The sequence below is a fragment of the Punica granatum genome, chromosome 3 (genome assembly GCF_007655135.1).
Source record: "Punica granatum isolate Tunisia-2019 chromosome 3, ASM765513v2, whole genome shotgun sequence".
Lineage (NCBI taxonomy): Eukaryota > Viridiplantae > Streptophyta > Magnoliopsida > Myrtales > Lythraceae > Punica > Punica granatum.
This window is the reverse complement of record NC_045129.1, coordinates 37,283,255-37,337,060: the sequence shown is the minus strand read 5'-3', so window position 1 is coordinate 37,337,060 and position 53,806 is coordinate 37,283,255. Positions and strand designations below refer to the sequence as shown.

The window sequence follows — 53,806 nt, the reverse complement described above, 5'->3', positions numbered from 1 at the left end:
GTTTCAGTTTCTCTAGTAGATACAGCTGCTACATTACTTTGAGCTGAGAAGAGCTCGCCTTTTAACCATTAACCTTGGAGCTTTGAAGCAGCATCCTTGTCTAGGAACCAAACCAGCTTCCCACTTCCCGGCTGAACCATCTTTGCAGGCAGTGAAGGGCAGTTAGGACCCACATCATCATCAAGAATGGATCGCAACACTTCCGCTTTGGCCTCACCCGTTGCGACCACGGCAATGTTTGATGCTGAGTTTATGACAGGCAATGTGAAGGTGATCCTCTCCGGCGGGGGTTTGGGTGAATTGGTGATAAAAGTGACCCACTCATCCTTCTCATTGAGGATTGGGTGTTCCGGAAAGAGAGAGGCAACTTGACCATCAGGGCCCACCCCGAGGAGGATGAGGTCAAACTTAGGACAGTCGTTAACTTCAGATGCACTGATCACGCGTGTCTTCACGAGCTGTCGGATCACAAACTCATAGTCATTAGCTGCCTCCTCCGAGGACAAGTTGTCATTGATAGAGTGCATATGACTAGGAATAACTGGAACCTGCACATGTGACAACAAAATAAGATTACGAGAATGCCAGTGATAGAAATGTTTCTCTGTCTCTCACTTTTTATATATATATATATATATATATATATATATATATATATTTTTTTTTGAATTTCACAATGGCCTCCTTAACAAGCCGACTCCGTGCCCATGAATGTCTCACAAGCCAACCTGAAGATCTCAAATCTTGTATCTAAGAATGAGGCGACATTTTCATTTGGCACGCAAATATTTTGATACCAAAGACCTAAGCTTAAGCTTTCAAATTTACAGTCCCACATTCAAAAGCAAAGTCCCAAACTCACAAGACCATTCTTCATGCACATTTTCTACCGAAGAGACTAACAATATACCATACAAATTGCAAAGTATTAAAGGAAGGGAAGTAACCGCAAGAACTTCCATCAACAGTAACCTGAATTTGTTCTCGTCAAAGGTAGTTTATTCATATGAAAGCTACATACCTTCGAAAAAAGCCCATCTTTTGCTAACTTATAATTGCTATCGGGATGGGTCTTTGCCACCACCCGCTCATCTGCCCAGAAGATGTGCCATTTTGCCCAGTCCACAGTCTTGCTGTAAGGAGCTTCACAGAGCTTCCTGCAAAATACAGTCGAATTCTTCACAAACAAGCTCAAGTCTCTCTTTTGAGTGATAGATATTGCTTGTGATGAGAATTTTCACTTTGAGAGAAAGGTTCTTTGAGTTATTGGTTGGAACACTGGGGGGGGGGGGGGGGGGGGGGGGGGGGGGGGGTGTGGAACCGGGTCTCAAATGGATCAATCGTGGTTGCTCTAGGCATTCACAGAAAACCAAAATAATAGAAATTTGATAAGCAAGCATAGTGAGAGGAGGTAAGACATTTATATATACCCCATTAAGCTGATGAGGGAGCCACCAGATAAAGCCACGGAAAAGACTCCACGATCCTTCACCGTCACTTCTGATAGCTCGGCAATATAATCTGCCAAGTCTGTCTTGAGCTCATCCAAGTTTTCATGGATTCTCAGGTCTCCTCTCCTATTGGGAGATACCCCAGAGAGAGCCATCCCTCCCTGTACCAACTTGATTTGTGCCACGACTTCTGTAATAAAACCCCAAAACCAAGATTTATAAGGCTTGAGAGAGTGACATCCTGAAGTTAAATAGAGGTAAAAGATAGACAGTGCTTGCCCAGTTTGGTTGAGAGAACAAACAACAAAATGACACTAACCGAATTTCAGGTAATGAAAACTGAAATAGCGCAACAACTAAATGACATTTGCAAAGTTTTGGGTAACGGAAATAGAAACTATATGACAACCTGAAAACTTTTAGGCAGCAAAAATCGAAATAATGCAACAAGTCAAGAAGCCAGACCTATCGTGGGTATCGACTACTCTATCATGCAAAACAAAACAGAAGTATCTGCAACAGAGAAGCAATCGATCTTCTTCATCCACCCAACAGAACCAACAAGCAAACCGTTGATCATTCCACCAGTTAAGTAAATCCGACAGAAAACTAAGTGAACTGGAAATTCTTATGCGGCGATAGATCCTCTCGAACAAGTGATTGACTCTTGACACAAAAAAATCAACATCAATTGGTAAAAGTTACAAAGTGGCATCGTTTTTTTGGCCAATGTACGATGACATCCCGGATTGATCAAAATGAGGCATTTGCAGTGAATTCTGTCTATCACAGCATCACAACTGAAGAAATGTGGACTGTTAAGGGGAAAAAAGAAAGAAAAAATTCATCTTGACAGACTATACACTTCATCTGCGAAATCCATCACGAGGAAAAATCGATGTCCAGTGATCAAGAACTGATAAGATCCATATCACAAACAACCCGAATTAGCATTTCCACAGCAGCATTGCACTAAAATCACAAACAGATTACGATAATCGACCAAAGAAGCAGACCATGCAAGTCATACTAATCCAAGAAACAGCAACCGAAAACAACAGCTACTATCAGCAACACAAAAATCGAAGGAAGACCCAAAAAAAAAATGCGAAAGTTCATGATCAAGAAAAAGATAGGTACATACATACAGGTCGGCGGGGTCAAAACCTCTCGCAATCCCACTGATCGAAGTATAGAAGTTCAGAGAGAGTGATGATATCATATCACACACACACACACACACACACAGATATATATATATGAACAAAAAGGAAGAAACTTTGGGGAAAATTTCTTGTTTTTCCTTTTTTTTTCCACCTTTCTATGGCTCCACGTGTAGCCAATGATGGTGACGAGTCGCACACATCAACTCCCTCTCCTCTCCTCTCCTCTCCTCTCCTCTCTGTGGGTCTCTCTCTCTCTGTTTCTGCAGGAAACGGATAAAAACGGCTGTAGACTACAGAGAGAGGGAGAGAGAAAAGGGGGGCGGGGGGAGGGGAGGGCGAAATTCAGACCCGAAGGAGTGGATGATGAGATGGGTTAATCCGACAGAGCCCCAAAAGATCCTCGGCGATTGACAGACAGCTCTCTCCCTTTTCTGACAGCCGGGCGAGATTTGTGCATGCAAATGGATATATGCAAACTGTTCTTTTTCCTGCTCAATTCCTCAAACAGAGACCTTCTTCGTGCTCCTCTCTTGTACACAAGAAAGGAGTTGCCATTTTTTTCCTTCCCCCCTTTTTTTTTAATGGAAATTCTGTGACCGATCTTAAGATTAGAATATTTCGATCCGATACGATACTTATAATAACTCGAATGGAATAAGTTACATGGTTTGGTCGGTATTTCCGGACTCCCAACTCCAAATTTATTCGGAAACGAACGTATAATAACGTTATAGATGAAAGAAAAATACCTATATAGGGAATTTTGAACACACGACGTTTGCATTACGTTCTTCTGCAGGTCATGCTAGGAGGGGGATAATTTGTTGTCAAACAATATTTTTTCATTTATTTACTAAATCACGACTACGTGGCAAGTCGGTAACGGTCGGTTATGTATGACAAAGTGATTAATTATGACACTAGTATCACATGAATCATATGTTGTACGATAGGAATGAATCGGCTTCACCTGTCGAAATATGAAAGGACGATCAGAACGCTAATTGACCAACATTAAAGAGAAGAAAGACATTACTGTCTTCTTAACAATTATTCAAGAGAAAGTTATTAATTAAATAAATAGGCACTTGAAAGTGACTTTGTAATAAATAAAATAAGTAAAGTTGGGGGACGATTAAAACTGTCATAAATATTGTTGTCCAAGTTTGGATGGTTGAATCATGACAGATTGTGAGAATGATGCACTTGTCTTGTATAAGAGACTGAAATAATCTATTATGCAATTTGGGGGCATTGTTTATATATATATATATATATATATAATTATTTTTCAAATAGCCAGTAAAAATCTTACTTCATTTAAATTTAAAAGAAAAAAGAATTCACTTAAAGAAAAAAAAATCCACCTAAAAATTTTAAATAGTTGAAAGTGGAGAAGAGTAGAGTGAAGTAAGGACAAACTCCGTTATGAAATAAACCCTCAAACTCCTCAAACGATATTTACTATGACACTATCAATATTATATGTTAATTATTTTTAATTATCCCAAATTTCATAATTTTTACGATTACAAGAGAGGCTTATAAGCTTAATTTCAATTTCACTCTTTATTTCGTTTATCTTCCTCCATTAATTGAGTATTTCCACTTTTCATTATTGTCAGCACCCAATTTTGGTCCACCGGCTCCAGAGGGGCAAAATCGCCATTTTTACCACTCGTGAGGGAAATATTTCCGATTAATTATTCGAGTATTCACGACTTTTTAGGACATTTTTGGAAATAGCAATTTGCCTAATTTAACACTAATTTTATTTGGGACATTTTCGAATTTCGCGTACATCGACGTCAATTTTCAAAATTCGGGACAAAATTCGAGATTGAAAATAAATTCATCGCACAATATCGATCAGCGAATTTTTCTGAACACGATGGCAATCTCGAATTATTTTTTCGACGTCCGATCAAGAAGATGGAATTTTCAATTTATACGCGCGTAAAAAAAAAAAAAAAAGGTCAAACGGTCAAAGTCTGACAACTTTGACCGTTGATCAGGCCCCCCTCCCCCCATTTTCCTGTTCTTCTTCTTCATCGTTTCTTCTTCTTCCTGTGTTCTTCTTCTTTTCTTTTTCTTTTCTTTTCTTCTTCTTCTTCCTCCTGGCAGGGACGGATCGGTCTCGGGACCTCTGCTGCCGCTGCGCCCGAGCCTGCCTGCCGCACGCCAACCCCTATGCGCACGCGACTCCTCGAACACGCAAACGCACTCTCTCTCTCTCTCTCTCTCTCTCTCGGTTTTTCTTTTCGGAAAAACCCGCAGCTCGTCCGGGGGAATGGGGGGGGAGCTCACAGACAAAAAAGGTCCCGGAGCTCACAGACAAACAAGACCCGGAAACCTCCAGCTCGCCTACGACCGAGAAATCCACAGCTCGACGATTTTTCGAAAAATCTCTCAGCCCCTCAGCCCAGAAACCAGGCCAAACAAGGCCAAACCAATCCCGTTTTCCGGCGACCGCCACCCAACCCGATCCAAACTTGACCAAACTTCATTTCCCACATGCATTCGACCTCCTGAGTCCATTTCCGGTGTTAGTTTTGCGATTTGAGGCTTCTAAATGGCCTAATCAACACTGTCCAGAACGGAAAACTCCACCGTTTTCCGGCGACCGCCACCCAACCCGATCCAAACTTGACCAAACTTCATATCCCACATGCATTCGACCTCCTGAGTCCATTTCCGATGTTAGTTTTGTGATTTGAAGTTTCCAGCTTGCCAAAATAGCCCTGTCCAGAGGACATATTCACGGTTTTCCCGGGCTTCCTCGACATTTTCACCACCTCACGACTATGGCAAGTCGTGCCATCATTTCCTAAGGGTTCCTCATGACCCTCACTCTCCCCCGTGACGAGGTGGTCACGTGCCGAGAGCCGCTCAACCGCGCACCACCGCCATTTCTCTCTTTTCTCCTTTTACAGATTTTTCCAGTTTTTACCGGTTTTCTTTGCATCTCTCAGGCAAATAGACATGTCTAATCTTCATGAAACCACTGCAGGCATGATCCTCAGTCAGTTAGGGTTCCAATGCCGCCGACCTTGCCTCAAAATTCCATCGGAAGCCTCCGTGGCGACGTCCGACCCGACTTGTGCCAGTCGGGTCTGTTCCTCTGGTCGTCTTTTCTGATCCGAACTTTGAAGGGACGTACAGGTCAGTTGAATCTCGCTACGAGCCACCTATCACCGTGCTCCTCAGTCAGTTAGGAGTCCAATGCCACCGACCTTGCCTCAAAATTCCATCGGGAGCCTCCGTGGCGACGTCCGACCCGACTTGTGCCAGTCGGGCCTGTCCACCCTTCCAGTCGGGACTGTTGCTACCATTCGGGTCTGTTCAAGCCGAAACAGCCCAAACCCGACTCGGCAACGGTCCAGCCCGACTCTTGAAGGCCCCATCCCGCATCTCGGGACTAGCCCATTATTTCTCTGTTGCAGGTCCAGCCCAGTCGGCCCAGTCCGCCAACTTCGGCCCAGCCATCCTTTCGCAGCCCAATCTTCCATTCGGCCCAGTCCACACCATCGGAGTTCGGCCCAATCCAGCTCAGGCCAGCCCAATACTGTTCAGACCGGCCCGGTCAAACTCGCCCAGCATATCTTTGACTTTTTTTTTTATTTACAGAATCACCCCTCAACTTTCCGAACTAGGTAAATTCTCAATTTAGTGGCATGATTAGGGCTCATTCCCTGAATATTATTGCTTTCTTGATGGATATAATGTGCAGTGTATGTTCTTGAGTCGCGTGGGTGATCGTTTTGTCTCCGAACTCGATTTTACAAACTTTCTGTTTTGTCACATTTCAGTCCAGAAGAAGTATTTTTATTTTCTTAAGATCTGCCCCGAATTTCAAAATCATTTTCAATCAAGCCCCGGTCACTTTATCATTTTTCAATCAGTCCTTGAATTTTCCAGAATTGTTCTAGCATTCCAAGAAACTTTCCGAGTTGTTTCAGTTTAGTCCTCGGGCCTCTTTTTTTATCTTTCAGATCAGTCCTGATTTTCAATTTCATTTCAAATAAGTCCTAGGGCATTTTCAGTAAATTTTTACACAGTCCCAATTTTTAGAATTTTCAAATCAGTCCTCATCTTTTAGAATTTTCAGATCAGTCCCTGAACCTTTCTGAATTTGCAAATCAGTCCCTGAACTCTTCTGAATTTATAAACCAGTCCCTGTACTTTTCTGAATCTTCAAACCAATCCCTGAACTTTTCGAATTTTCAAATCCGTCCCTGTTTTTTTAAAATTATCCAAATCCGTCTGCGAACATTTTTCCAAAGATATCCAATCGCTTTTCCTACTTGGATTCCCTACCGATAACGCATACGCCTCATTTAAATAATTTTGTTTATGTAATTATATGTATGCAACATGATAATACGTGCTCTTTGCAACATGTACTTTTCTGTTATTTGCTGTATTCATCGCGGTTCAAGCCTGAACTCATAGGAAACGATATCACGGGGTCCAACGCCCATGCACATTGAGAGCGCGCAACCCGAGTGCGGCATCGGGTCTTGCCTCGACTCAACGTCCCAATCTTAGTGATGTCTAAATGGAAAGACAACTCGGATAGGATGAATGAGTCGTGGTCAGGACATGACCCGGGAGCTCGACCTGTCCCACGGCTGTCTCAAGAGTCAAACGATTCTTCAGTTATCCGTCGGTCCGGTCGGACCCGACCACCGGCTCCATGAGCCCGCGTTGCATTATTTTTTTATTTCGGTCCTTCAAGACTCACGGCATGCACGAGAGGAATATTTGGCTTGATGCAAATCAACCGGGTCCAAAACACAGTACAAGCGTCTGTATCTTCATTTATGCAAGCATACCTGTATTTTCATTCGGTCAATGTAAGAATCCCGGTTGATAAGTAGAAAAGGCCTGAGAGTGCTTACGAATTTACGGTGTCAAAACGGGCGAGTCAAGTGCAACCTTAAATCACACGGTAAATAAACAAAACGGCAAGCCTAGCAAGCTAGAGTACCGAAAGGGCGTGCGGGATGTAGGCCCGCACGTAATAGAACCCCCGAATTCGGAATTTTCGGTTCCGCATGATCATTGTCTTAGCATTTAGGTGTACCCCGTACCCCTAGACCCGGGAAACTTGCCGGCCCTCGACTTTTGGGTCGTAAAATGGCAAGTGGCGACTCCTTCTCACGTGCGTCCGTCGCGCGTCCCCGGGAAGGTGGACACTCCCAAGCCGCGTTGCAATGAGGCTTCGCGCATTGCGTGCCCCGACGAGACGAAATTCGAGTGCGCACAATTATATTCTAATGTTCCTGACTTATCACTTTGCCTGTGATTTAAAAGTAATGTTGGGTTTCTCCGTTAATAACTTAGTTAGAATGTCCCTTTTTTTCATGACAATCACTATCTATTGCAGCCTTCTTCAGAATATTTTGGTTTTCCCATTTATACTTGAGAATTAAGCAATTGATAGTTAATTTCCATCTTTTTTTCATACATATATATATATATAATGTATGTAAAGAAAGGACAAAGAGATGTCATTTCCCTGAAGATGTCATAATTTTCAATACCATCTCCAACCCCCACCACTATGGAAAGTAACTGATGAGCACGTCAAGCGAAGTTGGCAAGCTTTTGAAGCCATCCATGCATGGCCAATTTTAGAAGGTATGGACTTCTGCGTTATTCGTGTGAATCAGAATCAACGGTCGATGTTCGCGGTGCAGTTTGTGAGTCAAGAGAAAATGGGATGTCATACCGTATCATTTAGCTCCTTGATTAGTCTTATTGATCGCATTAAATAACGTGCATATATGATTAGTCTTACGTAAATTTCTCTTGCACTGTTTCGTATCGAAAAACACTTCTTTTTATTTAAAGGAAATAAATTAATTTCTTGAATCTATGATGAGGGATACAGAGAGAAAAGATCAAACCTGACAATAATGAAGATCAAGACTTTGCCGTTGCGACCACCACGTCTGGAATAATCAGCACTCGGTGGGGTCTCCCAATGTTCACCCCATTTATAGCCCATCTATCCCATTTTCTTTGCTGGTGACAGCATCCCCACCCCTTGTCAAAATTAAGATACATAACATACATATATATATGTATGTATGTATAGGTGTGTGTGTATGTATATATATATATATAGAGAGAGAGAGAGAGAGAGAGTTCTTATTTTTAGTCCTGGATCCTATAATTGACGAGAATCAATTGGTTCCTGGCATTTAACAGATACTGGAGCACGGGTCACACTCTCTAGTGTTCATTATAAGTTCACTGCAAATTATATGATAATGTTTCTAATCAATCATATGTTTCAATTAAATTATAATGTTATCCTTATTGTATCACATCATGTATTATTAATTAAAAATTATATACTTTGCAACTAAAAAGTGGTGGTCTTTCATTTTGACTAAATTTATTTATTTTTTAAAATAAGAAAATAAAAATAATTTGATTAGAAATGAAAAGCACTAGATAAAAATTGAGGATTATGTGGGATTGTTTAATAATAAGAGTAAGAAAAACTATAAGTGAATAGGTAGATTAAATGATGATTCAAAAATAATAAAAAGATGGTCTCAATAAAGAAGGAATGTTAACTGATATAAATTGATTCAAGTGGATCGGCGCTTTCCCTTAAAAAATGTTCAAATTCGAGTCTTGCCAATAGAGAAAATAGATGATCTCAGTGGATCAATCGGGCTTTGAATGGAATTACTCGGGGTCCGTTGAGTTCGAATACCATACTACACATCAAAAAAATGAAACCAAGTAAGTTTCTATTAATAAAGTTATTTATTTATTTCTTTTTTATAGATAGAGTTATTTATTTCTTTTTACTAAAAAAAGAAAAAGAAAAGAAAAGAAAAGAGAGATGAGTTTAAAAATATTTTATTATAGCAAATCATTTGGTGACACTTTGCTAAAGGGTGAGTTTCCTTTGGAACTCTCCTTTAACATATCTATATAGATATAAATATAAATATAGATATCTCCTATTTCTCTCTCTCTCAATAATTCATTTCACGTATTTCAGCTGATTTTGAAGAATCTCCCAATTCTGTTTATGAACAAGCAAGATTATAGTTTCTCCAATTAAGCTTTAAGTATATGTTTACTATAATTAAATACATACAAAAGAGATTTTTAAAGTGGTCGATCCAAAGGAGTGAAGGAGCTTAGACTGACGGTGACGGCAATGCGTTCGAATCTCTCTCGCATGTGCTAACCTGTAGTAGCTAAACGGATGTGTGTCCTCATATGGATGACTCGGAAAAACAAAATTCCCCTTATTACTTATATAAAATATAAAATAAAAGAGAAGGTGGTGAGATTCTTTCTTGATAAGAGAGGTGGACCTACTTCTACTTCCCCGACTTAACTAAAATCCTTTTCATGAAATTGCTCAATTATTATCCCATAAAATAACATGCGATTGGAATTCATTGTTATGTATTTATCATTAAATCACATAAGATATTGAGCCTTCTGAAAGTGAATTTTGGTAGGAATTTTTTTTAGATGTATATTTGTACTTCATATAATTACTTTTCATGCTATTATTAATTTTCAGTTGAATCACGATATCAACTTATTGATTCAAACTATAATTTCGCCCTAACCAATTTATTCCCCAAAGAAAAGCATAGTTGCATCGCTGACCAAAGAAAGAGACATAATTATCTTAAACCATGTTGATTGATGGTTTGAACTCCAAAAAGGGTTCGTAAAGAATAATTAACTCAGATGGGTGAAATTCGGTTTTTTTTGCCTTTATTGATGGGAAGACCACAAAGTAGCAGTCAGTGGAGAGGAGGAAGAATGATAATCAAACAACATTAAAAAAGTAAATTAATTAACTAGTTCTAATCTTAATCAATGGGCAATATATTATTAGATTTACCTTGGCCTTCTTTATTTCAACTTTTGTAAGAGAATGAATGAAGGCATAATTATAAGTGTAGGAATCTACTTTTTCTGTATATCTGGCCGACCATCATTTCATTCGTGATCTTTATCTTCTTCATATCGAGGCTAATCGATCACGTTCCCGGACCATATCTCATTTGCTCTTGAACGATGTTGAATCCATCATTAGAATAATTATAATATGAAAATATTCATAGGATCAAAACCTCCATTCTAATTATAATTAAATTTATACCAGCGTAACAAACACGATTATGACCCTAAAGGATAGTTGATAATTGAAGACGGCTTATTATCTATAACAGTCGCATGTCATGGCAAATTAAAATCACAAAATTATCGAGCTTTCTCTTATGTGCTCATGCATATCATACGATAATTATCTAAATTAGCCTTTGTATGCTGAGGATAAGCATTCTTGAGAACCAATTATGTTTCCTCAAACTATAGATGACCAAACTCTAATGATAGGCTGTTTGGTAAGCTGGAAATTGGAACTTTTAATTGGCTGAAATCTATGGTTAGTTCAACAAATCAAATATAATTTTATTAACTGACTTACTATTTGAATTATCTATCAAATTTACGTTCACTGGCTACGCTATCAACAGTTGAGCTAGGGCTAATCTCAGAAATTACGCGAGCGCAAACGTGCACGTGAAAGCTATTGTCGGATCAAGCTAATCATAACCTTAGAGTGCACGAATTGCTCGATAGAATTTTTCCTGAAGCTCGATTTTTAAAAAAAAATCTTGATAAATAGAAATAAAGTATTTATTCTGTTCCATTAGAAGATATATTCAGTATACTGACTTTTGAAAATTTCCTACGTGGATAGGAAATACTTGCACACATATCTTCCTTACCTAAAGTAGATTTGTTATGTCTACCTTGCAAAAACTTTTAGGGACATTTTTTCGATATAAAGAAAAATAAATATATTTTTGTCCAAGAAAGCGGATGCATTAGAATAATATATTTGGCAGATAAAACAAATAAACTCAAGATGACCAATAATTTGTTAGTTGAGCTGTAAATAGTATTGAGGAGAGTACAAGTTCGCTTTCGGAAAAATGCACTTACTAGGAGAAAGAGTAATCTTAAGCACACCATCCTCAAAAATTACGAGAACAACGTCCCCATGATATTGTTCTCCGAAAAAATAAATCACGACGAGTCAGCCATTACAAATACATATGTACGAGACACAGTTTGTACAAATATTCCTATAATAATTAAGACCGATGCGTGAATTTCTTTTTCCAGATATTTCTTATGTGAAACAATTAATAGTTTATGTACTTCGAGTACAATTTCCTCAAGAGTTTTAGTCGACTTCTTCATCCAATCAGTTGTTAATCCAGAAATTGATTCCTTTTCCAGTTATATATTTGAAAAAGTTTGGGTTGATATAATTAAATATTCTAGCTTTCATTCCTTTTTTTTCTTATAAGAAAATGACTAGATTAATTTGAAACTTTAATATGTGTATTTTATTTTTGATAAGATCGCGATATATCCTCGATCTATTTGCTAAAATTAATATTCACTCAGACATCGACTTGGTCATGCCATAAAATGCTTCCAACGCGGGGGGCTTAATACCCACTTCCATTTAAGAGCCAAATTCTCTGTTTTATGCAATAAATAAACAACTGAACCAGGAGAGGGTAGAATAGGTGAAGTGCGTAAATAATTGATTTTGACATCACCTAACCATCGAAAATAAACGCGCATAAATAACTAAAAATTCAATAAATTAAGGCAAATCATTATCATGGCTCCTATGAACTACGCAGGCCGATATTTTCATTCGGAAGTTGGAACTTCTTCTTCTTCTTTTTTTGGCTTGAAATTCTTTTGGAAAATATGTTATATATAAAACTATTTTTTTCGCCAGATATTATATGGAACTTATTAATCAACCATCATGAATCAATTTGACATTTGTTCTGAACGTATCAGCCAATAGGAGTTCATAAAAAAGGAACAGAAAGGATAAAAAGCAAAAAAAGACCATCGGAAGTCTTTGATCCTAAATTATTGAAAGAAATGTAACCTAACTGGAAGAAAGAAAACAAACAAGTTAAAGAAATCTTTATCATGATTGATTTAAGTGATTTGATATTTATTTTTCTAAAATAAGATTTCAAATTCGACTTATAAATTAATAAAATACATGTTGAGAGAAGTTTATCCCCTAATAAAACTGTCCGGCTCGAAATTCAATAAATTTTCTAATATCAGGAGAATACACACAAAAAATTTAAAGAAATCATTCTAATTATAATTAAATTTATACCAGCGTAACAAACACGATTATGACCCTAAAGGATTGTTGATAATTGAAGACGGCTTATTATCTATAACGGTCGCATGTCATGGCAAATTAAAATCACAAAATTATCGAGCTTTCTCTTATGTGCTCATGCATATCATACAATAACTATCTAAATTAGCCTTTGTATGCTTAGGATAAGCATTCTTGAGAACCAATTATGTTTCCTCAAACTATAGATGACCAAACTCCAATGATAGGCTGTTTAGTAAGCTGGAAATTGGAACTTTTAATTGGCTAAAATCTATGGTTAGTTCAACAAATCAGATATAATTTTATCAACTGACTTACTATTTGAATTCCTCTATCAAATTTACGTTCACTGGCTACGCTATCAACAGTTGAGCTAGGGCTAATCTCAGAAATTACGCGAGCACAAACATGCACGTGAAAGCTATTGTCTGATCGAGCTAATCATAACCTTAGAGTGCACGAATTGCTCGATGGATTTTTTCCTGAAGCTCGATTTAAAAAAAATCTTGATAAATAAAAATAAAGTATTTATTCTGTTCCATTAGAAGAAATATTCAGTATACTGACTTTTGAAAATTTCCTACGTGGATAGGAAATACTTGCACACATATCTTCCTTACCTAAAGAAGATTTGTTATGTCTACTTTGCAAAAACTTTTAGGTACATTTTTTCGATATAAAGAAAAATAAATATATTTTTGTCCAAGAAAGCGGATGCAGTAGAATAATATATTTGGCAGATAAAACAAATAAACTCAAGATGACCAATAATTTATTAGTTGAGTTGTAAATAGTATTAAGGAGAGTAAAAGTTTGCATTCAGAAAAACGTACTTACTAGGAGGAAGAGTAATCTTAAGCACACCATCCTCAAAAATTATGAGAACAACGTCCCCATGATATTGTTCTCCAAAAAAATAAATCACGATAGTTGTTATTATAGGATCGAGTCAGCCATTACAAATACATATGTACGAGACAGAGTTTGTCCAAATATTCCTATAATAATTAAGACCGATGCGTGAATTTCTTTTTCCAGATATTTCTTATGTGAAACAATTAATAGTTTATGTACTTCGAGTACAATTTCCTCAAGAGTTTTAGTCGACTTCTTCATCCAATCAGTTGTTAATCCAGAAATTGATTCCTTTTCCAGTTATATATTTGAAAAAGTTTGGGTTGATATAATTAAATATTCTAGCTTTCATTCCTTTTTTTTCTTAGGGTAAATTACAAAAAAAAACTCAAATTTTATAAAATGTCTCAATTTTGTCCTAAATTTTGTTTTGTAACAGAAAAAACCATAAGTTTTTTAAAATGTTTCAAAAATGACCTCCGTTATAACTTCCGTCAATTTTTGCCGTTGATGGTGGGTCCCTTTAACAGTCCACGTAGGTCACACGTAGGCAAAAATTGACGGAAGTTATAACGGAGGTCATTTTTGAGACATTTTAGAAAACTTATGATTTTTTTGTTACAAAACAAAATTTATGACAAAACTGAGACTTTTTACAAAATTTGAATTTTTTTTGTAATTTGCCCTTTTTCTTATAAGAAAATGACTAGATTAATTTGAAACTTTAATATGTGTATTTTATTTTTAATAAAATCGCGAGATATCCTCGATCTATTTGCTAAAACTAATATTCATTCAGATATCGACTTGGTCATGCCATAAAATGCTTCCAATGCGGGGGGCTTAATACCCACTTCCATTTAAGAGCCAAATTCTCTGTTTTATGCAATAAATAAACAACTGAACCAGGAGAGGGTAGAATACGTGAAGTGCGTAAATAATTGATTTTGACATCACCTAACCATCGAAAATAAACGCGCATAAATAACTAAAAATTCAATAAATTAAGGCAAATCATTATCATGGCTCCTATGAACTACGCAGGCCGATATTTTCATTCGGAAGTTGGAACTTCTTCTTCTTCTTTTTTTGGCCTGAAATTCTTTTGGAAAATATGTTATATATAAAACTATTTTTTTCGCCAGATATTATATGGAACTTATTAATCAACCATCATGAATCAGATTTGACATTTGTTCTGAACGTATCAGCCAATAGGAGTTCATAAAAAAGGAACAGAAAGGATAAAAAGCAAAAAAAGACCATCGGAAGTCTTTGATCCTAAATTATTGAAAGAAATGTAACCTAACTGGAAGAAAGAAAACAAACAAGTTAAAGAAATCTTTTATCATCATTGATTGATTTAAGTGATTTGATATTTATTTTTCTTAAATAAAATTTCGAATTCGACTTATAAATGAATAAAATACATATTGAGAGAAGTTTATCCCTTAATAAAACTGTCCGGCTCGAAATTCAATAAATTTTCTAATACCAGGAGAATACCCACAAAAAATTTAAAGAAATCTTTCTCCGTCACGCTTTTGTTGATAAGTCTCGCGTTGTTTTCTTCGATTTCTTCGTTTTCCTTTCCATTCATATACTGTTTCAAGAATTTTTCTCATGATGCATGTTTTTTCCATTTTTCTTTTTCGACGTCTACTTTCGTATTCAAAAATCCAACAAACTTTTATTAATCCAGTTCGGTGTGTACCCTGTGTTCTCTTTCTTTTTTTCTTATGTTCATGCTACGGAACAATGTCTATAGATTCAAAGACCCGAAGATGGTTACCGGTGTTCGAGGATATCTGCGAGTACATAAGGGGTGAGCGAATGAATTCGTAAATTCCTTGGAGGTCCTAGCTGAGGCATGGGGCTTTACTTTCGACTGTGTGATGAAATTACATTTTTAGCACTTAATTGAGTTAAGCTTGTTTGATAACAAAAAAAAAAAAGATTTAACTTAATGATTCGGTCAAATAAGTGCTTAATGATTAAGTGGATAGAAACTTTTTATTTTTTTTTTCAGCCGACTCGCTTAGTTAGGGGACTATTTATACAATATCTGCAGTGAAGCCCGCAATTTAGTCCACCCGATTTTGGGACAGAGAGAGAGAGAGAGAGAGGGGCACGTGCCGTGTTTTGTTTTGCCCCGGGGGTGAGGGGGGGTGCTGTTGGGGTTGGGTAGGGTAGGGGAAAGGAAGGGCGACGACAGGATGGTGGTGGCGACCTCTGAAGTCGCCAGTAATCTCGTCTAGGTGATGGTGGTCGGGATCGAGGGCCACCACCGCCTGAAATTCCTCTATATCTCTTCGAAAATTCTAACCGTAGAGAGAGAGGGAGATTAAGGGTGGTGGTGGCCAAAATACGCGATCTCATTAGGGCGGTGGTGACTGGGATGGGGAACCACCACTGCCCTTCTCTCCCTCTCTGCGATCTGTGAGCTTTTTATCTCGAGGGAGCAGTAAAATTGCCGGTAAGCTTCTGGCACCATGAGTTCATTATAGGGTTGGCTTCTCATATGGCCGGTGAAATAACATCATAATCAATGGACCTCGAAAGTCTTAAACAATCTAGATAATCAACGAGAGACACGTCGAGTTCAAAACTTCGACCTGATAGCTTAGTGGGCCTCAACTAGAGTTACTTGCACGTAACTATCTCTATCTTTTCAAAACGAGTGAAAAGGTGGGGCGAGGGCGAGCAACGTGGTCCCCGTCACGTGACATGAGAGATCTTGAAAGGAAACAAAAACGCTAGAGTAGAATAGGCGTTTGATGGTGTGGTCCATCCCATGCCACTTATCCATAACGCCTTAATGACCAAATGCTATAGCTACGTACCTTTGGGGCCTGCCAAACATTTAAACATGGACTTGGTCTCTTCCTCTCTCTGATCACTTCGTAGTTTTTGGCTATGAGCCTTCCCCTACTCGTCTGTTTCCTCTCTCTTTTTCCGGCCATTTGCTTGCTTCGGGCAGAAGCCATTGTTGTTATGACATAACCGAGTCGATAGTAGCTGTCAATTGCCATACAGAGTAGGTTCAAATATTGGGCCCCTTTTACGATTTACGAGTGTCAGCTATGGTTGCATTAATCTCATGATTCATCCGCCTAGAAACATTTTGACAAGTGCAAATAGCTACTCCATTCTTTATTTACCTTATTTAACGGATTCTTAATATTGTCCTACGATGTTCTTTAGGGAAAGAAAACAACATATTCAGTCCGGATATTCGGGATAGAACATTGAAATATAGAGGGCAACTGATCCGTCGGCTGCAGCTGCCAGAGATAGAATAAAGAACTAAATGACGGGGTAGGATGTGCTAAAACACAAACGACAATCCACTATGACAAGGTGCAACTTTGCACTTGGGGTTACAGAGGTCTGTAACGGATGTTTATCATCCAAAAAAGACTAAAAACTTTCAGAGAAGCTTCCCATTCCAACAAACACCCAACAGATTGATATATTGCACAGTTTGATTAAGCAAGTTTAGTTTGCTCGGGTGAAACTCGAAAATTACAGGTTCAGATAGAATGTAGCTCACATAGAAATAAGGTGAAATTTGACGGTCAGTCTTCTTAACTCATTTACCATCTCCACCAAAGAGGTAGCCCAGAGACGATCCACCACCAGGTGCAGAATGGACCTTGGTTGAAGGTCGGTCCTGCAACAATTAAGGATACAAATTAGCCAATTGCACAAATAGATTTACTAGCATATGGTATCTGATGGAATGAAATTGGCACATAGATTGACCCTTGATGTCTTGATGTGTGATTCTTATTCGAAGTATTTATGTTTCTACATCTAAACATGACCTTACAGCAACACTTACGGCACTTTTCATTTGAACAAAAACAAGAAACATTCTCTTTTGTTATTCAAAATTCAGAGCAATCAATTTCCTTTCAACAGATCTGCTAAATCCTGTGCTCTTACATGCAGTTGTGTATTAGAAAGTACAGAAGAGGCAAAAGACTTTGGAGAAGAGAATTCAGTAGGACTAAGGATAAGACTAGAACTTGCAAGATTTGACTTCAGGAGTTACTCAAGCAGAATCGTTATGAGCCATGTCTCCATTAAACTAATCCTAATGTTCAAATATATCTTCACTTATGAGCTGATCGATTGGATCCAAAAAGCCACATCCAACGAAAACATAGCATCTCACAATATTTACTTCAAAAGAAACAAAGGAATCGCGAATTGTATACCGTGATGAAGTTGCCAGTGTTCTGACCATCGGCCCTCATGTAGTTGTTGGAGGAGGTACTGTGGATACCAGCAGGAATATTCTTGGTAACTTCTACGGGAGGAGCAGCTGATTTTGAAGAAGGCTTAGCTTCTGGTTCAGTTGTAGCAGCCGGGGGATTGTTTGCAGCAGCTTTGGGAGCTTCCCCACTTCCAAACAGGTAGCCCAATGAACTCTGTCCCCCACCAGCGCTAACTCCGCGACCCATGCTGCCAACTTCTTCCAGGCAAAAACAGTAAATTAAAAAAATAAACACAAGCATCTAATATGACAAAGCAATAGAAGCCAAGGCGATTTAAGCATAAATACCAAATTTAAACAGGTGACACAGGAAAAATCAATGCCATAAGAACAATAACAGCTTAAAAAAACACAGTTCAAAGAAGAAACGGAGATATTCTATCCAAAAAGTTCCAAATACTTCATTTCATATCAAATCATACTCATGGAATGAAGGTCTGTATTTGACTCGTTGACTGAACGATGAGTATGTTATGTCGGCCTATCCGGACTGTCAGATCCATAAAAAACTCTCAGGACTTGAATTTTTTGGTGGGGTTGTATAAAAGGGCATTTTGATCCAATAAAGTGAAATATACGATAAAATAGATCAATGGCTGAGCTGAAGAATGCAATCCTGAATTTCATGGTAGGTGGACTAAATCTTCCAACCGCTAGAGCTAGACTAAAATGGGAATCAAAAGAGGCACATCCCTCAATTACCATCTTCCCCCACGTTCCCCATATCTTACTTCCGAAAACAAAATCCATACACTTTTGAAAGAATAACAAATGGACCACTGCCTCCAACTAAAACAGTATCTCAAGACGAAAGTTCTATATGAGGCTTCCAAAGTTGGATCCATGGTATTAGCAAGGATCCTATAAATGTCAAACCACAATCTGACACTACTTTTCAGTAGGTGCATCGGTGCCATGGTATAGTGTAGGCTTGAGATCTCTATTGACGAATGCAACCACTAATTCCAGTTAGAAAACTATACGTAGTTCCCTTTAAGAAACCAAATCTGTGCTTCCTGACATGAGAAGGGGCAATGGCAGTAGCCGCAGTACGGCTTAAGATACACAGTTGGGCCTTTGCATCATCACCGCTAAGCTTCGCAAGCCACTCATGGCAATATACTCTTAAAACAGCTTAAAGAGTGTCGCAACATGATCACGACTTTCGATTAAATAAACGCACTAGCACATTGAACTTGACCTAATTACTGCAAGAAAATTCTTCACGGTGCTAGTACCATTCAGGTTTCAACCAAGTGAAGTGGTAATGGATCACGGCTAAAGGGCAAAATCAGACTAATTAGCTGCAGAAAATCCCCAGAAGCCCCGGACAAGAGAGATCAGACATGTCAGTACAGTACACGGCGTTTTCAAATCAGAACAAAGGAACAGATGTCAATGCGACTAAGGGCAGATCCATCGAGAACCACGGAAACGCGAGTCACTAGGCTAATCGTTCCAGCAAGAAAAGCAGGGGAAACATCAAATCAAGCAAAGCTCTGAGGAAATGGACAGCCATCTAAGCACTGAGACCTTGAATCAGAAGCTGTGCAGGTACAGAAAGGCGAGGATCTAGGGATAGGGTTTCCGGTACGGTACCTGACCTGAGAAGTGGAGCGGCTCTTCCGATTAGATCTCGAGAGAGATTCTCGAGAAAAGAGAGAGAGAGAGAGAGAGAGAGAGAGAAGAGGAGGAGTGTGGATGAGAGAGAGAGAGAGAGAGAGAGAGAGAGGTGAGGTTGATGGTGAAATGCGACCGTTTGGGGATCCGGATTTATAGATCGAATTGTCCTCGCCCATATTTGCTACTTCCAGATGCTTCGCACGACGCTTAACTCGGCAATGACTCAAGGTATTGAGTGTGGTCATAGCATAATAGGGCGTGGAGAAAGAGTTGCTGAAGATTGTCGGACGGGGGCCCCACCGGATGGGGCTGGCCAGTGCTTTGCTTGGAATAGTGACTAGTGAGTGAAAGTCCCCTCTCATATATCATCATACCGCGGTGCCCATTAGGAGCGCTTATGCTGGGTTTGCCGGCATCTCACGCGATGAGGTAAGATTACGATTTATCATATCCAGCGTCAACATCGTTGATTAGATCTTAATCGAGTTAAAGGGAAAAATGATGCGAGAATGGGATATCGGTTAGGAAGTGTTCGGGCACGCTCGGATTAGGACACATGCCTTCTTCTCTAGCCAACTTTGGTCTGTGTCAACAAACAGCAATCGCAGGTGGGTCGCGAGCCGACGGCTGATCTCGCTTTGCGCTTACAACCACCTCGGGCGCAGCCTCTCCAGGAGCAGTAGCAGCAAGCAATGAGCCTTTTGGAGTAGCCATCAGACGAGCCGGATTCGATAGCGAGGTGGCCTCGTCTGGCTTCTTCGGGGTTAAACGTGATGATGGATTTGGTTCTCAAATCTAATGGCCCATGACCCTGATCTTGGGCCGTTCCTATGAAGATAAAATTTTGGGCCAGTGGCCCACAACAATTCTCCAATCGACTTTGTCGCATGACCTCCTAGCGTCATCTGGCAAATAATGTGTTCGGTGCAAAAGTTTGCAATAAGATACATGCGGCATGCTTTAATATATCCCTACCGCCAATTATTTTCACGTTCCGACTTCGAGTCACCTCCTATGTAATTGCAATTCTCCTAAAATAAGAATTCTGCACATAGCGAACAAAACATAAAGGGAGGTTCTTACGAATCTATAGAGATTTTATATATATCGTCCCCTGCTAATCACGACTGTTTTAGTGGAGAGTTGCGCCTTATGAGAACCGTCATATTGAGCCGAAACGCTCGAAACTTATAAAGAACGTGCTTGCCCGTTGCTCTAAACCCTTTTTTTTTAACCAAAGCTATATATATAATAGTATTCACCTCACCGCTATGTAAGTGATTATTTCGCGCATGGACGCGAGGTAAAAGGAAGAAATATGACTGATGGGCTTAAATGGAAAATCGTTTGCTCCTTTGAATTTGAACAAAATCTATATTCCCAAAAAAAAGAAAAAAGAAAAAAGAAAGAAATATGGACAATGATTCTAGCTGTAATTCACGGGGCACATCAGTATCATGAAATAAATCTTGACCTTCTGTCAGCAAAAAAATTTTCTGGTCCTTGCAGGGGTCAAGTGTAATTGGGCAAATATATATATATATATAATTTTTAATTTCTTCATTAATTTTGGCGCCTCCCATACTGAAAAGGAAAATGAAAAAATAAGCGGGTTAATGACCCAAAATATGATCAACTTTAACTCATTTTTTAATTTTGACGCGAACTTTACTTTTTGGTAAAAAAAGATACGAATTTCGATTTTCTTATTAAATTAAGCATTTGTGCCATTTTCCATCCATTTTGTTAACGTGGCGGAAAACGGTGCTTACGTGCCAAACAGTGTCACATTATGTCAGTAAAAATTATAAAAAATTTAAAGAAAAATTTAAAAAGAGAGAAATGCTTTGATCGGAGAAATAGTGAGGACAACGGCTAGCCACCGCAACCCCAATTGGGGTCGTCAGTGACTTCAAAGAGCGTTGGTCATCCCAATCGGTGGGTGGTGGTCAGGATCAAGGCCCTACCCACCAAAATCGGGAGAATCCCCAAGGGTGGCACGTCGGGATCGAGGCCCCATTCGTCGAAATTGAAACAACCTCCAATTTGAGTATTCTCCCAATTCCGACGCGGTAGGTTCTTGATCTCGTACACCATTCCCCTGATTAGGCTCGTCGATGAGCTTTGGGGTCACTAGCGACTCTAATCGGGAGGCGGTGGCCTACCCATTTTTTGATCAGTGCCTTTCTCTCTATTTTTTCCTTTAATTTTTTTGAATTTTTAATTTTTTTGCCGAAATGGCATGACATAATTTATCACGTGGACACCGTTTTTCGCTAAGTCAGCAAAATGGATGGAAAACGACACAAATGTCTAACGTGATATGAAAATCAAAATTCGTATCTTTTTTGCCAAAAAAAAAAGTCCGTACAAAAAAAAGTGAAAAGAGCTAAAGTTTATATTGCTCCGTTTGTTTTCAGAGTCGTGGTTTAAAATTTTAACTTTAACTTTAACTCAATACACTACACAACAAAATACACATTTCAAAAGTCAAACTGGTGGGCCCCATATATTATTAAACATACAATCCCATTACAATTAATTATCTATACCTTACATTCATTCCAATATTACCGGTTTCCTCTTGGTTCCGCATTCCATATTGCATTTGCAATACGAATGCATCCATTTCCCTGCTTCTCATGTCTACATCAACCCGATCCCCAGTTAGATGCGGAGGATTTCGGAATTCATCGTAATATTCCCATGCATTGCCATACTCTTCGAATAATCTATCGTGATAATTATTTAGCCGAATGAAATTGTGCAACACGAAGCATGCAAGAGTAATTTGTCCTTGCCGAAGCGGGCCGTAATTTGACATTGTCCGCAGTATTGCAAATCTGTTCTTCAGCACCCCAAAACACCGTTCGATAACATTACGAACGGATGCGTGACGTTGGTTGAATAACTCTTTCTCCGTCGTAGGTGGGGTGTCGTCATTATAATCACTGCGGTGATACCTTTGGCCTTTATAAGGAGCCAGATAACCCGGAATATTAGGGAATCCCGCATCGACTACATAATATTGTTCTGCAAGCAGAAATATAGATCTAATATATAATGTATTTATGAAAATATATACGCGATTGAGAAGGGAACATACGATATGAGCATGACGAACTTACCGCCATATGGTGCAGGAAATAATTCCAATGTAGCGGCATCGGACAGAATTCGAGAGTCATGAGCAGAACCCTCCCATCCAGTGACGACATAAGTGAACATCATGTCATGCGAACAAGCGGCGAGTACATTTTGCGTAATCTCATTATTCCGATCGCGATACGCGCCTCTCACCGATGATGGAACACAAGCAGACACATGTGTCCCATCGATTGCTCCAATGCAATTCTACAATAATAATGAAAAGAATACGAATTACATTATACAGCAAACAAAAATTAGTGGTATTTAAATTTATCACATGTACGACACATACCTGAAAGAATGGGTACCATTTTCGGCAACTCTGAATTTCCGGTTGTACATCAACGTTCCTCCGTCTTATATACGTTGGTGACAACGAATGAATTCCATGAGCTATTACCTTGATGACTCGTGACACCGTCTCCGTAGAATGCTGAAATCGTTCGGCAACCACGACCAAGCGCGTACTATGTGCAACTACCATTAAGAACATGCCGACCATCTCCTCGACGGTCATACCATTCCTGCTATTTCTGATTCCACAATTTGCTCTTAGCGTATCGCACAGATTATGAAATACGTGAGGGTTCATCCTGAAATTCTCGTAACACCTTGTGTCATTGCCAAGAACTTCCTCTATGTAATATCTGCCTTGTAGACGTGAGGTTCGACAAGGAATGTTGCGCGGGACACTTTCTTCAGCCGCCGCAATCTCCAGCGCCAGATAAATTCCCATAAGTTGGGCATCTCTTGATTGGTTATCATTTCGTCGTGAATTCCCGTGTCTTGACATTGTGTGTTCCCTTTAGCTTGGCGAACTATATCGACAAACAAGATGGCAGATTACCAAAGCATAGAATTGAAATGAGATGGTCAAAGGAATTAGGCGTGACATGTTAAACAAATGCAAGTGCAATGCACAAACATCGTAACTGCATGTCAGAAGAGTCACATAAAACAAACACATAGTTCAATCAACAACATAGCACACGCAACAAATATAAAACAAAGGTCTAGTAAATGACATAACAAATAAACTCTTAGTTATAAAGATCTATCGTAGTAGACGATGGACCGTGGCCGTTCAAGGGTCAAGCAGGCTACAAACCCATGGCAACCTTGTATCATCGAGAAGGCACATGAACATACGCCGTGTGTGCTCCTCCCTTGAAAGACGATCACTAGCCACGAGATACTCTTTTATGGACATGGATGGACGCATTTTATTCAGCACATCCATCGCCTCCTCGATGCTGCCCTTTGCTGGTTTGTCGGGGCTCGTCACGGATTTGCTTTTCTTCGTTTCAGGAGGGGTACAATGTATGTCCTTGTCCCTATTGCTGAGATTGCACTTCAACATGTCCAGGCACTCCTGCAACCGCGACCCGGTGGTCGAACTCCTTTTGCGCACACGACGACGGGACCCAGTAACAACTGGTTCGGTAACCTCATTAACGGGGTCATCACTGTCGCCGGATCCCTCGTCAAGATTGATCGGTTCTTTCCCACGGCTTGACGCTGCTGCTAGGAACTCCTCTTCCATGCGTGCATATGTTTCTGGGCTCTTTGGTGGGTCGGTCGATGAAATTCGTAATGCACCTGTTGCTGTCTTAGACCTGAACAACTCTTTTAATGATGTGTAATGCTTGCAACCTTTGTTCTGAAAAGTCTTGAAGCTGCTGTTCTTCTGCATGTTTTAAAAAAAGAAAGAAATATAAAAATATGAACTACTGTATGTGGAAAATTACAAACTGAAAAAAGTATCAGAAGTAAAGGTTAGTGTTACTATACCTTAATAAACTTGTCCCAGACATCAGCATTCGCTTTTACGGTATTGGTTGTCTCATCCCAGCCGACTCCAGTGTGCCCAATCAGCTCGGTGAACTGCGTGTATTGGATCCTCAGTCTGCGTAGTTTCTGCCTCAACTTGTTGGCGTCCAGAATGGTGCCTGGGAATTGCTCTTCCAGCTCCTTATTCATTTGTTCCCAGTCCCTGGCTTTCCAATATGTTGTATGCGTCCTTGTGAACTTCTCGAGCAAGATGGTAATGAAAGCATTCTCCAGCGCTTCAGTCCACTCAAGTACGCCTTCACCCTTGGGTGCCATGTCTTTGAAACAACTAAAACAACAACTTATACAACGGTGATACAATAAAAAATGTGAGAAACAACAATGTTTGTGTGCACTTGTTGAAAATGCAGCACCAAAACAGACATATAAATATGCAAGCAAGCCAACATCTTCAATGCAAAAAGCAGAGAATATGTCCAAATTCGACGTACATAACCAAGTTGTTTCCCTACCTAAAGTTAGCACATAAACAAAAGTTATTGGCTTATCATAAAGAAATGCTAAATCCACATTTTTTCCCTCACTGGAAAATTTCACAATGCGTAAAGCAAACAAACAGACTCTATATCGCATGATCAACTAATAATCAAATACATAATAGCTTATGAACATACACATCATATTATTTCAGTCAATAAAACTACAGACCAGAGCAATCAAACCGATCTATTTTCCCTGAAAAATTGACAGAAATAGCTCCATTCTTTACCATAGCAATAACGAATCATCAGCAAGAGCAACAACACATTCAATAAAACTACAGAAAGTTCCTCTGACACAAAGTTCATCTGACAGAAAGTTCATCAACCCATGCTATAGATCAGTATGCAAAAGTACAGAAAGTTCATCTGACAAGATACATACTATGAGGACAATATCACAGTAATATTGTCCTTCATGCATACAAATCTGCTACATTGACATTATTGCGATGACAAATATTTGTTATCGAGAAACCTAAACCGCACCTCTGGAAGCAACAAATCAGAAAAGTAAAGCTCAGTCAGGACTAGTTACTTCTCTCCAACAGACTCCAATGTACCCCTTTTGTGCAACCTAAGCTTCTGTAAACTAATTCTGACAGATCAAAAGTGTAATCTAAACAAACATAACAAGCACAGAGCAAATTCAAGAAGAACAACGACGGTTTATGAAATTAATGGCATTTAATTGCCAGTCATTCAAGCATAATAACACAGAAAATTCAAGCTTTGATAATGCTTTCTGTTACTTTGGATGAACAGCAGAGACCGAAAGCAGAAGCAGATTTCGGAATTCATGCTATTTCTAGTAAGCCCGTCACAGACATTTCATCGAGCATGTGTGCTGCCTGTAACCAGGGGAAACAAACAAGCGGCAAACGTAGGTTTCAGCAAAACAAAACATCATAACAGATCAAAATTCCAATCCAATATCGCCGGAATAGACAAATTGACCAAATGCAATAACAAAATCAACCCCACAGATGTCCACAGAAAGCAATGTTTCAGAAATCGACCAAAAATCATCAGCAATTTCGTCAAACAACTCGCCCGCAGACCTATCCTCATCCCGGCATAAAAATTGGGGAAAATCACTGAATGTAATTTGAAATTGGTGGAAGAAAGTACCTTTCCCTTCGATATGGAATTAGCTTCGGACGAAGACGCTCTTATACCGTAAAGCTTACTGGTAGGGGCCCGACGCGTTCGACGCCTGTCCACTGATCTTCACAGACGACCGAATTCTGCAGGGGAGACTAATCCTTCACGCGTTCGTAGAGGATGGGGACCGTGCTGGAAAAACCGACAGATTCAACGATTAAAGCTTCACGGATGCAGATCAGAGAAGGAAGAAAGTTGGGGAGGTAGTACCGTGTCTGAAGAGCAGAAGAACGGTGGTAGGGGCCTCTCCTTCTCAGTCAAAGCAATGAAATGAATGTTGCACGGACTGGGGTGTGGTGGGGGCAAGGCCACGAGCTTGACAGTGGTGGACCCCACAAACGGTCTAATTTTTTTTTTGTCTTCTTCTACAATCACAATCACAATCACAAAATCGTAACTTTAACTCCGAAAACAAACGCTCCGTATTTGTTTACGTCATTAACACAGAGATTAACGGGAGTTTTTATTTTAGGATAAATCCAAGAAAAGTTAAAGTAAATAGTTTTTTTAAAAAAATTAAATAACAAAACCCAATACTGTTGGCATAAAAAAAGGGAAAATAAATAAATAAAATAAAGACCTTCCATTTGCAGAAATTTTGCTTTGAATGAGCTTTGCTCGTCGGAAGGAATTGCTCTCTGCTTCGATGGTGGGGTTTATATAGAAACGAAATCTTACTTTTTCCTGTTGGGCTTGACTGTGTTCGAGATCAACCGATTCAGTACGGTCTCCGTTTCTTGGTTGTCGGTTCTTCTTCTTCTTCTTCACAGGTTCTCACTCTTTATATTCTGTACTGTTTCTTGAATCAGCTTTGATGGAAGTCTTGCTGCCATATCCAGCTGAAAACAATGAAGCAGTGACTGTTGGAATTGATTGCTAGATTCTGGGGGCCCTGATGTTCGAAAATTTGCCTGTCTCGGACATCATAATCAGCTGCCGTCTAAGCTTTTGAGATAGAATATTCTTGTTTCCATGTTAAAGTAGATTTTCGAGTGGACTACTGTAAAAAAAAAATGTGATATTTTGTGCATTGGTGCTAAGAGATGGGGATGAGATTGCTGAGCTCACGTGTAGTTTTCTTGGATTTGCTATTCATTTGATACAGATCTTAAATGCCCCGCTGCAATTTTCAGGTCATAAATGCAGTTTCCTATCGGCATCAATATAGAGGTCATACGAAGCTGTGTGTTGGTAATGAGCTCGATATGAGGGGACGAGCTTTTACTTTGGCTCTGCAATGATACAGAAGACCTTGTGTAATTCAGAACCTATGGAGGAAGCAAGAGGCCCGAATTCTCGATCTAGTTTTGGGTTCGGGGAGTCCACCTCGGGGGGAAGGTTCACTTCGGAGGGTTATTCAAGTCGAACCTTTGGCTTATCCGAATTAAAGAAGAGAGGCCATGGGAGTCGTTCTTGGATAAAGATCGACCAGGATGGTAGCTCGAAGATTTTGGAGCTCGACAAGTCGAGCATAATGAGGCACTGCTCTCTGCCCGCGAGAGATCTTCGGCTCTTAGATCCTCTCTTCATTTATCCTTCCACGATACTGGGTCGAGAGAATGCCATTGTGGTCAGCCTCGAACAGATTAGGTGTATAATTACAGCAGACGAGGTTATACTGATGAATTCCCTCGATGGGCGTGTCATTCAGTATGAATCAGAATTGTGCAAACGTCTTCGAATGAACAAAGATCACAATGGTTGAGATTATCATGACCTGATTACTCTCTTTTACCTTTTCTGTGTTTTGGTATGCTAGGCAAATTTTTTCTTTGGCTTTCATCTATCGTTTTACCAAACCTATTACCTTGTCACTGCTGCTTTGTCACTCACTTTGTTTCCATAATTATTCAGTTTTACCAAACCTATTACCTTGTCACTGCTGCTTTGTCACTCACTTTGTTTCCATAATTATTCAGATGACCTGCCTTTCGAATTTAGAGCTCTGGAGCTGGCATTGGAGCTCACATGCATGTCTCTTGATGCTCAGGTGAGTGAAACCATTAAAGGATTTTTTTTCCCCTCGGAGTGGCTCCCATTTAATTATTCGTGTTAACTGCATATAAGGTCCTCGTTTCTCATACTTATTTTAGTAAAATCCCTTCTGAACACTTGATTGAAGTTGTTGGTCGTAGAAGATTGTGTTAGCAACCCACATCATAATTTCTTGTTCTGAAGAAAGTTACTAATCTTGGACATTAACATGGAAAGCTAGGGATTGTTTTCTCACTTTTTAGCCTACTTATTGTTTTCGCTGAAAGAGCAAGATGAAGCCGGATTGATTGCATAATGAGTTGGCTCATTGAATTGTCCATTTACGCTCTGATATCATATATGTAATCCTTGAATGGTTTTCTCTTGCCAAAACATCCTCAGGTGAAATTTTCGTTTGTGTGATTTGTGATAGGTGAAGGAACTGGAGTTGGAGATATATCCCATCCTCGATGAGCTAGCATCCTCTATTAACACTCTCAATCTAGAACGTGTCCGTAGACTCAAAGGCCACCTCCTTGCGTTGACTCAGCGTGTCCAGAAGGTAATGCTATTATTAAGAGTCTACCTGCTTCAGGAAAACGGTTTCCAGATTTTCACTTTAACATGTTTCTCAACTTGAAGAACAATGAAAAATGAGGCTAAAGGATGACATCTAATCGAAGTTTGCTAGATGTTTGTGATCCCATTTCTTATGAAGTGCAGCCAGGATGATTTCTACTCATTTTTAGGAAGGAAAGAAGAATAAGTTGGAAATTTAGATAATTTTTAAGAGTTTTGTGGGGTCCTTCAACTTCATGCCATGTGCGGTACTTTCAGGTCCGGGATGAGATTGAACACCTAATGGATGATGATGATGACATGGCAGAAATGTACCTCACAGAGAAGAAGCAGAGATTGGAGGCTTACTCAAGTGACCAATATGCCCAAACAGAATTCTCAGAAGGGGTGAGATCTGGTTCAAAGTCTGAACCTGTTTCTCCAGTTGGGTCGCTCAGTGGAACCCACAGGGGGCTGCAGAGGGCGTTCAGCAGTATCGTGAGTTCGAGCAGACATGAGAACATGCTGAGTTCCTCCAGCAGTGGGGAGAACATTGATCAGCTCGAGATGTTGCTCGAGGCTTACTTTGTTGTTATTGATAATACACTAAGTAAATTATCATCGGTGCGTCCTCTTTTGTCCTATGCATGATTTATAGGTCTGTTAGTCTTTCTTTCTTCAGTGACATGCTTGCACTATTTTTCACCATCTGAAAATTGGAGGGGTAAAATTTCTGCGATTCTTATACTTCATGATTTTCCATTATTTGCTTACTTTAAAGCACTTCCACGTAATTGGATCTCAGAAGGATCTATATTCATTGGAGAAGATGTTTGGCTGGAGTTTGTAGGTTCAAATTGTTTAGAGGTTGAGAGGATCTTTTTGCTTTTTGTCGAAGAGATCGAGCTTTGCATTTAGGAAATTTCAGTTATTGTGTAATTATTTGATGGTGTGATGCAAGTAGTAGGTCATGCTGAGTATTTTTCCTTTTCCCCAAATGATGCAGTTGAAGGAATATATTGATGACACCGAAGATCTAATTAACATCAAATTGGTAAGCAGCAATTTGACATCTCAAATTCCCATTTCTGATGCCGATCATTTATTGAGTTGCATTGACATATGTAAACCTGTGGATTTGTTTTGTGCTTTGCTGTGCCTGTGAACAGGGTAACGTTCAGAACCAGTTAATACAGTTCGAGTTGCTCCTGACGGCGGCAACATTTGTTGCTACGATCTTTGCTGTCGTTACAGGAATCTTTGGGATGAACTTCGAGACCTCAGTTTTCGATTACCCGTCTACATTCCATTGGGTTCTACTTGTAACGGGCTTTTTCTGTGTTGGATTATACCTCTGTTTTCTGTTTTATTTTCGGCATAAGAAGGTTTTCCCTTTGTAGAATTCCTTTTACCGGTATTCTTGTATGCAAAACAAATGGATATTCGAGTAGAGAAGCGTACTGAGAAAAATCATTATAGACGATCTTTTTCATGCATCTGACTCCTCTTTATATGCTCAATGTGACACCTGCAGAGTATTTTCTAGTCGAAAGGAAAGTTTCTATAAAGTTGGAGGAAAACCAACAATTTATTGAAAAGTACATATCATATATTCTTTTGCAGCAGTTGATCTGATTTTTCAGAGATGTTTCCTCATGATTTGCTCGACTAAATGCTTCCTTGACTCCTCGTCGTCACTTGATTCCCGACTTATTTGCATCCATTCTTCTACAGAAGTCGGTCCATAAGCCACAATGTTCAATCCACCAATTTCCTCATAGCCTCGTTATATGCACCAATAGCCTTTACCGGACAAGTTCATGATGAAGGGATGCTCGATTCCACTATTAGCACCGGTTGAACTCAAGGCCTTTCAAGTTCACCACTGGAGTCCCCATCCATGCTCCTAGATAGAGCGGAAAGCCTCCTCTGTGTACTCTCCAGGGCTGCCTCAAGTTCGAGGATCCTTGCTTCGAGCCTTAACTCGATGATTTCGTGGAGACGCAGAGTCAGCTCTCGTGGAGACACAACATAGTTTGCTGGCTGAGGTGGATCATCAGAGGCCTCAGAGGAGTCATGATCAGAGTTTGATGAAGCTTTGGGTCGTTGTGCGTCAGGCTTTTTGAGATTTAAGTCCTCTCGAATGATATCAATCTCCAAATCCGGATCGACCTGCTAATAGTTGCAGACATCATAACATGACATGTATTATCGACTAGAGAAATCAGGAAAAGAAGTTGTTTACAATAACTGAAGAGCACTTCTTTGTTTTGGATTCGCTGATTATCATACTTGTAGCAGCATAGTTACCTCAACAAGTTCGGATATATTATCCAAACTGGTCATTTCCATGTTCAGCTCCAACCTCTCGAGTTCGGCTTCAAGCTCTGCCTCGATCTTACTCATAGCCTCGGACTTCTCCACGTCTGGTCTTGGCTCATGGCGCTCATGATAAGAGGACCGCTCATTCGGCGTTCCGTTCCTCCCTGAACTTTCAGCAGAAGCAGCCTTCCAATCAATCTCCTTGACTATCAACTGATCCTTCATCTCGAGCTCTTCGTGCAAGTCTTTGACCAGGTTCTTGGCCTGCTCCAAATTTTCATGTAACTTCTCCACTTCTGTCCTGTTCGTAACAATGCTCGATGTCATCCCAATCATTAGCCCAAGGAAGAAGAGTAATCCATTGGATGACCCTGAGAGAATCGACAAATTACTCATCGGAAAATGCATGCGCTTGGTATGAGCATTATTCAGTAAAATCTATATCCAAATAACTCGTTGCCGGTGAACTGAACGAAGTAATGCAGAAGTATGAAGCACGTCACAAGTAAGTCGAACAATTACATTATTTTAACAGCAAAACAGTATTACCTTGTGAATGCATCAATTTATCAGGTGCCCTGACACCAGAAATGCTCGGTCTCGTAGAGCTCGCTTGCTCGACATTTTGCATTGATCTCATTGGCAGATCTGGCCGTATAGGCCTTGAAAGCCCTTCCTGGCTCTTCATCGCCATCTCGAAATCACTGCTGGCTCTGCTTATCAACCAGGTCCCATCAGTAACTAATAATGGCCTGACTGCTGATTCAGGGGGCAAACTGTATAATCTGAAGGCGCCGTCCTGGTCAATCCGAGCATGTCCATTGTAGAACTGGCCAATGAAGAAACTCTCAGAAGGATTTGATGGTCCAAATGGCTGGACTGAGTACAAATGTGGCATCATCATTCTGGAATGTCCATTATTCCTATTGAACCGACGAAAGGAGTATCCATCGTCTAACTCAGCATTCCAATCATAACTGTCCCAGAATTCTCGAGGATGCTCACATCCGGGACCAACAGATGTGTCGAACCTGTCTAGTGTAAGTGGGTTGCTATGGTCATAAAAACCGCTCGTAGTTGCATCTCCTGCCTCTCCATCATCACCATCCAAGCGATGGTGAATTAGTTCGTGGAAATTCTTAGCCAGAACATCGCCCAATTTACCTCCTCTTCTACGGGCTAATCGGCGTAAAGGGCAGGTCTGTTCCCTTATCTCTTTCAGCACGTTTACAAATTGAGGATGCCCATGAGGTGCCGACTCGAGCGAGTCGGAGTAGTCATCCTTTTCCCGGGATGGTAGATTTTGCTGCAAGTGCTTTGCTATGTACCCGGCACCAGTGGCTGCTGCAACGACCCATAAATCCATACCCTCTTGATTTAGAATGAGGCGAGCATCGCTGACGATGACATTAGCTGCCTTAACTTCCCGAACTCTAATCAAAACTCCAATACTTTCTTGCCAAGTTAGTCCCGAGGAATTCAACTAATTTTTCCTTCCCTGCCTTCCATTCCGATCACTGATGAGGTCTGTTGGACTTTTACCGAGCAGTGGATGCCCGGAACAGCACAAGAATCAGAACGAGCTCCTGTCTTCGAACTCAGATACCTGGGACCAGAATTAAACAATTTGTTCACTCGACTATGAACAAATCCATGTTGGTCGATTCACCTTTTCCAACGAGCAACCGAGAAAGATTCGAGCGGAAATTTTTCAGCAGACTGACTGAAAAAGAACGACATTCGGTCCTCAAGAACAACAACAACAACCAGACAGCTGAGAGAGAACACAAATCACAGAACCTTATATAATTCTTTGTGATTTGTACTTAAGAACTGCGTGGTCCTGAAGACATTGTCCTGTTCCTGGGCACATAAACCATGGGAAGGTCTTTTTGTTTTAAACGTTCAGCGCCTATGTGTGAGATTGTTCTGCTAGTAGATAGTTTTGGGCCACTCTATGGGATGTTGGGATTACAAGCCACCACCACCACAGAAAGGTTGCTCTTGGTAACATCACTAGCTCAATCGGTCTCGGACCCACAGGGTGCCGTGAGCTGTCTGATGCACGCGTTGAGAACATCGATACACATCTATTTCACATGATATCAGTGACATCGGGTAATTAGATTATCCGATCACACTATTCGAGTTCTGTTTTTCTGACAACCTCAAATCAATAATGATATGATAGATATTAAGACCAGGATCATAGTTGGGCGTCAGACTAAACTTTCTTGCAAAGGGAAAGAACAAAAGGGGCAGATCTTGTCTAACTTTTGATTTAATTATGATAATATGTAATTAACTCTGAAGGGTTTGGACTAGTAGTCAAAGAGAAACTCGTGTATCCATGCCATCCCAAATTCAAAACCCCTTGAAGCCACCGGAGCACCTTTAGCGCGATTACCCGCGTAGTGCCCCGTTGGGGATTCACGTAGCCTCGGGATTAATCAGGCGAAGCTCGGACACTCCGTATAAGGGAAAAGAAAAAAAAAAAAGATAACACGTAATTAATTAGTGGACGCGTTCTCATAATAAATCTGCATCTATTCAGCAAAGTAACTCGTTAATCGTAGCTATGTAGTCTACAAGCAAACCAAGAACTCGGAAAAGTAGCCCCTAATGATTTTTTCAAGACCAAGTCTTAAGTAAACAATCCTCGCCCTACCAATTCATGCTCAATTCCTCTTAAAGCCGTACATACACATATAACTTCTTTCTTTATCGATAGATCAGTCGCAGAACCTGCCAGACTAAGAATCGATCAAGAATGTATCATTTTTCTCGGAGATACGAAACATCTTGACTTGACAAAAAGTAAAAGCTTCCTGGAATTGCTGAAGCCCTTTGTTCCGCATTGAGCATTCAAAGAATCGCGAGCCCGATGCATGTCAAATGAGAAGCATAATCCCCCAGAGTAGGAATCCTGAGATTAAGAAGAGATCCATGTTTTTTCATTACACGATGGTAGCAGCAAACTAGATAAAATGAAGCGCAGGAACAGTTAACTGTACCTGCAGCACTGATTACAGTTTGAATTTTATGTCCGGGGGCTCCACTCCAAGCATAACCTGATAATTTTGGAGAAGAGAAAAAGACAAATAAATTTGAATTTACAGGCAGGAATATGATCAATAATGCAGGAAAGTGTAAGATCGTCAACCTCTTCCATAGCAGTTATTGGTGCTGTTCACACCATTGCGGCAAATGCAAGCAAAAGACTCGCCTAAACCTGAGAAGCCGCAGAACCCCCCGGTCGATTCACAGTCCTCGCACGAATCTGTGTAAGACGAATTATTATACTTCAAAGAAATGCCAAACTTCCACTTCATGGGGTTGCCCCGATCATCCCCAAAGCCATACACTGCAGAGTAGGATGAGCACTGCAGCTTCGGGACATCCAGTGAGTAACCACCGGAACTGAACCTTGTCGGGGACTCATAGACACAGCAGGTTGATGTGGGCCCATTCTGTTGGAGCCCGATATCAGTCACGGCCTTGCAAGAGTAGAGCCCCTTGCAGACCCGAGTGACCGACCCGGTGTCGCAGAGATTCTCATCAGGATCGAACACCGGGGATGTCCTGGAGCAACCGAGGAGGACGAAGATGTTGTCGTCCGTCAGAGTGAAGGGGCTCGCTCGGTCGAGGCTGAAGCTGCCAGAGTTCTGCATTGAGGAGCAGGTTGACATTAAAGGATCAGCAAGGATAAGTGTGCCGGCGGAGTAGTCGATGGAGGAAATGTCGTAAATTCCAGTGCCAGTGGAGAACTGGAGGGTGCCCGAGGAGGGGGAGGAGCTGCTGCTGCATCTCACGTGGCGGGAGAAGTCAGGGTGGCCACAGCCGAAGCCAGTGCCAAAGGGGAACTTAACGGGGATGGACCCGCAAGTGTCGTGGCACGTCCCATTAATCGGAACGATGGGGAGAGCGGCAGATACGGTCTCAGAGAAAAGAAGCAGAGGAAGAAGAAACGTGCAGATTGAAAGGTGTTGGAGCTGCGAAGATGACATTGGAGTGTACTGACTGTGAAAGGCTCTGAGGAGGGGGGAAGTGCAGAGAAGAAGAGAGAAACATACAATGTGAAGGCCAAAGGGTCACATTTGGAAAGGAGAGGGAGTCTACTTCTTTTCGGTGGGGGTGACCTTTTCAAAACCCTCAACAATTTTCTTTGCCCTTTTTATCAAAAGCAGAGCCCAAATGTGCGGGTTATAGCTAAAAGGCAGAGAAACTTTTTACCTGGAATTACTAATTGGACAGGCAAAAGCAAAGTTTGCATAATTTTAGCTAAAACCCTGTATTGAAAAAAAAAAAAAAAAAGGAACTTGTACATGTATCACATGATTTTTTCTTGAATATTATGCATCGGGTAACACGGAAAATCTTAAGAGGGCAGAAGCTCAACTGAAGAATCTGGTGTCATATCAAATATGAAAGTCGTTCTTACATTGATTCAACCATCGCCCGCTGTGAACAACTCGAAGACTAGGTTTCAAGTGAATTCCATTCCCTCAATGCACACAACTATTCCCGCTTAAGTGATATATTATTCATTCCCCGATAATGATACAGTCCATCAACATTTAAGACGGAACAAGACTCACCCATTCCGCAGTATCCGGCGATCCCGAGCTGCAAGCAGGGGAAATGGTAAATCTCATCGAGGTTGCCCAGGGTACTATCTATGCTCAGAGGCCTCAATTATAGGAGAAACCCCAAAGCCCCATTGAGCATAGTTCAGTGTGAACTGAATGAGAGTAACTCAAGCATTCAGACCAGCCCAATTCTTGAATGCAACGAGTGCCTCCATTTTCCTCATGTTCCTCTTTCTCAGCTTGTTCACTCTGAGTTTCTTATGCGTCTCCATAAATGCTTGCTTGTACCTCCACTTATCAACAAATATTTTCATCTCCTGAGCTTTCTCGACAACTTGCATCACTGCATCAAAAAAGCCGCCCTTTACCAGAGCATAAAGGAATGCATCGACCAAGCTGTGATCAAATTTGACTCCTTTGCTCGTTTCAGCTGAAACCTTTCGCTTGACCTCATTCCACAGCATCAGGACACCGAAATACTTCTCCGCAGCAACATAACCATTAATTAGGGATAAGTACGTCTGCCCATTGGGTTCAAACTGCAAGAACACCATCCTCCTGAAGGTCCTCCGAGCATCTTCTAACCTTCCAGCTTTGCAAAAGGCATGAATAATGGAGTTCCAGTCATGGGTGCCCACTTCGACTCGTGGGTCCTCAACAACCTCGTCTAAGTACGCTGCCATCAACTCAGGCCTGTGATTTTCCATTAAGCCGGTCATTATGGTCAAGTAACTTCCTTTCAAGTCCCGGACTCTCGTATCCCTCATGTCCCTGAACAGAGTAAAAGCAGACTGAAAATCTTGACATGACATGGATGCTTCTATGAGTGTATCGTAGCTCCCAGAGTCTAACTGAAGCCCCGAATTGCTAATGTCCATCACTAACTGAGTAGCCTCAGCTGTTCGATGTTCTTTACCATAGGCCTTTAGAATCGGCACATAGACACCGAGTCCCACTGAGCAACCCGAGATATTCATTTCATCGAGAATGCAGTGAGCTTTATCTGATTGGCCGAGATTAACACAAGCATTAATAAGGCCATACCCAATCGATCTGTCAACTGCAGTTGCCGTACTATCCAGCTTCTGAGATTCAATAATCAAACTAGCTAGTTCCTTGATGCCCCCTTTCTCAAGAAAGCCTTTAACCACTTCACTGTAAGTCTCTTCCCCAAAATTCACGCAAACCCCATCTCCTTCTCTTTGACAGCGTAGAATGGTATCGGTGACAGACTTCAAGTTGCCCACTTTAACATAACCATCGATCAAATGGCTGTAAAATACTCTGTCATCCGTAAGACCGAAACCATCCATCAAAATTTCGAGCTCAGAGATCTTGTCTTCAAGCCCCTTTAGAGCATACAGGTAACCAAGGGAACCCAAACTCGATTCGTCAGGCCTAATGCCCAAAACTGACATAGTCTCTACAACCTTCTCTGCATCAGTCACCGACTCAAGATATCGACAACAAGCCTCCATAGCTGCATTACATGCAGCCAAATCAGGCTTCATATATTCTAACTTCTCATCCAAAGCAACCCTACAAATCTCCTCGAAAACTCGCAAGAACGATACGAGATGCCCGCTCTTCTGGCTAATTTCGACGAGAACATTGCCCCACAATCCAAAGGGCACAAAGAACCTATTTTTTATCATAGACTTGATCAGGGCAAAAGCAGGGGCAGGCGTGTCAGCACATCTTATGGAGTCCAAGAGTGTAACGACAGTCCCAAAATCCACCAAGTTAGGCTTTTTCTCAATCAAATAGACCATAGACGCAAAAGCCCTCTTCAAATTGTGCGTGTCCCCAAGCGAGACAAGGTGGGCAATCAGGGCATTGGTGACGGACTTACTGGGGAAGTCGGAGTAGGAAGTCAGCGTCTTAAACGACTTCCAAGCTCCGTCGGTATCACTGGTGAGGACGGCTTTGTGGAGGGTGGTCTCGAGGGTGGACTTGAGCTCCGACGTCAGGGTCTTTGGGCGTCCCTGCTGCTCGGTTTGGAGGCCGCCGGATGTGGGGTCTGGCTGCGGCGGCTGCTTCTTGTGAGCGAATATGGAAGGCTGAAGGAAGGAATATAACGGCGGGGCACCGGCGGATGAGGCGGAAGAGGAGAAGGTTCTGTGGCGCCGGAGGCGGAGGTGGAGGTGGAGGTGGAGAGCGCTTCGGTGCATTCTTCGTTCATTCAGTCCAGACAGAGTGGGGCTCGTTCCATCTTCTGATGATGGTGGTCCGTCATGATTCGATCAGCTTCCAAATTTTGCTTCTCACGACCCATTTTCGAGCTGTTTTGGTCCGGGATGGTGTGCATCACGCTATTTGAACGGGATCGACTCATCGAAACTCTATCAACTTAAATTTTTTCTATTAATTATACTCAAATTAAAAATATTACTAAAAAAAAATAGATGCCCAGTCACTTAAATCAACTCAAATTAAATTGGTTCCGATAGGAACTTTTCCTATCTCCCCGTGTCCAAACTGATACAATCTATATGTATATATATATATATATATATTATAATTATATATATTATCAATACTATTATAAGCAATATTCATAAAAAATACTATTATATAAAATAAAAAATTATTCAATTTTTTAATGAATAAAATGATGGTCAATAATAATGATAATTATATTATCTTAGTATGCAATATTCGAGCTCTTGTGTTGCAAACTCATACCCAAACGCATACACAAGGTTAAAGCATATATGAGGAGGACATGTTTTATTTCCACTTAATCTCAGCACAATCAAAATTAGAGGTAGATATAAAAATGGTGTTGACTCAAGTGATGAGAGAATTCATTCATTTTTCATGAAGTAGAGTTCGAATTTTATCAAGAGCACAATCGAACCTCGAGATGTGTGCCAAGTCGAGCTAGATGGCTTGCTTGGATGAATATTCCAACAGTAAAACATTTAGTTTGGAACCACGTCATACAGAGATATGTTTGTCAGCTGATTTTAGCGTCACATACATCGGGGAGCTCCTTTGAGGTATGGTTATTTATTTTCTTCGTTAGATCACGAGATACTTTCAATCTATTAATTAAGAAAATTTCCGATTAAGATGGTCAACTTGCCCTGCCAGAGTCACAAAATACTCCAATGGGCCTCGAATTTGAAGTCATTGACACTGAATGGCCTGTTGGCTCTCCCTAAATCTGTGGACGACGAAAAACATGCGAAACACACACCGGTGAATGGATCCAAGATAGAACGGGCGTAGGCCCAATTTTGGTGGATTTAGCAATTAATTTAGGCCCAATTGGGCTAACACTTAAATATACTCTATGTATTTGCTTTTTGAAAAGCAAATATATAAAGCATCATATCTATGAAAAATATGATGTAATTATTTTTTTGAAAAACAAATATGTTCTTACTTGATTTGTTTTATCTAGATCATCTAATAAAATATTTATATTTACAAAAAATTCAAAAATCGAGATAATAATGACTAGTCAAATAAATCGATATTTATATGTTTTAAAATTTAAAAAATAGTTTTCCAAAAAGTGCTCAAAATACTAAGAATATAAAGTCTGATTTCACGAATCTATATTTTTATGTTTTAAAATTTCTAAAAATAAAAAAATTCATTTTTAAAGAATGATCATGAAATTGAGAGAGTAAAATATTTCTCAAAGCCATATCGGTCACAATTAATGTGTGGTACTTCCACTATTTATAATGTATATATAATATAATATAGATTATATATCATATTTATAAAAAAATATAATCTAATTTTATTTTTGAAAGCATATATATAACACATCGTTTACATAATATGATATCTTTTTAAAAAGCAAATATTATCTTACATGATTTTATTTATTTGGATATTTTAATAAAATAATTTTATATAAGAAAAGGTTGTTAAGTAAAAAATTTTATTTGTCACAATATAATTTCTAAAAAAAATTAAAATTGAGAAAATAATGACTAGTCTTATAAAACTATATTTATATGCTATAAAAAATTTAAAAGTTCAAACAACCAAAAAAATAACGACTAATCCTAGAAATCTACATCAATATGTTTTAAAAATTCTAAAAATTAAAATTAAAAATAAAAAAAATCATTTTTAAAGATATCTCAAAAAATCGTGAAAGTAACGACATGTCTCGGAAATCTATGTTTGTATAATTAAAAAAATGAAAAATTCAAAATATTATGCAATGGAAGATATTAGTGGGCCCAGTTAGGTGACCTCAAAACGCTCGGTTGTTGAATAAAATATTTTTTTTTTGTTTTTCTTAAATTTTTAGAATAATTTTGTTTTAAGTTTAAAAAGACAGTTTATGACATATAGCATAGAATATTTTGCTAATTTTCTGACAAGATATTGCTAGTTACATAATATATTCAATAAATTAACAAAATTTTTGAACTATTAAAATTGAACCATATTTTTTGATAGGATATAAATATTGCATATTTTTTTAAAATTTCTCGAATGGATTCTGTTATCTACATAATATTTCATAATCTTGAAATTTTTATTTACGATAAAAATAATATCTAATTCCATCAAATATTAATATTTAAAAATATATATATATATATATATATTAAAATACATATACATATATGTATATTTCTTTAGACGAGAAAACAATCTTTAATATAGTTTTTACGATATTTATTGATTGTAAATTATGATTTTCTTTTTTTTAATAACTCTCGGCAATGATATTATATAATATAATATATTATTATATATTATAACATATATTGTATACATTATATTATATTATATATATAAGATATTGATTGCTAGTCCCTTTCTTGGACCAGCTGGCGAGTGGGGGAGCTTTCTCACTCGCCCTTTAAAAAAAAATCAAAAATTTCTCCTTTTTAAATTATTTTTAAGCTCTAGCCCCCCTCAGTTTTGCAATTCTATAAATTTTATATATAATAAATTTATCAAAATTTCAACTTTTGCCTCTTAATAAACACAAATCCTCCCCCTAAATTACTTTATTATTTGACTTTTGCCCCAAAAATTTTCTTATAAGTCCTACTAATATATAAAAGTTTTTAACTTGCTCCCCCTGAGCATTATTTTTGTCTTCGCCGCTGCCATCGTGAAAACGATTTTCATTTTTTTTCCCTTTTTATTATTTATAAATTCGACCTAAACAATGTTACATAATTCGATAGAACCATCATGAAAACCGTCCGGTCTTTATGATCCATCGGCGCATTCATGAATGCTTTACTTTTTGCTAATTCTAATTTTTCTAATCCCTTCTTTGTATTGGAAATCCGACTCATCAGCGCCCTTGCGACAGCTTTAATTGTTCTTAGTTCTCATTTTCAATCCCTTTCTTAGTATTTGAAAATGGCCCCAGTTAGTGTTGAATTTCCATGGACTTATACGGAACTGAGTCCATATTCACTGAAAAACTCAAATTAATAAGTGTTGATACATAAATCTCATATAAATCCATAGTTATTCTTTCATTTTTTCTATGTGGGATTTTATGATTCCCAACAATTAGAATAAACTTGTGTTCGAAAAATTCGCAAGTGGTAGTTGATTCAGTAGTATCTTTTATTATGCTCTATTCTCCGTGTTTGTGTCTCGGTACCATGTTCGCGATGATCAATGTTTGTAATAAATATAGCTAAGTAATATCAGTTTTCGTCTGGTATGATCATTTTTATTGAGTAGGTCTTTAATTCCGGGGTCTGAGAATCCCGATATTTATCCTTGTTTCATGTTCTGGTATGGATGATCAAAAAGGGAACACTAGGTAGGATTGAATAGCAACTATCGGATACTTGTAAATCATACGGGGACAGTCGATCAGTACGAGACTCATCTCAGCTATCCATCCATCGGCACCAACCAACAGCGTTACTATGGTGGCCGTTAGAGAGCAACACGAGACGAGGTAAAACGGAGAAAATGACTCATGACACGAATGAGGACATAATCTCGATTACTCATGACTCGAATAGGGACATACATACTCTCGATTAGGACAACGAGGGCCGCACTAAAGGCAAATTACGCTGATGATTGGCAGCTTGTCTATACGAGGTTGAAAATGTGAAGTCAAGTTCAAGTTCCATCCTACTGTAACTAATTGATTGTTTTAAATGAGCTTCGTTCCTTGAATGATATTCTCACTTCGTGCATAAGCTCACTATAAGATGATAACGTGCTCCTACTGTAACCAACCCGCCCCAAACCGATCCGAATCTTCAGGTTTTTTTATAATTCGGCTCGGTTCTAGGGTCAGTTTACTTTTTATAGCTTGGATTTAGATACAGTTTTTTTTCGGGTTTCATGGTTGAAAACCCGTTTGCCCCAAACCGACCCGAATTTATGTTGTTTGCATGATTTTGTGTTTGATAAAACTTTGACCCTTATAGACCCTTTTAGTTTTATCTAGTAATAGTGATGCTATTACGGTATATGGAGTTTTAATTATCTCAGTGAAGTTATTGTTATACTTTTGTGTGATTAATCTAAAATTATCTTATTTGTGTTTTTTAATGAGTTTGTTTAAATCTTTGTTGAATTCGTGTTACCCGAGAATCGATTTGAAAAACCTGATTAGTGAAGGGTTATTTTTCTTTTTGATTTGGATTCAGTTCTCGAGGATAATTTTTAAAATAAACAACCCGACCACTTCGGATCCCCAAAATTTTTTTCCATGCCCGCACCGAACAGCCGCGTGCACAGCCCTACTGAGAATATCCATAATTTTACTGAAAATATAGTATGTCTATATTACAAATAGGAGAAAAGAGAATGTTGGTGTAAAATTCTATTGCCAATTTGCCCATATCAAAATAACGTAATCAATTACTAGCCACTAAAATTATGGTCAAAATAATAATTTACATAATCTTTAACTATGTGGCAACTGTCATTTCCGCAATATACTCCCTCTCCCTTTCTCTGTCTCTGGCATTCTTATCTCGTGTTTGTTCATTATAATCTTTCGGTAATGCTTTGTTTATTTGGTTATGCTTTGACTGCAGTAGATTCCTCGGCCCTCAAGAAAAGTTGGTTGCTTTCAATTTCTTCTTATTTGTTAATTAGTTGGTTACTTTAAGATTATACACACACACACACATATATACTGACAGTGGTTATCTAAGTGATTAAATTTAAATAAAGAAATCATAAATAAAATTTATGTATTATATATATTTTATTTGTTCTTAGATACCCATAATCTCTTCTATTTTTTTAATATTACTTATAATCTTTGAGTTATGCTCTGTTTTTGTTATTATTATGCTTTGATTGCTTTAGATTCCCATGCTATAATTAGAAAAGTTGGTTGCTTTGATATTCCTTTTTATTTCTTAATTCTGACTAAGGCAGCCTAAAGAGAATATTTAATTTCTTCTTCTTCTTCTTCTTCTTCTTCTTATTATTATTATTATTAATTGGGAACCTAAATTTATCATTCATTCACGTGCTTTATTTTGAATTTTCTTCTATTGCTTTAATGTTCTGTATCATTCAGGGACTGGTCACTCTTTGTATCGATCTTCAAATATCATATTCATGGCATTTCACAAAATTTATAAACATCTTGGACCACGTATGGGTTGTCACGCTAAGCTCAAGCCACTATCGACACGGTCCAACTCAAGTCCTTTTTCTTCGAGTCATCTTGCCGGTCGGTCTTTGTCTCTGAGCTTTCCTGCAATGCCTATAAAATAATCTAACAAGATGCAGTAGACACTGCAGAAGCACAACTTTGTGCATATGAAGAAACAGAACTTCAGGCATCACACATTGATGACATATTAAATAGCAATCCCAGAGTTGCAGAAGATCAAATTTATGGGAGACTAGTTAAATAACTGAAATTTATTACGCGTTGCCTATAACACCCCAAAATCCCACATTTATGGGAGAAAAGTTAGTAAAGTAATTAATAAAGACCCATCTATGGGATTACTAGTAATTTGGGCTTAGGCATTTTGGGTCGGTGGTTAGGCCCCTTGATAAGTTTCTGGGCCAATTCCGTAGATTGGGTCGGCAGTGCACCAGCCGGAAGTGTCAGAATTAAGTGCTATGCGGACAAAGTGCTACGCCTCTAGAATTAAGTGCTATATGGACAAAGTGTTACACTTCTAGAATCGGAAAATCAAAATTAGGAAAGGGTATAAATCAATGAGGGCGCACTGTTTGCAGAGCATTCCGAGGCGGAAAACCAAAATTAGGAAAGGGGTATGAATCGAGGAAGGAAAAAAAAGAAAACAAGAAAGAGGCCAAATTGAACGAGAACTAACATAAAATAAAACAAGAAAGAGGCCAAACTGGGGCACTCCGCACTCTTGGACGGAGGTATATTCTAAGGATGGGAATGTGATGCTGCAACTTGTTGAAGAAGGATGGGAATGTGATGCTGCAACTTGTTGAGGAGAAGCATGTGAGAGGCTCGAAAGTTTATTAAGTGCCAGGTACCAAAGCTGCGGGAAAGAAATCTCAACACTTGCTTCGCTATCATTTGCAGCTATTACTTGTCTGATCGCTTTGCAGTCTCTTATGGTCATACTGGCCAGTTTCGGCAGAGCTCGAGCTGCTGAAGGCGTCATCAAGTACATTTCCCAAGCTCGAGCTGCTCTCAACTTCCCAAGCGCCTTTGAATACTTTTCGCCATTGGAATATCCATCTTTATATGAAATTATAGTTCCCTCGGGACCGAGCGCTTCATCTAGGAATATCTCCTCATACGAACAAGTACACAGAACAAGAAATTCTGTTTCTAGATCTGGGAACCTGTCGAGAAGGAATCTGGATGGAAAACCAGCTGATCCCTCCCGAATTGATGCCAAGGAAAGTATTTTGAGGTTGCGGAAGATATCATCGGGAAAATCCCTATCCATTATCGTAAAAACATCCTCACTACCCAAACCCAATGACTCCAAGTTGGGGATCACCATCAATAATTCAGGGCGAGTAATGAACAGCTCCAAGTGACATGAGATAAGTACCGAAAAAAAATAAAAAGCCTTGACTGCGCACTGTTGTAGAATTACCTGAGTTCATTAGCCTCATATCCCTGGTAAATCATGTGACTTAGTTCATTCTTACTAGCTAGCTAGATTTCCCAGCTTCTTATAGATTAAAGATCAGTATACATAGCTGTGCAGACAATAACTGTTCAATGGATAAGAGGGCTTGTTGAGAATCAGTATCATCTTCTTCACTTCTTGGTCGTAATTCAGATGCAAATATCTTCAGTTTGCCACACTCATATGCAGATAAATTCTTCAACAATGACCACTCCATACTATAGTTAATAGGGAAAAGTCTCTTCAGGTTTGGCAATATCCTGAATTTCAATGAGATTAGCCGTGGAAAAAGGAGCTGATCCTCAGGAGGAAGAGTTTCATCTTCTTCTATTACTTCTCCTCCCGCGATGAGTTCCTCCAGCACCGCGCAATCATAGATGTCAATCTCCTGAAGCTGCAACAGACCTATGGCCACAGTCTTCCGCTTGTAGTGTCTCCAGCCTGAGGAAGCTTCCGATGACGTTAGATTGGAAGATAGCTGGCAGATTTTTGCAATCCATGACACTCAGTGAGTTCAGTTTGCAAAAGGAACCTGAAGGAAGCTCATCATCCCACAGCTTCTGCAGATTCCCCAAACTCTGAAGATATATTTTTTCCAATCTTGGCAATTCAACCTGTGTGAATTCCATCTAAATTTATTAAAGTAAAACAAACATATCTTTATTTTAACAATTACATAAACTGCATAATAGTATTCAATCAGTAGAGAAGGTTCCGTGTTAATTGTGATGCATGGGGACTTAATACCATGTTATTGACAATTTTAATTCCTATAGTCTTATAAAATCTGATATTTACACACACACACAAAATAAGGAAGATAAAAGGAAGTTATCATTTCTTAACAGAACTTGTGATGAAAGGAAAAAGATTAAAGAAGAGACCTTCTCATCGAAAAGAGGTTGGGAGAGAGTTCCTACAGTTGCTGCTGGACTAAAATCATCTTCAAATCTCCGATTCAACTTCATCAACTCATGATTGCTTGTTGTTGCAGGCCTCATGATAAATGTCTTCAAATTATTACATTGATCAATATAAAGATATTCTAGGGAGGGAAAATCAAATGTACAACTTCCTGAAGAGAAACTAATCAGACTTTCAAGGCTCCACAACTGCAAGACTTTTAGACGGGGGAAGGAGATGGGCTCCAATGTGTCATGCCCACCCCCTCTGTCACCATCGGCAACAACTTCCAGCATGTTGTTGCTCTTACCCAAAGTCAATGACTTTAGTTTCAGAAGATTTCTAGCTGTGGCAAACGGTAGGAAATAAGTGAGGCTGTGACATCCTTTAAAAAAGATTTTCTCCAAGTTAGGAAAACCCACAAGTGCATGGGAGTCGTAATCCAACACGTGTTTCGACTTGGGTAGATCATCCAACAGCAAGTCTTCTAATTCATGGAGCATCACCGCAGCAGGGTTGTACTTCTTCTTTTTGGCAATAGCAGCAACAGCTATTTCAAATATTAATTCGACCGAGGGACAGCTGTGTATTGCAGGTGTTTTTAGATTATTCTGGAACCTCTCTACCAAAGCTGATGGGAAAACGGCAGTCAGGTTTTTGCAGTCTCTGACATGAGTGTATCTGAGCTGGCGAAAGGAGGATGGCTCGGAAATCAATTCTTCATTGTGCCATATGGTTTTGAAGCTGTCCATTGAAACAAGCCCAAGTCCTCCAAGCTTGGGAGCAGCACCTGTTGTGTCTCATGAGAAGAGACAAAAAAAATCATGTTTTCCATATGCTTAATATCTGTAAGCGTGAAATTGTAAGCATACTTAATGAAAGTTTTTGCATATTATTCTTAAAAAATTCACTAGAGGCAAGGGCTTAGCTGCATTATAAAATTAGATTGCAGAGAACTCACTGATCAACATCAACAGCCAGCCCCGATATACACTAGTCTTTTCTACCCCAACATGGATTAGACTTTCTAAGCAAAGTTAACAGTTCAACCAGGCATCTTTTGTCACCTTTTGACTGAAGAAGGACAGAGAAGCCATAACTGCCGCATTCTCCTCACTCAGATGGTCGCCCCCTTCACTTGGCATTGAGTATTCTTGCATAGAGAATGCCCTCATTTTCAGGTATTCTTCAATCGCCAACTTTTTCAAAAGAGGAAAACTGATTGAGTACTTTCCATGTGCAACAGTTGCCAAACAGGACATTTTCTTAAGAACTACGGAGGATAAAGATTGAAAAACGAGAGTATCCATCAGTTGTCCTTCCTCTTCCTCCATAATAATGATGGCCTCCATCATCACCCATTCAGCAATTTCCATTTCTTTGATCTGCTCGAGAGCTTTTGCGGCAGACAAAGGAAAGAGATAACTCAAGCCGTTACATTTCGTGACCTTCAGCGAATGCAAGTTTCGCAGTTGAAACGCTCCCTTAGGATTGCCATTCCACATGCACCTGAAATCAAGCAAATCAACTAATTCCATTTCACGCAACTGTAGGAGTATTCTGACATTTGCATTAAGGTTCAGCTCCTCCAGGTCAAAAACTTGTTTCACTATCATGCAACTTTCAATAGTTAATGCTTCCAAATTCTTACTCTTTATTAGTGAACGGGAATCGAAAATGCTAGAGAGGTTCCCACAATCCTTCAGCACTAGAGCTCGTAAATTTTCTTGCTCCAGCAATGTGTCCCTCCACCATATCTCATCCAACTTGGGTAGTTGGGATAATTCCAAGGCCTCCAAGGAGGGGAGCGAGATCTGAAATCCATTAAATAATAATAATAATAATAATCATCATCATCATCATCATCATCATTTCGAAATTATTTGTATAAAAAATCGTGTGGTCATAACATCAAAATATGATGCATGTAAATCTATTACGCCCAAAGTGTCTTAAGAACCCAATATCCCCTTCACAATTTCTTTGCATGTAACAACTTATTGACTTGGGAAAAAAAATATTATAAACGTATAGAAATTAAAATGAACATGCTCAAGCATAAATAACTTTACCGACTTACGGGACATCCACTAGGAAGAGCCATTGAAGCGCCTATATCATCCTCTGGCGTAATCTCTGAAATGATCCCTGCTGATAGAAGTGATGGATTATATACATTGTTGCCCAAGCTCGTAATCTCTGGTAGGCTCTGTAGTGTTAACCGGCGTAAATTAGGCATCTCAACTTTCGCATTCCCCATCGCTTCATCTTCATATCCACAACAATCTCCCTAAACGTTTCACATGCGCTTATGTCTATCTCTTCAAGTTGTGAGAAGCACTTCATCAAGGAATGGCAGAACAAATTCTTAAGCTTTCCACATTTTTTGACCTTTATAACTTTCAGTTTGCTGAAGGATTTGAGAGCAAGATGGCCATGACAGATCTTTTCCAAGTTAACCAAGTTCTCAAGAATTAATGATTCCAACATAGGGAAAGCAGAGCATGGCAGCCATTTTGTTGAGCGAATAACATATTGGACTAAGGGACTGTTCTGCACGTGAAGATGCTTCAACTCTTGAAACCCTTCTAGGCTCAACTCATGAATGCTTTTCTGTATTCCTCTCAATTCATCTAAATACAAGTCACGAGTCCTCGGGAGAGTAACCTGAAGCCACTTTTCCAGGAGAGTTTTTCGTGAGTCCAGCATGAGCTTCAAAGTTCTTGATTCTTTATGGTTGCTGGACCAATCCCAAGCATCACCTACAAGTATTCTGTAATTGAACAGATTTCTAAGTGGCAGGTCCTCCAGGAGCAAGGTGGCATCCGGGATAAGAATGCCTAAACTCCTTGGTTTAGGCATATTATTCAGCTCGATAAGCCAGGCATTGCTCTGTTCTGTTGCTCCCTCATTCTCCCAGTTGGTGAAACTATTTTCCATCTTCAACTCTTCTAACCGAGCTAAGCTTTTGAGCACACCGGGTTCAATCTTCTCGAGCTTTGATTAAGGGCACAAGTTTAATATTCTCAGCGCACTTAATTGTGTTATTTCCTTTGGTAAGCGAGTAATGCCAGAACCCCTAAAGGTCAGAACCTGTAGTTGTTTTAGTTTCAAAATGACGGTGATATCATCCAGGTCGGTCGACCAATCAAGACACAAGGTTCTAAGGTTTTCTAAGAATTGCATGGATGAAGGTAACGAACTAAAGGATAAACTGGAGAAATCCAAAACCCCAAGTTCACCCATACCTTCAAAAAATGAATTTGGGACTTTGGAAGAATTGTTTTCCGCTAAAAATATAAACATCTTCAGCTCTTGACATTGCAATCCCGTGGGAAGCTCAGGAACATCAACACAAGGTATGGATATTACGCTACTATGCTTGATCTTTTCCCTTGGCAATTCCTCCAATCTATAGTCATCATTAATCACCAATATTTGCTAATCTCTTCACGTAATAGTGATGGCTACTTCACGAACTATGTCATGAATCCGGACATAATCACTGTCGTCATCTTCTAGTAAAAGTGAGGAAGCTTGAAGGCTACGGATCAACACATTTAGTCTCTCTCTTGCTCCTTTCATGATGGGGACACCTTCAAGAAGGCCCAAACCCACAGTATATTAGAGTATAACATCAAGCAGTATACGTCCTTGGCCCAATAAAAAAAAGATGAGGAACATATTTTGAAGTTCGTCACCTTCTAAGTTGTTGTAACTCAGCTCTAGACTTGAATAAACATCCTTCGATCAGCTGAGTTGCTCCAATGCATCCTCCCACTGAGGGTGGTTGGTATTCTTCAACGTAGTTGCAAGCGCCTTAAGCAGAAGGGGATAACCGATGCATTTCTCAACCACTTCCTCTGCTATGGGTTTTACCTTGGGATCATCTACTATGTCGCCCACCATCTTTCTGAATAACTTCCATGGTTAGTGTCTTTTAAACCTTCAACCTGAAAGTTTCGTTGTGAAACCATTTTACTATATAACCATCTTGGCTTCTAGACGTGAGCAGCAATTTGACTCCCTTCATGTGAGGAATTCCCACCTCTTCCAGGTGAAGCTCTTTCCAGAGATCATCCAAGATTACGAGGACCTTTTTGTTCTGAGACTGAGATTTTTCTAACCTACTCCTCAGTTGGAATCCTCTTCCATGGACACTTTCGGCTTTGAACATTAAACCCAACATGTCCGAGATTTCTCCCTGAATTCTCTTCACATTCGGATTCACGGATACTGTCGCCATTGCTACCTCATCAAACAGCTTCTCCGCACTAACACGATTCACAACTTGTTTCATTAGTGTGGACTTACCTACACCTCTTGGGCCATGAACTCCGACCACACTAATGTTAGCATCCACAAGAGATTCCACGACAAGCTTCAAGAGAGAAGTCCTCGAATCAAACACACATTACAAGAAATTTTGTATGTTGTGACAAATTCTATTGCTACAAAAGAAGTTTTATTATAAGAAAAGTATATTGAGATAAGATATTAAATTACACTAAATAAAGTCTCATAATACAAATACTCAATATGTATGTAGATACATATATATTTATATGTCTACACATATCTTCAATATTATATAAGCGTTAAAAACCAAGTATAGCCATAATAACTAACATATATGTATATACATACTTAATATGCATGTACATACATACTTAATTTGTATATTGCGATAAGAATGTTAAATTACACTAAATAAAATCTCATAGTGCACATATTTAATATGTATGTAGATACATATATATTTAAATGTATACACTATCTTCAATAATGTGTGAGCGCCACAAATCAAGTATTCCCATAATAATTAACATATATGTATATACATATTTTCATACATTGTGACACAAATTATATATCGTTTTCATCACGAAAATAAGTTTATCACCATAAATTATAAGATGTTGTGACCAAACATTATTATGTCATGATATACTTATTAGGACGAGCTTATTTTAGTAAGACCCGTAACAAGTTATCTGCTATTTTCGTGGTAAGAAATCTTATTTTTTATTGTAAAACTCCTTAGTTTAGCCATATTATTCAGCTCGGTAAGCCTGGCATTGCTTTGTTTTGTTGCTCCCTCATTATCCCATTTGGTGAAACTATTTTCCATCTTCAACTCTTTTAACCGAGCTAAGCTTTTAAGCACACTGGGTTCAATCTTCTCAAGCTTTGGGTAGTGATTCGAGTTTAATATTCTCAGCTCACTTAATTGTGATATTTCTTTTTGTAAGCAAGTAATGCCAAAACCCCTAAAGGTCATGACCTGTAGTTGTTTTATTTTCCCAATGACGGTGATATCATCCAAGTCGGACGACCAATCAAGACACAAGGTTCTATGGTTTTCTAAGAATATCATGGATGAAGGTAACGAACTAAAGGATAAACTGGAGAAACCCAAAACTCGAAGTTCACCCATACCTTCAAAAAATGAATTTGGGACTTTGGAAGAATTATTATCCGCAAAAAATATAAACATCTTAAGTTCTAGACATTGCAATCCTGTGGGAAGCTCGAAAACATCAACCCAAGGCATGGATATTATGCTACTCTGCTTGATCTTTTCCCTTGGCAATTCCTCCAATCTGTAGTCATTATTAATCACCAATATGTGCCGATTCATTGACGCAATAGTGATGGCTTCTTCATGAACTATGTCATGAATCAGGACATAATCACTGTCGTCATCTTCTAGTGAAAGTGAGGAAGCTTGAAGGCTATGGAGCAACACATTTAGTCTCTCACTTGCTCTTTTCATTGTGGGGACACCTTCAAGAAGGCCCAAACCCACAATGTGTTCCAGTATAATATTGAGCAATATATGTCATTGGCCCAATAAAAAAAAGATGAGGAACATATTTTGAAGTTCGTCACCTTCTAAGTTGTTGTAACTCAGCTCTAGACTTGAATAAACATCCTTCGATCAGCTGAGTTGCTCCAATGCATCCTCCCACTGAGAGTGGTTGTTATTCCTCAACGTAGTTGCAAGCGCCTTTAGCAGAAAGGGATAACCAATGCATTTCTCAACTTCCTCTGCTATGGGTTTCACCTTGGGATCATCTGCTATGTCGTCCACTGACGCAGCGTAAACGCGAACAATCTGTCACAGATCCGTTGATTCTGCAGAATACCGAAACTACGACCTTCAATTCCCTATTGATTTTTCGAATTCCTAGGAAATCGGCATCCAACTTGAATCGAGTCCGAGAATGAGCGAAAGAGCACAGTAGCTCCAAAACTTTATTGATGATCAAAAAAACTGTCCTTAGTCATAGGGGTTACAACGCTTAAATAAGGTAACCGAAATTGTAACGAAAGATATAAACTTTCTAAAAATTGTAAAAAGGCCAAAATAACATAAAAATTGTCTGTTTAAGGCCCTAAATGATGAAATTCAGCCTAAATCTCGTCTTTTCACGGCCAAATCGTGAGTTGTGCTCCGGAGGCCGTTTCATTCGAGACAGGGTCGTCAAAACCTGTTTTTCTCAAGGTGCCGATTAGCCACTTCTTCTGCCACATCATTCTCACCTGGGTGGAGAGAATTCGCCCTCGAATCGTCATCGTCTGAGCTATCACCTGCGTAAGGAATCGAGTACTTCACATTAAACACATCAGCAGTTCGGACGTAGCTGGGAAGTTTAAGCCGATTTTCCTTACCAAAAGCTTGTTGTACTCCCCAGTAGGAAAATGATACTTAGTAAGAACAGCCCATACAAAAACACCCACTTCAAATTCCACAGAGCGTTGCTTCTTATCCGCAGCTTATTTATACTTAGCGTTGGCTGCTGTCAAGTGGTCATACATAACTTGATTGATCTCTTGCAAGCTATACACAAAATCTGTTGCCTTACCATGAACTTTAGATTGGTTAGGCAAAGGAATTAAATCCAAAGGACTCTTGGAAACAATAGCATACATAACCTGGAAAGGACTAAAGCCCGTGCTACGATTGACAGCGTGATTATGGATGAATTCAGCTTGGCACAACTTGAGGTCCTAACTCTTCACATGCTCTCCCACCAAACTTCGTAGCAGATTACCCAGGGACCGGTTTCATGACTTTAGTTTGCCCATCGATTTGAGGATGATAAGCACTACTGAATTGCAGTTGTGTATCCACCATCTTCCCTAAGTTGCGGTAAAAGTGGCTAAGGAACCGGGTATTCCGATCAGAAACAATGAACTTCGATAAACCATGAAGACAATACACCTCGCGAAAGTACAGTTGGGCCACTCGAATAGCATCTGTCGTCTTCTTGCAAGGGATAAAATGTATCATCTTAGAAAATCGATTAACGACAACATAGATGGAGTCATTACCTCGCCGTGTTCACGGTAAACCCAACACAAAATCCATGCTAACATCCTCCCAAGGCCGAGATGGAATTAGTAATGGCATATATAACCCAACATTGGTAGCCATCCCTTTGAACACGTTGCAAACTCGACACCTTTGCATGTACTTCTTCACCTCTTTACGTATGGTTGGCCAAAAATACGAGCCATGCACTAACTGTAATGTCCGATCTTGCCCAACATGGCCTTCTCCATGAAATTCCTTAATAATTTGCACACGGACACTGTAATATGGGATACATAATTGATTGCCCTTGAACAGAAACCCATCATACAGCAAAAATTCTGATTTCTCTCCAGCACGAATTTTCCCCAAAACATTAAAGAATAAGAATCAATTTCAAGCAAATCATGAAGACAATCAAAACCAGGTACCTCAATACGCATGTTGGCCAAGAAATTGCTCTTGCGACTCAATGCGTCAGCCTCCTGATTTGTCACCCCCGCTTTGTGCTTCACCGCGAAGGTAAAACACTGTAAGTAAGCAATCCATGAGGCATGTCACAGAGACACCTTATTCTGGTGGTGTAGGTATTTAAATGCCTCGTGGTCAATAAAAAGCATGAACTCCCGATGGAACAAATAATGCCGCCAATGCTTGACTGCTTGCACCACCGCATAGAATTCCACATCATAGGTGCTGTAATTTAACTTGGCTTCAAACAGCTTCTCACTAAAATATGCGATAGGCTTGTGGTTTTGGTTTAAGACTGCTCCAATGCCCACTTTAGAAACATCACTGTGTAATTCAAAAGGGTTGGGCAAAATC

General features: G+C 39.4%; 9 protein-coding genes across 17 annotated transcripts in view; 1 reads left to right on the top strand and 8 right to left on the bottom strand.

Moving 5' to 3' along the window:
• The window catches only part of LOC116201356 (probable 6-phosphogluconolactonase 2), a 3,468-nt gene extending 235 nt beyond the window's left edge, over positions 1-3,233 (bottom strand). The window contains exons 1-6 of one of the 5 annotated variants that reach the window (XM_031532574.1): positions 2,966-3,233; positions 2,769-2,877; positions 2,596-2,632; positions 1,431-1,641; positions 1,022-1,157; positions 1-548 (exon numbers count right to left, since the gene is read on the bottom strand). The exon at positions 1-548 is cut by the window's left edge and continues 235 nt beyond it. In XM_031532574.1, the coding sequence (XP_031388434.1) occupies positions 69-548; positions 1,022-1,157; positions 1,431-1,606 (792 nt within the window). In that variant the 5' untranslated portion in view covers positions 1,607-1,641; positions 2,596-2,632; positions 2,769-2,877; positions 2,966-3,233 and the 3' untranslated portion in view covers positions 1-68. The other 4 variants (XM_031532576.1, XM_031532573.1, XM_031532575.1 and 1 more) reach the window with 4 other exon arrangements.
• Positions 3,234-17,022: 13,789 nt separating this feature from the next.
• LOC116200904 (protein SPIRAL1-like 1) lies at positions 17,023-19,746 on the bottom strand. Its single transcript, XM_031531872.1, has 3 exons — positions 19,585-19,746; positions 17,927-18,180; positions 17,023-17,376 (listed from the first exon to the last, which is right to left on the bottom strand). The coding sequence occupies exons 2-3, from the start codon at positions 18,170-18,172 to the stop codon at positions 17,296-17,298; spliced, it is 327 nt and encodes a 108-aa protein (XP_031387732.1). The 5' UTR covers positions 18,173-18,180; positions 19,585-19,746; the 3' UTR covers positions 17,023-17,295.
• Positions 19,747-22,677: 2,931 nt separating this feature from the next.
• LOC116200607 (protein ANTAGONIST OF LIKE HETEROCHROMATIN PROTEIN 1-like) lies at positions 22,678-23,551 on the bottom strand. Its single transcript, XM_031531440.1, has 2 exons — positions 23,051-23,551; positions 22,678-22,962 (listed from the first exon to the last, which is right to left on the bottom strand). The coding sequence occupies exons 1-2, from the start codon at positions 23,549-23,551 to the stop codon at positions 22,678-22,680; spliced, it is 786 nt and encodes a 261-aa protein (XP_031387300.1).
• A 103-nt stretch (positions 23,552-23,654) lies between these two features.
• Positions 23,655-26,597, bottom strand: LOC116199351. Its single transcript, XM_031529674.1, has 4 exons — positions 26,463-26,597; positions 26,220-26,384; positions 24,550-24,877; positions 23,655-24,445 (listed from the first exon to the last, which is right to left on the bottom strand). Exons 3-4 carry the CDS (start codon positions 24,862-24,864, stop codon positions 23,843-23,845), a joined length of 918 nt encoding a protein of 305 aa, XP_031385534.1. The 5' UTR covers positions 24,865-24,877; positions 26,220-26,384; positions 26,463-26,597; the 3' UTR covers positions 23,655-23,842.
• A 228-nt stretch (positions 26,598-26,825) lies between these two features.
• Positions 26,826-30,282, top strand: LOC116198491 (magnesium transporter MRS2-5). 4 transcript variants are annotated; one of them, XM_031528650.1, is made up of 7 exons: positions 26,826-26,973; positions 27,062-27,952; positions 28,172-28,242; positions 28,660-28,788; positions 29,064-29,408; positions 29,791-29,838; positions 29,954-30,282. In XM_031528650.1, exons 2-7 carry the CDS (start codon positions 27,490-27,492, stop codon positions 30,182-30,184), a joined length of 1,287 nt encoding a protein of 428 aa, XP_031384510.1. In that variant the 5' UTR covers positions 26,826-26,973; positions 27,062-27,489; the 3' UTR covers positions 30,185-30,282. The 4 variants fall into 4 exon arrangements, with proteins under 4 accessions (XP_031384510.1, XP_031384512.1, XP_031384509.1 ...); XM_031528652.1 differs by having other exon boundaries at positions 26,839-26,973; positions 27,386-27,952; XM_031528649.1 differs by having other exon boundaries at positions 26,841-27,022; positions 27,386-27,952.
• On the bottom strand, positions 30,270-33,037 carry LOC116198489. Of its 2 annotated transcripts, none has more exons than XM_031528647.1 (3): positions 31,656-33,037; positions 31,095-31,477; positions 30,270-30,959 (listed from the first exon to the last, which is right to left on the bottom strand). In XM_031528647.1, exons 1-3 carry the CDS (start codon positions 32,470-32,472, stop codon positions 30,648-30,650), a joined length of 1,512 nt encoding a protein of 503 aa, XP_031384507.1. In that variant the 5' UTR covers positions 32,473-33,037; the 3' UTR covers positions 30,270-30,647. The 2 variants fall into 2 exon arrangements, with proteins under 2 accessions (XP_031384507.1, XP_031384508.1); XM_031528648.1 differs by having other exon boundaries at positions 30,270-30,956; positions 31,656-33,036.
• Positions 33,038-33,638: 601 nt separating this feature from the next.
• LOC116198492 (wall-associated receptor kinase-like 1) lies at positions 33,639-35,344 on the bottom strand. The gene is made up of 3 exons (XM_031528654.1): positions 34,270-35,344; positions 34,121-34,177; positions 33,639-34,032 (listed from the first exon to the last, which is right to left on the bottom strand). Exons 1-3 carry the CDS (start codon positions 35,111-35,113, stop codon positions 33,998-34,000), a joined length of 936 nt encoding a protein of 311 aa, XP_031384514.1. The 5' UTR covers positions 35,114-35,344; the 3' UTR covers positions 33,639-33,997.
• A 156-nt stretch (positions 35,345-35,500) lies between these two features.
• LOC116198488 (pentatricopeptide repeat-containing protein At1g69290) lies at positions 35,501-38,007 on the bottom strand. Its single transcript, XM_031528646.1, has one exon. It carries the CDS (start codon positions 37,864-37,866, stop codon positions 35,863-35,865), a length of 2,004 nt encoding a protein of 667 aa, XP_031384506.1. The 5' UTR covers positions 37,867-38,007; the 3' UTR covers positions 35,501-35,862.
• A 6,796-nt stretch (positions 38,008-44,803) lies between these two features.
• On the bottom strand, positions 44,804-51,439 carry LOC116200606. Its single transcript, XM_031531439.1, has 10 exons — positions 51,103-51,439; positions 50,948-51,027; positions 49,654-50,044; positions 49,135-49,259; positions 48,331-48,660; positions 47,744-47,953; positions 46,706-47,477; positions 45,645-46,453; positions 45,293-45,374; positions 44,804-45,201 (listed from the first exon to the last, which is right to left on the bottom strand). Exons 1-10 carry the CDS (start codon positions 51,437-51,439, stop codon positions 44,804-44,806), a joined length of 3,534 nt encoding a protein of 1,177 aa, XP_031387299.1.
• Between the last annotated feature and the right edge of the window lie 2,367 nt (positions 51,440-53,806).

Bases quoted from the DNA above. Each gene is read 5' to 3' on its own strand.
- LOC116200606 (XM_031531439.1), bottom strand. From the start codon at position 51,439: ATGAAAAGAGCAAGTGAGAGACTAAATGTGTTGCTCCATAGCCTTCAA. The intron at 47,478-47,743 runs GTAAGTCGGTAA...AATGGATTTCAG, and splicing joins CTCTTCCTAGTGGATGTCCC to ATCTCGCTCCCCTCCTTGGA. The intron at 46,454-46,705 runs GTTAACTTTGCT...GAGACACAACAG, and splicing joins AAAAGATGCCTGGTTGAACT to GTGCTGCTCCCAAGCTTGGA.
- LOC116200607 (XM_031531440.1), bottom strand. From the start codon at position 23,551: ATGTCAAGACACGGGAATTCACGACGAAATGATAACCAATCAAGAGAT. The intron at 22,963-23,050 runs GTATGTGTCGTA...TTATTATTGTAG, and splicing joins AATGGTACCCATTCTTTCAG to AATTGCATTGGAGCAATCGA.
- LOC116198491 (XM_031528650.1), top strand. From the start codon at position 27,490: ATGATACAGAAGACCTTGTGTAATTCAGAACCTATGGAGGAAGCAAGA. The intron at 28,243-28,659 runs GTGAGTGAAACC...GATTTGTGATAG, and splicing joins GCATGTCTCTTGATGCTCAG to GTGAAGGAACTGGAGTTGGA. The intron at 29,839-29,953 runs GTAAGCAGCAAT...GCCTGTGAACAG, and splicing joins ATCTAATTAACATCAAATTG to GGTAACGTTCAGAACCAGTT.
- LOC116199351 (XM_031529674.1), bottom strand. From the start codon at position 24,864: ATGGCACCCAAGGGTGAAGGCGTACTTGAGTGGACTGAAGCGCTGGAG. The intron at 24,446-24,549 runs GTATAGTAACAC...TAAAACATGCAG, and splicing joins TCTGGGACAAGTTTATTAAG to AAGAACAGCAGCTTCAAGAC.
- LOC116198492 (XM_031528654.1), bottom strand. From the start codon at position 35,113: ATGTCATCTTCGCAGCTCCAACACCTTTCAATCTGCACGTTTCTTCTT. The intron at 34,178-34,269 runs GTTGACGATCTT...CAAAATTATCAG, and splicing joins CAATAACTGCTATGGAAGAG to GTTATGCTTGGAGTGGAGCC. The intron at 34,033-34,120 runs GTACAGTTAACT...TCTTAATCTCAG, and splicing joins AACTGTAATCAGTGCTGCAG to GATTCCTACTCTGGGGGATT.
- LOC116200904 (XM_031531872.1), bottom strand. From the start codon at position 18,172: ATGGGTCGCGGAGTTAGCGCTGGTGGGGGACAGAGTTCATTGGGCTAC. The intron at 17,377-17,926 runs GTATACAATTCG...TAATTGTTGCAG, and splicing joins ACACTGGCAACTTCATCACG to GACCGACCTTCAACCAAGGT.
- LOC116198488 (XM_031528646.1), bottom strand. From the start codon at position 37,866: ATGCACCGAAGCGCTCTCCACCTCCACCTCCACCTCCGCCTCCGGCGC.
- LOC116198489 (XM_031528647.1), bottom strand. From the start codon at position 32,472: ATGGATTTATGGGTCGTTGCAGCAGCCACTGGTGCCGGGTACATAGCA. The intron at 31,478-31,655 runs GTAATACTGTTT...CGATTCTCTCAG, and splicing joins TAAATTGATGCATTCACAAG to GGTCATCCAATGGATTACTC. The intron at 30,960-31,094 runs GTAACTATGCTG...TGCAACTATTAG, and splicing joins ATATATCCGAACTTGTTGAG to CAGGTCGATCCGGATTTGGA.